This window comes from Blennius ocellaris (genome assembly GCF_963422515.1).
Source record: "Blennius ocellaris genome assembly, chromosome: 5".
NCBI lineage: Eukaryota > Metazoa > Chordata > Actinopteri > Blenniiformes > Blenniidae > Blennius > Blennius ocellaris.
This window is the reverse complement of record NC_137654.1, coordinates 25,404,429-25,459,699: the sequence shown is the minus strand read 5'-3', so window position 1 is coordinate 25,459,699 and position 55,271 is coordinate 25,404,429. Positions and strand designations below refer to the sequence as shown.

Below are 55,271 nucleotides of genomic sequence, written 5' to 3'. Positions count from 1 at the left end.
ATGTATTAGATTAATTATTTTCTAAATCACCCAAAGATGTAAGTGAGTGTCTCTTTATCTGTGATGGACTGGTGTCCCATCCAGGGTGTTACCCTCTATTGAGGATAATGCATTTATAGAAGATAAATGGTTATCCAGCACAAGCTGCAGCTCTAAAAGTACTTTTGTATTGTCACAGATTTTTAGTTTCAGTCTACAAGGACAAAAGAAATGTGTGTTGTTCCAACAACAAAAAGGACTTTGTGGTGCATCTGCCGCGTATGACACAGCAGTGACTCGTACAGTGTATGAAAATACTAGATTTGAATATTTGGTTCTGCCCTCAGGCAGGAAACGTACATGAATTATCCTTAAAGAAGCAGCCCACGGTGACATAACAGGTAGGGAAATAATGATCTCATGTTTTGTCTGGAGATTGTGCAGGGGAACACTACTGTATGTGGCCAAATCAAAGCCTCAAATCTGGAATAAATTTCAGGCGGTTTTTTGTTTTTTGTTTTTTTGTTCAATTTAGAAAGACTTTCTGCCAAAAAAAAAAAAAAACTTGACTGTGCAACAACACGCTACAAAAGCAAGAGGAGCACAACCCTGAAGAGGGGCAGGAGTTCAACTCTCAGAGAAACCGCATGCGAACTTCTTTGTGCAGCACCGAGAGTAAACAGAGAATCATTACTACCCGTCGTGCTTTGCCACGCTGGCAATCGCCGCCACAGTTTGTCCACGTACAAATTGGGACTTTGTCTTGGTGAAGATAACGAGTAGAGGCAACTGTGTTTATCTTGAACAAGAAGGGGGCAAATTTCACTGTAAAATCCCGCTACGGTCGTATTATCGATCAATGGCAAATTACAACTGACATCTGAATAGCATGCATTCGCAGTATCTGCCTGCTGCTTTTCTGCCCTTGGTCATGTCGGCTGTTGGCTCCGTCTGCACCGAGGATCACGCGGCATGAACACAGATGCCAAATTGCAGCACAATGTCCATCATTCATTGTGCCGAAATTATAATATTCAGCAGAGGCAACACTGACAGCTGTATGTGGCTATATGCATCCAGGAACACATCTCTCAGTTCTTTTCTTTATTCCTGTCAGACGCTCCGCACTTCTAACGAGCAAATAATAACGCATTCTGTCAAACACAAGGCTGCTAAATGGGCATAATGTGTGCAAGATGGCAGCAAAGTATGCATTCCTGTTTCTGTCGACAGTGGCTCTCTGGGCTGCAGCTGTAGGCTCTGATGTCTCACATCACGCTACAGAGCAGTGAGAAATAAGACACAAGTGATGGTGATGTGCCCTGACTTCCTTTCATGACGCACCGGGGACGTCCTGGGATTCGAGGCTCCCATGGGTTTTTATTCTGAAGACACATTTCATTCAAAAACACTCACACAGTCAAGTCATGCTCGGCGTCGGCGCGCTTGGAAGTCGCTTCTTTGTTTTTGTGACTATCAAGGTGCAACTTAGAGCAATGGGATATCGCAGTAAGGTGTTAAGTGTGAAATAGCTCCTATCAAGATAAAAAAAAAAAAAAAAAAAATCCCTGCACAGCAATAATTACCTGCTTGAGAGAAGATCAATGCCGGGGGATGCTGGTTCATTAAAAGTATAAAATCAGCCGCATGACTCTTGCGAATGCACCAAATCCTCAAGAAGCTGGCAGAAAATGTAATGCGTAGCATGTAAAGCGTTTAGCGGGGTAAAATTTATTAGGTCCTCTCTGCAGTTGTTTTTTTTTCTTTTTTCTTTTCCGCGGTATCGAGCAATCGTCACGATTACCGAGTCTAATCACATCCTGTGACCAAGAACTGTCTCCACTTTCCCTGCAGGACTCTAGGATTTCAAAGTCAAGGTAACACGGACCAAACTGGATTCTAATTAAAGTTGACATCAGGTGCCTCGCGCTCCTTCCCCCCCCTCCTCCTCGGGCTTTCATCTAAATGATTCATGCAGAGAACACCAGGCCTTTCATGCCGTTAGGTCCTCACAAAGGAATAACAACTTGATCACACAAAGCAAACATAGACAGATTTACAATGACACCGGCACAGTATCTGTTGCACTGGCTTATATCAAGTTATGTCAAAGCAATGCAGAATCACTTCGCTGATGGTTTATGGTTATGCAGGGATGTTTTCTTTTTTTCTTTTTGGGAAGTGGGGGTGGGTATCCATGCTGGCAAACAAGTGAGCCCAAATCAAATGAGAAGGCAAAACATTGCCTCTTGAACATTTCCTTAATTGAATCAGAGTTTATTATGAAGACAGAAAACAAACAGAATGTTTAGATTCCAGGTGTGGTGATTTTGAAAAGACTCCAACCTGCTGGGAGCTCGACGTGATTGTTTGGAAAAAGAACGTGACAGGAGTGCCGCCGCCATACGTCGAAGGCTGAGGAGTGGCAGTGTGGCGGCGCGCGCTAAATGCCGAACAAAAAAAAAACTCAAATTGAATCCTTTTCTGAAATCCCAGGAAATACCGGTCGGCCCAATAACTGCTGAATGGACGGAGGAATACTTGGAAGGTTGTTGTTTTGTTTTTTTGTTCTTCCTCTTTTATAAGTGGGAAGAGGATTTATCTCTGTGTGAAAAATGTCTCCTTTGAATTAAAGATGAGCTCTCGCCTGTCTGTTGTCGGGCTATTGTGAACAGCACAGCTTATTGTACACAATACCTACAGGTATGCAGAAATAGGTTTGGTATAATGGTTGGGCTTTTGTTGAGACGCTGAGAGGACTTACCATGACACAAAAGTGCCTCCAGGCGGAGTGAGAGGGGGCCGCGCGCTCTTGTTATTTATGTTGGATTTGGGCTGGTAGTTGGGTTTTTAATGTCTCACCTTTAAAAATGAAACCTGTTGTGCCTCTGGAAGAAAGACTTTCAATTCCAGCGAAATGAGTTATGACCCATCCTATTCACATGTCGGCCCTTAGACATTCCTGTGCGTGGATTATATTGTGCTTATCACCCCGGGGAAAATGTCTGTCTGAAGATTTTTTCTTTTTTTTTTTTTTTCGGTCCGTGTGTTTCATGACAGACAACGACATAATGTGAGCGTCATCTGTCGAGGCGAAGCTTTCGAAATGAGCAGCGACCGATCCCTGCCCAATACCTTGCCCTCGACTGCGGTGACTTGCTGTAGGTTATTTTCTTCTCCACCACTCTCCAACGCTCTGACTTTAATGGAGGCTGACAGTAAATCGCAATTACCCATACAAGACACTTTAAAAATAGTTAAGGAAATTAGGGTGCCTCCATCCGAAAGGCGAGCGCAGAAACACATTGCACATGCTGAGTGTTTTTCAATGGAGCTCCACTTTTTGAACCTGAACTTATTTGTATTTTTTTTAGGCTCCTACTCAAATTTGATATACAATTCCATTCTCATAATCTGTGGAGTCTTTGCTTTTCCATGATAAACTGGCACTCAGCATCCTAAATGAGGCAAGTGGGTTTATCAAATGAGGCCGTATCGATTTTGATATTTGCGAATTATTTGGTTTGATGGTGCTTTAGAAGCATGTAAAAATGTTTTTGTTGTTGTGCAAAATCAATATATTTTTCCGTGATGTTTGGCGCAGAGCTTTCTGCCTGCTCCCTACTGGAAATGAAGGCGTTAGTTTTAGAAGGACTGTAACAACAAACACTTTGCTCATAAATGTTCAGGGTTATTAAATTATAAAGATTAATGAGTCAACACACATGATAATTATGGGTTTATGCATTGGAAAACATATGTGATCATATTTGCGTGACGCTTTCTCCCTGTAATTATTATGTTTTAAACTTTGAAGGAGTGGGTTGACATTTTGGGAAAAGGGTGTGTGTGTGAGGAAACTTATATTAGCAGCAAGACGAGAGAAAATAGTGATGCATGCGCATGTCTAAAAGTGTGTGTGTGTGTATATATATATATATACACACCACACATATATATGTATCTGTTGTTCATCTCTTGTGAAACATCAATGTTCATGGAGTCTTTTTTCCGAACCTGCTATTTTCACATTCGTCTCGCTGAAGGTCCTCGGGGTTTGGAGGAGATCACAGCTTACTCTAGGTGAAGACAGGAGTCACACACATTCACATACAGTCAATTCAGAGTCAATAATTAATGTTTGTTTTTGGACTTCTGAAGAAGTATAAAGAACAATCTACGGTTTCATTTTTCAAAGCTATGAGCAGCTATTCGAGGAAATTATATCTAGGGTTATATTTGCATATAAAGTATTACATACACTGCATATTATTTGGCACTTGCCAAAATGATAAATCTTGTTTTTAGACATGATTGATATTTTGGCTTGTTTTGAAAGCTATTGTTTTTAGTCCTTGAGTTTATGGCATGATCTTAAATCAAGATTTACAAATCGTATTACAAGATTTCTTATCAAGTAAATGTTACTTGCTGCATAGATAGATCATTTCATTAGGTTTAAATAGTTTTATTCTCAAATTTAGTGTTTATATCTTATATTGGGGAAGTGTATTGTTGTATATAGTAGGAAAGTGGTTCACAATAGTGTGTTGTAATCTTTTACAGAAATCCAGTAAGATATGTATCATGTTTCAAATATTTAAAAAAAGATTTTTTTAGGACAAAAAGTGTTACTTGTGGTCAGTTTTAATACTGCGTATTTGATATCAAAGGCACATGTGGTTACTTATCATACTTTTAACATTTTAAATGTATGAAATATGCTTTAATCCCACTCTGCAGTTGAAATTCAAAATCTCCAAACATTCTGATGAGTGTCCTTTAAAAGGTTAGTGATATTTACTCACCTCTTTATTAATCATTTTAAATGCCTGTCGGTATGGCATTACTTTGGCTGTGTACACCAACCCTGAAAAGTACACAACATTCATTTTGTCTTTTATATGTTCATGTAAAAAACAAGCTTTTCATTTAATTGTCAAAAACAAAAATACTTCACACATAAGCAATGAAGTGAAACCTCGTTACCACTTGGTTGAGGAAAGCGGCAGCAAAGTGAAATTCAGCCGGTGCTTTATTCAGTTTGTGGCAACAAAGAAATAAAAATCCTAAAACAATAGAGGTGTAAAATTTACACAACCAGAGACATAGCTAGTGGTCATGTCGTGTGTGCTTCAGCATTGGGAATACAACCCTCCTCTCCCAGTGTGGGTGCAGAAACAGCCTCTTGTTTCATTACTGCAGCATCAAGCAGGGAGGCATGAGCACATATGAACACATCACACACACACATGGCTGATAACATTAATAGTGTCCAATTAATGTTTGTTCATTAACGTATAATTGCTCTGCTCTTTGTTTTAATTAGACAAGAAAAAAATATATCGTCTCTTTTCCAGATTGTCTGTATGCATAATGACAAAGCAAATAGATGAAACCCCTGAGCCATGAAGAACTACACGCAGTCAGTAGCTCCGAGTCGCTTATGTAGTTGTCAACAGTGGGTGAGAAAAAAAAGGGGGGCTAATTTAGCTCTCTCACACACACACATATACACATGCACACACACACGCACACACACGTTTGCACAATATATATAGACAGAGTGTGAGAAAAGGGGAATTGTGTTTACATTTTTTATTAGTGTCAACTCCAGATGAGGGAAATGTTGTTAAAGGGGAATAGAACAGTGTTTCCATTATGTTATTCATGGGCCCCAGGACAGTTTATTTTCTATTAGTGAGCATGAGCTACTGTCCCCAGCAGACAGCCGCGAGAAAGGGAAGCTTTCCAACCACATATCACCCTGAAACTCACATCAAACTAGCTGCCAGATGTGTTATTTGTGAGCCTGCTTTGAATCATGAGAATTAGGTGTTACGAAAAAAAATAAAAAGCAACTCCTTTTGTTCCCTTGCAAGAAATTTCCAAACACGGTTTATTTCTGTCTCATATTGTGCCTATGTGATCCTCTATTCATCTGCAGTATAATAAGTTTCTGATAAAAGTGTAGATCCTGTAACCCCCCCCCCCCCCACACACACACACACACACCTTAATTACCTAATTTTGATTGCTTTCATTTTGATTTTTAAAGGGGAAGTGGTTTTCAGTTTTTGAAGCGGTGTATTATGACAGGCCCTGAGAGGGGGTTTCACTTCATTTCGAAAAGAGTCTCATAGAACAGAGATAAAGCTTCTTTGATTGACTTTAAGTGTGTTTTAAAGATTTTTTTTTTTTTTTGAAGGTAATCAAACAGCACAGCACGGGCTTCTTAAACTTTCCCAAGACTCTGCGTGAGGGAGTGCGAATCGTTTTGAGTTTATCTTGTGCACATCTGATCTGAAAGTCACCTAATGAATGTCACGCCGGCGCCTTTGAAAGCGAGTCGGGATGAGAAAAGCTGCGAGTGCGACTGGTGTTTCAGGGGAATAGAGCCACAAACTGGGGAGTTTATGCCGTCATTGTTGACATAAACCCCAGTGGGGTGTAAAGTATTTCAGCTTATTTCCAACTATTTTTTTAGACAAATTCATGGTGAGAATTCAATGAACAAAATTGCTGATTTAAAAAAACAAAAAACAAAACAAACATGAATGCCACAATGTACAAATATGACAGCATAATCCATTAAGTGTTACAATAGTAAAAAAAAAAATCTTTATCCATGTCAAAAAGTAAATAGAAGAGACTGTAAAGATATCAGCTTTTTCTGTTCGGCTCCCTTTGGATGAATCTTTTTCGGAGCATTTGTGAAGCCGCACAAGTTGCTCCTCATTCCAAAGCTTTCTTGTCCAGGTCTACTCGAGCTTCAAACGCAGTCGGGGAAACTGTGGAGCCTTTAACTTCAATGAGCTTCACATTTGCATATTATGAAAGGTACAACATTGGATTCAGTGAGATAAACCACTGTTGGACTTTTTGGAAAGCTCATCTAGTTCCAAAATGTAACTTGCCCGTCGATGGCAGGTAAAGTATTTGTAATTACTGTACATAAGTAGATTTAGATGCTGGAGCAGATCCCAGCTGATGATGAGCAAAAGGCCAAGTGCCGTCTGGAAGATCACTCGTCCACCACAGGACAAACACAGAGAGAAAAATGGCCCCCACACATTTACACATATTGGCATTTTTAGAGTCACAAACAACCTCAAATGCATGGCCTTTGCACTGTGAGGGGAAACTATACCTGCACAGGCAGAAGTTGCAAACTGCATACAGAAAGCCACCCAACCATGCAAGGTGGAAGCCTGAAATCTCTAAATCTCTGTTTAGCCCCCTGCACTATACACAAGTATTTTGAATCAACCAATAATGAGTAATAATCTCATAATATTGGACATTTGAAATGTAAAAAAGCCAATACAGCATAGTAATAATTTGCGAGTAATGAAATATGTCAATAAATATACCTACTTGGTTATTGAAGTGGCAAAATAAATGCAGTGAAAAGACATTGATAGGACTGAAATTGTTGGGAATAACAGAGTTTTTTTTGCGCAATTTGCTCATCAAAAGCAGATATAGTGATGGAATTGTTGGTGTTGAGGATACATATAAAAGCCTTACTCTCTTTCTTATTGTTCCAAAGTGATCTAAGATGGCTTCAAAAAGGTGTCATTTATGAAAAATGTTGATTAAAAAAAGTCACATTAGTTACAGTAACGAAGTTGAATTGGTACTAAAGTCTTCTTTTTTAAGTGTCTGTACTACTGAGAGAGTAGTAGTAGTAGTAGTTTCCACCTCTGATAATATCAAACTCCCAAGTGTGTAATTTCATTTTTCAGCTCAAGCTCATCACTGAAAACCGCAATCTGCACACCTGAAGAGGTTTGGAAGAGATTTAATGTTTATTTTCCAGAGTTGGTTTGCATCATTAAGAGGATTCCGCTCGCGAGAGGAGCTTCAGTTGTCAAAACCGAACGAGGCGATGATTATTTTTCATTCTAAAGCCTGCGGTGACGGCTTCAGATTGGGTAATTTCTGACTGACACTCCAAATCCTAAAGATATTGGGTTTTCTTTGGAGAAAAAGAGGATTTGCAACTCAACGCAACTGAGACGGCGGATTTTGTACTTTATGATACAAAAAAGTGGAGTTACATATTGAGTAAATCTATGCAGTGGGAATGTTCTGAAATTAATACTGCGTTGTGGTGATTCAGTGCAGTGGGGGTATTATAGCACCAGTTACATCCTAAATAGGTTCACACATTCATGTTGTGACCTCTACCGTGTAATGTCACGAGTTACAATAACTGCACAATGCAGCAGTATTCTGTAGCAATGCTGTAGGTAATTGCATTATCTTGAAAACAGCTTCTATTATTGTCTACCTTTCATATTACAATTTAATAAGCCCAGTGTTTCATGTAAACACTATTGCTGGAGTTTATCATCCTCTGCTGTTGCACCGGTGTCAGATCAGGTTTGTAATACAGTTGTCAGCGGCATCACAAGTGTCTGCTGTGTTTAAAAAGAAGCCGCTACGATATGACACATATGATGGAGATGCTTCTGTCCACGAAGCCGCCGAAAAGAATCACAGTCATGAAAGAACAATGTGTTGTGTGATAAGAGATTAGATAAAAACCCAATGACATTAGTAATTTGGGAGATGGATTTTCTCATAATTCCTGCAAATTTGAACACAGCCTCATTATTTTCATCCATCTTCTAGAGCGGTTTTATGTAGCTGGAGCAGATCCTGCTGGCCTCTGGACTTGGCTTCGGTAAATTTTCCGATGGAAAAAACACAGAGGGACGCACACAGTTAAAACACACACAGATTTACACCCGACCAACAATTTAGAGTCATCAATTAATCTGCCCTGCATGCCTTTTGTGGATCATGAGAGGATTAAAGAAAAAAAAAAAAAAAAACATGCTTCCACAGGGAGAAAATGCAAACTCCACATAGACATTAAATAAACTAGAATTAATCTCACTGCGACTCCACAACCAATCGACATTGAACAGTTAGAATGTGACTGTTTGCAGAGCAAACCAATGTACAAACAGTGAAGGATCCTGTCACGACCAAAACAATCACTGAAGCGTAATTTTGTTATGTCGAGCAAACTGCTTATAATTCAGCTGCTTTCAACTGGCACAGCATGTGGCTTTCATACAAGCCCGGTGCCTTCGTTCTACTGACTCGCAGCGCCTGTATTTGTGTTATTACATTTCTTCTTAAATGTGTCTTTGTTGCGAAGGTAAAAATGCAAAATGTCTGGCTGAACTCAAGAGATAAAAAAAAAAAAAAAGTGAGGCAATCAGGGTGGGTCCAGAAGGAATATTATTCATACGAAGAGTACGGCTGATGAAGTGGCAATAACAGTAAACATTCTGTTTCTGTTAGCGACGACAATTTGCTCCGAGGCAGAGAACCACTGACGTTTCTCATCATTACTATAAGCGGAGTCCCCTCCACAGGAGCACTCAGTTTCGAGAGACAAAAAAAAAAAGAAAGAATGATGTAAAGACTCTCAGCGGTGGAGAAGCTTCTCTCGTTTCTTCTCTCCCTTTTTTTTTTTTTTTCCTCCCCATGATTAGCATTTCAAACAGTCCTTGTTTTGCATCAGGGCTTCATGCTTGTGTTGCATGCCATCACAGCCTTGCAGGTGGTGGCCTGTCCAACCACTGTGTGTGTGTGTGTGTGTGTGTGTGTGTGTGTGTGTGTGTGTGTGTGTGTGTGTGTGTGTGTGTGTGTGTGTGTGTGTGTGTGTGTGTGTGTGTGTGTGTGTGTGTGTGTGTGTGTAAGGTGTGGACTTCTCCGAAGGGATCTGACCTCTTTAGGAAAAAAAAAAAAGAACTCAGTAAGCAGAGGGACAGCGTCTCCTACAAATGCTAGATAATCATAAATTTCTTAGTATTTGAGGTCTTCTGCTTTGATCGCCGACGAGAGTCACAAGTCACCGACTGGATCCACTCTCAGCGAGCTGAAAATCCACAAAATCTCTTTTTAAGTGTCTGCCAGCAGGCCCATCCAAACTTTGATTGAGTGCATCACAATGTGCTCGGCATATCAAGCGCCAACACAACGATACAGGCCGGAGCCGGAGCCAGAGCCGGGGCCGCCGCCACTGGGGCTGAAAGGGGGTGTGACATCATTTCATCTTGCTGATAAATCGTCCACTCAGCGGGATTAACACGGAGCAAAACTGTTCCAAGACAAAAGTGAATTTAAAATAATGACTTCTCGCGGTTGGAAGCCCGGCCAGAACATATCTAATTAGATCAGTATTGTTCCATCCGACGCCGTCCTCGGAGTCCAGCGTTATCCATGTTGAAGTGCAGCGGGCCAGGGCGGGTTGGCGCCGATTAGCGCCGCTACCGTGCCACCTAACATTCAACACAAAAATGAAGGAGAAAATGATTGGTTTTGCTCATTTACATCACAATGATGTTTGTTGCCTGCTATCTTTGATAAAGGACTTTGAAAATGTGACGTGAGGTTTGACTGAACCAAAGTCACAAAATAAAAGCAATTTTTAAAAAGGAAGTTCAGATAAAAAAAAAAAAAAAAAGCACAGAGAGTTTGGATTGAATGCGATCATGTGAATCTATATAATACAGTAAAAAAATGTAGACAAAAAAGTTATGATGTCAGGCCACGATTTTAACAGATGCAATAGTTGCACACTGTCGTTTGAGATTTGCTCACCAGCACCTGTCAATAAATATAATCTCTGCTTCTGGATTAGATGTTGGCATTGATGATTGTTTTAAAGGAAGAAATACAGGTTATCTGATAATTAGCCAAATTTACCAGTATGAGCCTTGCTCCAGATGTCAGTCTTGCTTTACATACAATCTATGTAATGTGAAGTTCAACTTCTGGCAGAGTAAGATTCACACATTTGATTAGTTTTAATGCCCTTCCTCAAGAAACCGGAGGGATTGGGACTCAAACCTTAAAAACGCATAATAACCAGGTGGTTCTCTAACCTTTCCCTGATTTGATTTCCAAATAGCATTTATATGGCGGGTCTCATCTGGTTTCTGATGATGTAGAGTTAATCATCAAATCACCATGATCACCATGGTCAGGAAACATTCATTTATGATGTTTTAAGCAGTTACTTCTGGAAGAGAGATGCTTGAGCATTAGAGAGGAAGGCTGGAAAAAATATAATTTAATATTTTCCAGAATGCCTCTTCTTTTGAAATTGATTGAAATTTAATTGAAAACATTGAAAATAACATTTTCTGGAAGACCATTTGAGTGTTTCTAGTGAAATGACCAGCTATATAATGGTTATGACAGACAAGGCAGTTGTATTGATACAAGAGGATTCTGAAATAAATGCTGCCCATTAGTGATTATTAATTCATTCACCAAATGGATAAACTATCATACTTTACTGTGAAATACACGAATTTCAGCACTGCGTAAAAAAAAAAAAAAAAAAAAAAAAACTGCTTCTCAGCTTGAGAGAAAAAAAAGAAGCATGTTTGATGTGTGAGGCTGAGTTTTGAGTCCAGCGTGAGAGTTGGCAGCCCTGCCAAATTGTATATTTCTCTCTGACAAATGTGAGCGACCACAAGAGCTGCTCATGGCTGAGCAAAGCTTTGTGGTAGAAAACAAGTCTTTGCAGAACATTCCACTGGTGCTCAATTGTGATTATAACTTGCAAATATGCAGAAGAAGAGGATGAGTATGTCTCTTCTTCCTTAGGAAAAGTGATTATCGATCCAAACTCCCCCAAACAATGCCTGTAGAGATAATTCTCTCTTGATTGTCTTCTCAACATGAACATAGGTCAAAGGACATCAGCTTGTAGGCCTGTCCATCAGATGCAATTGTTCAACTGTAAATTGTGATGACGATAAATATATTACCTGCACAATCCTGTTAAAGTGCAGCCACGCTTCATAATTTACTCCAGAAATCTCAATATCATTTGAAAGTTAATTGTTATATCATGTTTTGGGGTTGTTGTTTTTTTAACACTCGCGCTACATAAATGAACACGTTTTACAGTGATAATCATGGCAATTATCATTTTTCTTTTAAATCAAAGACCATCTGAACTTCTGAATTATTCCGTGGAGAAAACTATTCAGATGTTTGCAAATAACTGAAAGCTTGGAAAAAATTTAACTTGAGAGTTTTTCAATAAAGCATTTGCTAAATTCTGATCCCAAACATTAAGCGACTGCTCAAGCAATATTTGGATTTATTTATTTTTGCACATCCAGATACAGTGTCTGCTCTATGGAAGTTTAGTCAATTCATCCACGAAAGATCATCTTGAACGATGTGAAGAGTGTCAAATATCAGTTTACGGTAGTTAGAGGGTTGAATTCATCCTAAGTGACGCAGCTGAGAGAATCTGCTTCACTAAAGGCATTCACAATTTTAAACCCTTATGTACAGCATGCACAAATAAAATACTTGTAACAAGTGATTGGACTGTGAGCTGACATGTTTGACACTTGATTGTGATTGCAAACTGATCAAGCAAAAAAAAAAAAAAAAAAAAGGAAAAAGGAAACTTATATTTAAAACAAAACTGCATTTATAAATAAAGTGCGGTTTCCTTTGGCTGTCAGATTTAATTACATGGGTTTTAGTGTTCAGCATTAGTTCACAGCTTATTTCATGTCCGTCCCCTTGGCCTCATCATTCACCAGATTATAGAATTAGGCCTTCTGAGCCTACTGTGCCTGCCGAGAGCAGGAGGGCTGATGTGGCCAATGGGAGCTGTGATTACGCTTGATTGTGGAATCTTTTAGCATCAAAGGAGAGCTTACTGAAATAAAGCTTCACGAAGAGAATTCACAAGTCTGTTGGAGCCAGTTTGCATAAAGGCGGTGCAGTAAAGAAAAGACGGAGGAGATTTAGCGTATGGCTGCATTTAGGCGTCTATAAATTTCCCCCCCGTCTTAAATGAAAGCCATTATGTCTTTTTGCAGGGCTTCTTGTGCACGGCTGTGACTGTGACTCATGCAGGCCTCATGCTCCTCACCTTTGTGGTCTTCACTTTGTTCCCGGAGATGCATGACCAGCCAGTCAGGTCAGGGAGAACTCTGCACTCCTCCCCCTCCAGACAAGGCTCCATTTTACACCACCACTTCTGACGCACAATAGAAGCTGCAGGAGAAAAAAGAAAAAAAGAAAAAAGAAAGGCAGCTGAAGGTCACTTTAGAAAAAAAAAAGTAAAGATTACTTGTTTTGAAAAAAAAAAAATAATAATTTCAATCAGATGGTACAGTCTTTAAAAGCCTCAGCATCAGTGGAGTCTGGTGATACTTCCACGTGAAATAAATTCATGCCATGTCAGACTAGTTTTGTTTGAGGGAGTCAGAAGAGCATCCCGGTCATATTACCTTCCACACAAGAGGGCAGAGCCCTTGTCGTCCCTGCCACCTGTCCCGGGAAGCAGGAGCACTTGACTGTTTGAGAGCGTTCTTCAATCTTGTTCTTATTGCAGCAACGATGAGCAGCAACCACTTCACAAGTTCCTGTCCTCTCCTGTGGTGACCCTGACAGAGAGATGTGGAGGGGGGAGGTGAAAGCTTTTCCAGTTCTGCATCCATTTGGAGGAGACGTGCATGAGGATAATAATTCAAAATGTCATTGTTTTATTTGATTGTACATAGAGGAGGAGGGGGGGGACTACTTTTTTTGGTTTGTTTGGTTTTTTTAAATACAAGTTGAGCACTTTGTTATGGATCATGATGTTGTTGTGTTTAAAGCTATGGCGCCACCAAGTGGATGAAGAGAACCTGGATAAATGCAACAGTGAATGAAAATCATTGTAATGCAACCATCAGCAGCTTGTTGTTTTCAATTATGAGTAATAAAAAGAAAAACCCACATATGCTTCTGTGTCATTTCTCTGAAGAGGTCAAATAAAAGTGAATATCACCATTGATCAAGTATGATTCATGAGGCCAAACAAAACCCTATTGTATTATTGTTTTTATTTGAGCTAATGTGTCCCCCTAAATGAATTATAAAGCAAAATATACTGTATGTGAGATTAAAAGGTTGATTTACTTGAAGTTTAAACTCAAACGTGAATCTAAGCAATCCCAAAACCCTGAAATGGACGGAGCAGTATTAAAGGGGGATAGAATCTAAACTCAGGCAAAAAGAAAATAAATAAATATAAAATTCAAGGTACTCAGTGCACATAGGGAGAAAATACATGAATTCAGGTGTGGCATAAATGTGCAATTTAGAAATACATTACTGGCCTTTTTTTGTATTTCAAGTCCACAACATGGCTGTTGGATAATGTTTTCTCTATTAAATTGAGATTTTTTAGTTTTTTAACTGTACAATTATTTTACATAAAAAAAATTGTTGGATATGATTGTATTCTGACACTGGCATGGAGTGATTAGCACTCCCACCTGACAACAAGGAGATCCCGGTTTATTTTTGTGCTTTCTGTGTGGAGCTTGCATGATCCCCCAGTGCATGTATGTGTTCTTCCAATAGTTACGATTACTGATAAAGTCACACCACATCTGAAGACATTAGGTATGTTTAAGGAGAAGCACAGGAATGCAACGATTAGCACTCATGCCTCACAGCAAAAATGCGGGGAGGCTTTTCTACAGTATGTTAAGTTTGCATGTTCTTTCTATGTTGGGTTTTCTCCAGGTACTCCAGTTTCCCCCGTGTGCAGTGTCAGCTAAAAAAAAAAAAAAGCAGCAGCCACTCCAATTCGAATTACCGGTATATGTATTAGAAAAAGATGGATTTCCCAAGTCCATCAGTTCTTCACTTTTCAAACAGACTCCAAAAAAAGCGAGAAACATTTTATAGCACTCATAAAAAAAATACTTGAAAATGGAAAATGTGACAGTTATTTGAGGATATTTGGAGTTTAAAGAAACTCTTTTATGTTCCATTTATAATGTATGCTCAAACTGACCGGTATCCATATTATCGAATTGCTACATCATAACTTCTTCAAACCAAACAAATCTTTCAATGAGTTCCTTTAGAACATTGCAGATACACTATTGGAAAAACGAGAACTGGAGTTTAATTACAGCTGCACAAACCAAATTTCTGCAGATTTCAAATATATAATCCAATCTAATAAAATTGGCTGTGGAGAGGCGTTTCCCCACCACTTTCGATCGGCTAATGCCAAAGCTCTGAGCATCACCAAAAACATTTGCATCATCCACTAATTAAAACCTAATGGGTCTGTTAGTGTTGTAACTTTGATTATGATCTGTGTCAGACCAACGGTGACCAGGAGCCATAATGAGTCCCACTGGTCTGGTTGGGCCTGAGACCCACCTGTCTGTCCTCGGGAGCTTTGGTTGCCAGTGGACACTAGCTGGATGCAGAGGAGGAGGAAACCCCAGTGTAATGGCTGTGTCATCATCATCATCATCATCATCATCCTCGACTGGCCTGTGAAAGGAAAGTAAGGAATCATGTAAAGTGTTTTCCATAAACCATGTTGCCATTGAGTGAATTAACATGGCCTATCAAATGTCAACCCTCGGCGTGTTTTCTCAATCATTAAACTCATCCAGCTTGAGCAAAGACAAATGAGGAAAAGCTGATGAAAGCCTGTTCGTGTGAAGGAAAATGGGACCTTGCTCTTCTTTCCTGAGTCATTTTATCCTTTCGGCTGTGAACATCTGTGTGCAGAGCTAAACTCTCTCCCAAAACAAGCTGAACTCCAGATGAGTCACAGGCAAACGCAGACATCGAGTTTTACTTCAAATTACAGCAGTAAATTCTCCAAAGGAAATGGCAACAGATTGTAAAACCTCATTGCACTGCTTTGACTTTGAGGTGTTTTCATTCATCACTTCACCCTTTGTCTGTAAAGTTTACGAGTGCAACTATTATTGTAATTGCTCCTCCATCCAATAATCACTTTCTAAGTTGTTTACTCCATAAAACTGCTTTTTATTTTTAAATGGTCCCCTCACAGAGAAGAGATCAAAAATAAACTAGCAAAGCCTATGTCACATTGGTCCTTATGTTTAAAAGGTTGGGGATAAAGCAACACAATGAATCAGAAACTGGAGTAGTAGTCTGCTATTTAGCAATACTTTTACAATATTTCAAAACATTTTCATGACGATAAATAGTTTGTTATTAAATGACACAATGTCTGCAATGGGGCCTGATTTAGTTACAATCAAATGTAGAGAAAATATATAGCATTAAATAGAAATAAATACTTTAAATGTTTAATAAGGTGACATTGTAATAAAACATGCATAGCTTAGAAAGCATTACACAAATGTTAAAACCAACTAGCATACATTATTAAAAACAAATATATATTTTATCTCAAAATGGATCTATTGCTCATTATTAATAAAATCAAAGCATTAAAAGCCATCATCATGTTAAAATCTGTGTTTTAACACTAGTTTAATTGCAATTTTTTTTGTGTCATTCGGTCACTTACTTGGAGCTCAGGTTATGGATGTGCATGATAAACCACAGATAAATCCTCCATCAGTCTCACACTGTATTGCTGCAGCAAAGACAGGAAAGTTTATAACAAATCCACTTTGTTCCTGAAGTCTTCAGCCTGAAATGAGAAGGGGGGTGAAAAGAGGGGAAAGTGTCGCCTCGGTGCTCCTGCTGATTACCAGTCAACACGTCTCCCTGCTCCTTCACAGCTCAGCTGCTCTCCAGGGAGTTTCTGCACACTTTCCTTACATTTCAGCTTGGAGATGCCATGTGAGAGATATGTTGTGTGAACGCAGTGCGGGACGAGCATGTCAGCCCCCCCCCCCCCCCCCCCCAGGAAAATTAAAGCTCAATCAAGACAGAAACCATCTGTCTCCTGGACAATATGTGGCCACAAGCCACTTTCATTAGTGCCATAAGAAGCTTAAAGTGAGTATTGAGTTGCTGTCACACAGTGGATAAACTGCATCAGGAGGCCCAGACCTCTGGCTTGCTCTCTAAACACCTTTTGTTTTTTTCTTTGCAATTTTCTCATAAGAAACAAACAGAAAGCTGTTTTATTCATGCTGCCAGTATGGCAAGCAGGAAAATGCGCACGCACTTGGTGTTGTCTTGTCCTTTGTGTACATTACATTGATTTACATTCATTTCCTGCAGACAACTTTTCTAATCCTGACCCTAATGGGCATCGTCTGTGCTGCTTTATCCAGTTCGGGGTCACGAGGTGCTGGAGTTGGCAGGAATTGTGGGAGGAGTCAAAGGGGGGACCAACCTTGATTGAGATTGGTTAAACCCCTGATGACACTATATAGGGCTTGATTTCTTATTGTGTTAAAAAAATGTATGGAGAGAAATGACAGATTTGCTTCACTTCTGAGCCGTCATTCCAGATATGGGGACAATTATTACTATTAAAAAACCATTAGAAAGTGAATTTGGCATCATATGATCCCTTTAAAGGCGGGATTTAGCAAAGATAGAAACAGTTCTCAAATGTTGCCATACCTTTTGGGTATACTAAATTGGTTTACATTCATTTCCTGCCTACGTTAATTCAACCGTAACAACTATTTGCTCATACTAATACTAACCATAATATTAACCTAAAGTTGACTTTCTCAGTCTGATCTTTGTTCAGTTTGTATGATTTAACAAGTGCTCCAGAAGGAAATACAGATGTTGTCCATATTTCCGTTCCCAAAATGTGAGCGCAAGCCAATGCATGAACAGGGAGAACATGCAAATTTCACACAAAGAATGGAATCGAACTAAAAATGCGATTGCTGTGAAGTGAGAGTGCTAACCACTACATTACGTGGACCCGAGAACCTTAAAACACCTCACATCATCATCCATGTCCTCAGAAGGATATGTCCCCATAATATGAACACGTAAAGAGATGTAATTAATGTAGAGATGTAAGAAATTATAAATTTATATGCATACACACTCAAATTTTAAATCAACTTAACAGAACTCAAAAATGCTTCAATGATTTCTTAAGGGTCATAACGTCACACTTTCCAGTGACTTCATATTGATCATTAAATACTGACTTCAGCAACTCCCACCCATTGAAGCCATGAAAGTTTTAAACTTGTTTACGGTTTAATAGGTTTAATTAAGAGGAACCAGATTTTTCCTGTCAGCTTGAATAACCAAGAAACAACATGGATTTCAAACGTCATACGCACACTGCAGGTGCCCCAGCGGAGAGGCCGGTCTTATTAGATTTCACTGTGCCGTGCTGTTTGAATTTGCAGTTTATTAAAAGATTTTGAAAGCATTATCTTTGCCATACATCATGGCTTCCTGTGAGATTTTACGCTATGTCATGGATAAATGAATATAGAATGTACAGTTACCCTGTTGTAGATCCACCCTTTTATCCAACTCAGACTGATTTTAACCGACGAGGGATAATACTCAAATGCATGTTTTGCTTTTTTTTGGACTGTCAGGGAAAACCACATGCACACAGAGAGGAAACATGCAAAAGTGCACATAAAATCCCTCAAACCTAGATTGAAGGTGGAGTACTTTATGACCGTGAGAAGACGTGTTCACCTCTACAACACTGTGAGGTTTTCTGCCTTGTTGTTCGTACATGAAAGAAATGACAAGATTGTGAAAGAGGCATCTGTATCGTAATTCTTCAGCGTATAGTGCACAATGTTATCTGATTGAAATCACTACATTATATGCCAACAAGAAACAAAATGCACAAATAAGTAAACATCACTGATAGGAAAAAAAAAAAAAAGGAAGATATTAAATCTTTAATACAGCGACCAGTCGTGTGTCCCCCCCAGAAGAGAGGCCTCACTCTTCATATTTACATCGTCATGATGTCAAATGTGCAACTGCGACATCACAGTGAGCCTGTGGCGCAGCGTCCAGTTTGAATTCAGATGCGTCAGTGCTGTTTTGTTTTTGTTTTTCCAAACGGAGGCTCAAGCTGTGAAGTTGAGCTTGAAGAGAACCGTCTGGGGTGTGGTGACGTCGGCGACGGCCAGTTCCTGTCCATCCGACAATCCCAGCTCTGCAACAAGAGGAGAAAAAATACTTTTTCACATGCTTTGTTTGGGGAGTGGAGACAAATCATGTTTACAAAGATGCACAACCTCTCCTTCTCACCTTTTAAAGTTTTACAGAGGTTTGGTCGGGTCCGTTCCTCGATGGATTTAACAGACTGGGACAACAAAAAAGAAACAAATGGATCACAGTTAAAGTAACTGGAACAAATGATCTTGCAGAGATAACTGTAAGGTCGAAATTATCACCTGCAAGTACAGTGTCTTGTTCTTCCCTTCCAGAGTTGTGGTGATGGCCGGCGATTTCATTTGTCTGGAAAATTAACAGCAGGCGATTTCGATGCGATGGTTGATTTTTTTTTTTTTTTTAATCTGCAAGTCTCACTGTGAAGCGTGTCTGAGTACTCACAGCGAGGCGTTCTCTGTCAGGTACTCCAAGACCTCCTGTAATTTGGCAGAAGGAGGGAACTGAAGGTCCTGAGGCACCTGGCTGCACGCCGAGCAGTTTTCCTGTCAGTCAAAAAGGTTTCAGATTACATGTCGCATTATGTGCGCGGAGAAAATGTGCGACGACAGAATCATACCAACCTTTCGCTCAGCTTCGAACGTGTATGTGTACAGTCCATCCACGTCGTTGAAGACAAGGTAATTGTTTAAAGGAATATATGCGCTGGAAAATAAACGAGATAATTATTTTTATTTGACAAATCAAACTGCCTCGAGTGAGAAATTGTGTGCATGAATGTGTTGGTGCAACCGACCTGGTGGCAATTTTAAAAACTTCCAGAGCGCACGCAGCTAAGAGAAAGACAAGCAAAAATAACTAATGTTAGATTAATTGTTGGAGGAACAAGTGGAGTGAAGTAATTTAGCTTTTATGGCCAGACAATGATTGCGCGATTCTGCACCTTCTTCCGAGATAATCTTCACTTTCAACACCTGTCAGTTCCTCAGGATTACTGTTATCACTGTGCATGTTTGGTGCTGAGAAACTCATATTGCACATGTGTCACACGCTGTGCTTGGAGGATCATACTGCTAAAGTGCTGGATTCCACTGTACTGACTTGTATACAAACCTATAAAACTCTATTTCTCTCTACGCATCATGAACACCTGGGAATTACAGTCATCACACACAGGCATGCCAAATCACGTTATGACTAACTTGGAATTTCTCATGAGAGAGAAGGGAGAAGAAAAAAAGGCAAATGTGAAATTGAAACTGCTACAGCGTCTCCTTTCAGACTTCTGTTGACAAAAGCCTCTCGCTTCTGGCACTGAAGAATTTCTGCAAAAATCAGCATTCATGTTTTACTGAAGTTGAGAGCAAATATTACTTCACATGCTATGAGGTACAGAATAGAATAGAATAGAATAGAATAGATTTCTTAATCCCAGAGGGACATATTTTAACCAAGAGGTGGAGGTGCCTGCCATATGCACGCTGTAAGGTGCTCTATCCAGTCATTTGGAGTTCAGAATCTTGCTCAAGGACACTTCGACATGTTGATGCTTCCATATTGCGTCACTGAAAGCACTGCGACGCCTGCTTCTGCTTTTCAGTGTTGTGTAGTTCCCTCTGCTCCCAACAGCAGTTACGTTAATGACTTTTTGAGTTATTCACAGTCATTCTATTGGACTGTTTTCATTTGCAGAGACGTCTTTCTTCCATACTGTTATTGATTAGCATTGTTGATGTTTTGGCCTTTTTCAATGTTAACTAATGAAATTGATCCATGCAGCTCTATTTATCTTAAAAATGCAGTTTGTATTATATTATATTCACAGGGTGCTGGCTAATAGCAAGAAGAGGCAATCCAAAAAACAGGCTTGAAGGTGGATCAGTGACTCTTAAATTGTCCTGGGTTTGAAAGTATGTGTGTGTGATTGATTGTCTCCCGATGTTGATCCCACAACCATAATTGGAATAAAGTGTGAATGGATGGAAAGACTTTGGATAAAAGACTAAGAGTCAAAACAAGAGTGGTTACTCAAAAAATGACGACGCCCAACAAGAGTGAGTGAGTGGGACGTTTTGTTGTAAAGATTGGCTTCTACAGTCAGTGTAAAGTGCAAAAGTGCTGCACAAGAACTGGTACTCTGACGGTGAAAGCAGGTGGTTTACCCAGTCATCCACTGGTCTTTTCACACATTTTATGAATACACACCAGCTCTGGACAGAAAACTCAAAAACCCTTTCTTGAATCGTACCAGCAATAACAGCATTCGTCGAAGCCACAGCAGGAATAATCCTCTTCACAACCCCTGAGCAACAAAAAGAAAAAAAAAAAGATGTGAGTTCAGTTTCAACACGGCGCCACAGAGAGCTGTGAGAGTTGGTGAAAACGTCAGTTTCGCGGGTTTACCTTGAGTGAGTCTGTACGTCACTCCTGTGATTTTAAACTCTGCAGCTCTTTCTTGGGATCGATCGAACACCCACTGGATGTGCTCCGGATTGTCTCCGTCTAAACTCGTCTCTGACGGAGAAAAAACACCCCGATAATTAAAAGCTCCTCGACCACAACGGACGGGAGGAGTTGCGATTACTGGCGACGAGTCAAAAAAGACGGGACTATTTCAGGATACCTCCAAATGGCTTCTCTTTGGGCCACTGTAGGATTCTGGCATATTCAATGCAGTGTTCTGGTAACCTCGGCATTGACGCAATGGTGCACATCGGGAAGTTGATCTGTGGGAGATAAAGTCTAATTCAACATTGTGCAGATGCATTTAAATGAGAACTCAAAGCCAATTATTGGCTCTGCGTAATTGAGACAACCTAAAGACTAAGATAGGGACAATACATTTTACAGTTGCAGTTTAAATTATCAAGTCGGACCATAAAACACATTTCCTCAGTGAGCTGCCTCTTCTATCCTGACAGGCTCTTTTTCTGTGTAATTCGATAGTTTTTACTTTTATTATACTTTTGGGATCAATACGGGCTGACTTGGGGTGACGGACAGCTCGTTAGTCCATCACAGTTCAAACACAGAGACAATCACACTTGAGGACAATTCAGGGAGCTTTGGCCACCGACCACATTCAAGTCAACCTGGTCGAGTTTGAGGTTGGCTGAATGAAACTAAAAGGAGGTGATCTGATGAGGTGGTGTCAGAATGACATGAATACGGCATGAAAGCGATCAAACGGGTAGTCTGGTAGTCATGGAAACATGATGCTCCACCCTGTTATTGAAGTGTTTTGTCACGAGAGAAAAGCTGCACCAAATTCACCAAAAAACCTGAAATGCAAGTTGTTTTTCTTTTTGTAGAGGAAACTGGAGTAAGTGGAGAAAACCAGTAAACTCCACACAGAATAGCCAGAGCCGCAACATCACTGTGACATCACAGCGTGTGCATCACAGACACCACAAAAAGAGGAGCTCAATAAGTAAACATAGTTTCAAAGAAAAAGAAAATGGTAAGACGTGTCAACTATTCTGTGGTACCTGAGGCGGGTACAGCTCCAGTGTGCAGTCGATACACGCGGTCATGCCGGGCAGAATGACACGAGCGTTTCCCTTGAACCCCTCTGTGCCTCCATCGATGAGGGGGATGATGGAGCTGGGATCCAGGACGCCGTCTTCATAGCTCAGGAGAGAGATCTGGAAAAGGAACAGTAACCACCGTAACTGGCCTTATGTTCACTTACTTTGTTTCGTACGTTTGAGTAAAGCAAACGCGTGTCAATGAAAGACAACGCTGGAAAACATCCCTACCAGCATCCCGTTCATCCAACGTCGGGCGATGATGGAGTCCAGTCCACACACGATGATGTGAAACTCTGCAAAATGGTGCACAATTTCATGTTGACTTGAGTGTTTCTCCTGTAAATATCACTGATATCTGTTACCATTTGGAAGGGAACACACTTACGCCTGTAAAAAGACTCATCAAAATCTTGGATCTTCTTAAAGTGACTGTGTTTTTTTAGATAATTAAGAAAACAGAGCAAAAATATTTGATACATTTTAGATCAAATTCACCAAATTTTTTGTGCATGTGTTTTTTTTTTGTTTTTGTTTTTTTAAGTGAACAGAAAAGGATACGGGACAACTTTACATCCGGGAACACGACCGTTAATGAAATCAGCTGCCACATCTGCCTTTGGTCGACCAACATCTTTGGGCCTGAATGGATAAATAAACAAATATACAGGTATTTGTTCACAGGCTACTTTTATGACAGCAACAGTTTAACCAACGTATTTTCTAAATCAAAGAAAAATGTAAAACTGCAAAGAATAAAGATGAAATACATTTTGAATGTGTCCAGTGTTGAATTCCAGTCAAAACTAGAACTCTAGAGATAGAACCCACCTGAAAAGAAACTGCCTGTTTAGGTTGGAGACATCAATAGTGTCCATGTCAACCACATGAATGAGGCGAAACCCGGAAAGTGCCTGAGGGGGGAAAAAAAAAGACAACATGACAAAATATCCAACACGGTAGAAACTGTGGACTTTCATTCACTTTACAAAGAATGAGGAACATTTGTGTAGCATAGATAAAAGTGTTAAATACCAGGTTTTTAAGAAGCTCGCACCCGAGTCCTCCTGCACCGATGACCAGTATCTTGCATGTCTCCAACAGAAACTGCAGAGACTGACGTGAAAAGGCAGTATGAGGGTTAAATAAGTGCTTAAAAGAAAACATAAGCATCCCTTTAATCTGACAGTGTTTCGAGTATCATTCAAAAATGTTTCTGCGTCCGTCACCTCGGTGCTCGATTCAAAGTCAGGATGGGTGAAAGGGCCGGGTCTCTCCAGAAACTTCCTCACATGGTTCCACCGGCCGTCCCAGTCGCAGCCACCATCCCTGTGTCCGGCATCTACAGCCATTCTACACACAAGACACACCAACATGCACCAACCTTTAGTTGGAGTCCATTCAGAACAAAACAAGAATAAACTGCTTTTCAATTTAGTTCAGTTTAAATACACGTGTTTGCAAGAAGCTCCGACTGCAGGTTCTGAGTTTCTTCAAAAAATTATTGAGAAGCCATTTTCTGCAGGCGTTTTTATTTAAGGAGTCATTTGTTTTGTGTTGCACTGCTTCTTTGCATCCTGTTACTTTTACTTTTCAGCTCAAATGTTTTTCTTGCCTCTAATTAATTTTTATCCAATTTTTTTTTTTAAATTACCGTTCTAATTGTAAATGTCACAATACTCATTTGTTGGTGTGACCCACTTTGAAAAAAAAAAGTTGGCATGTGCAATGAACACTTATTAAAAAATGTTCCCCTTTCTTAAATGCTGTAGAATTGTTCAGTCGTAGATGTTTGTGTGTTTTTGTTTATTTTTACATTAATATAGAGACTTGTTAAGGGCATGTGGTTTTCAGCATTGACGAGGAGATCTGCAGAAATGTTTTGCAATGACAAAGATTTATTCTCAAAGTGAAATAATACAACAATGCAGTTCTAAAAATTAGTTATGAAATTAAGACAATGCTTTATTTAAAGAAAATCCTCCAAACTGCAGTACTAAAGGTTATTATGATGTCTTACAGTGTTTGCAGGTGTCACATAGTCCCGTCACTGTGATGAAGATGTGTACCCCAATTCCTTTACCAACAATGCAGATCTATATCTGAAATTCCTCTTTGGCATGACAGTGGGCCTTACCTACAGTATTCTTGTAGCTAATTCTCTATTTATAATAATATAATATTTACTTTTAGGCATACAAAATATCATGCATGCACAAGATCCCATGTTGTTTAAATTATGTTTTGCATATATATATATATATATATATATATATATATACACACACACACACACACATATATAACATGTACCTATGTGTTTGATGTGTTCTTCATTCCCAACAATGATTTTTCAGCAGCAGTCTGTATGTATGAAATCACTATGAACAACATTGAATTTGTATTTTAGGTTTTCTGGTATTTTCTAGATTTTAAATCCTCTCTTAGAATTAGTGTGTTGCGTTTAAGGGACACAGATATCACGTTAATATCTTAAGTCATGTCAGATTTCCGTTTTTAAGCACGACCATAACACCGCAGCTGCTTCTCAGCACGGTATTTATGATGTAAACGGATACGTGGTGAGTCAGGGTGTCTTATAATAACAGCTATCGGGCTTTCCGAGGCTGGCTCTGGATGAAAATGTTTGTTTTTGTGTCTCCTGGCCCAGCAGTCGCTGCTCACTGTGCAACGCAAACCTGCTGCCAGTCAGAGACCTTCATTTAGCATTCGTCACTAACTTCTCAGTCAGGTCCTCTATTCGCCTTCTTTTCTTCTCCCTGGAAGAAAGGAATGACAAGGGGTTTAAACGGGACATTGTGGGGCCCAAACGCAGCGGTTAAACGGTAGTAAAATGAGATTTTCCGTTCATTGAGACTTACGGCTCCTCGGCATCCGCCATACTTTCACGGTCCCATGTCCTCGATTCAGTGCGGTGCGTTCACGAGCGTCGGAACTGCGATTCACGCTGCGTCTGCACGGCCCCGAGCACAGGCATAGATATTTTATATATATATATTTTTTTTATATATCTATGAGCACAGGAAGGGTTAAAAATAGGGGGGGGGGGGATACAATGAGAAGCACAGAAACCATGACAACCGCCACAAACAATAGATCAAATACAATGATTGCAATATACACAGGAACATGACAAGACATAAAAAATACAATAGAAAAAAATGGAACGTTCACCAACAATCCCAAAACACAAATTGAAATAAAAAATAAAAAAAATATATGGCATGTACAAAAAACTTAACACGCTCACAAGCATGCGAGTTACATTACGTTTATTGCTCCTCTTGGGGAAATTATTTATCTGTAACGTCAGACATGCTTAGTGACAAACACACAAAACATAATAGCCTTTACAAACAACCCAACAAGCAAATAATCACAAAACATGAACAAACGTACAAAAAAATCTTTCTTTTAAACAGCACACACGAAAGCACTGTAAAAACGCGAAATATATTGACATACAAAGAAAAACATCATACTAAAGAGGAAAATATGACATAAAATATACACAGATAAACATGAAAACCATTTCCTTAAACAAATTGAAGAATTGCAATTTACAATACGGAAAAAATATAAGTTTACATGAAATTAGAAAAAGAAAAAAATATTAGAACAAGTGCAGCAAAAAATAGGGGCACATTGGTATATTGGATATTAATATAGCCAGGAACATGTCTACATACATAAGTATGTCGTTGATACATTATTTTTTGATGATAATTTATTAACCATCGTCTCTAAGAAATGACTTCATTTTATTTTTTGTTTAATATTAATATATTTGATATTTTCATATACAAATATGGCTTTTCGAGACGGCAAATGGAAGCGTCTCGACATAGATCTCGCGAGAGTACGTCCTCTCGCGTGGCTTCCCGTCCTCCGGACTGTGACGTTATCCACCGATCTGTCAGAATGTGACGCAGCGTGCGTCGGTTTGTTTGTATCCGTGCCTGCCTGGTAACTTTATGAAGACATGGCAGCGAACATGGAGCTGGCGCCTCTCAGACCGTGGGACGACTTCTACCCCGGGACGGACCGCTTCGCCAAGCCGGAGTTCGGAGATTTGACCAAGTGGAACAACAGAGTGATCAGTAATCTCATGTACTACCAGACCAACTACTTCGCCGTGGCCCTGGTGGTGTTCCTCATCGTTGGGTGAGTCGTGGCAGCAGCAGGCCAGCATCAGATTAATCAGCCCGCATACCTTTGATCCACACCCATCAGCGAGCTATTTCTGTGCTGCGACTGTTCAAGCTCTTCTTCTTTTTTTAAATTATATATATATCCTCTTTGACTCATGTACGTTTAAACCCTGTTTGACCTATAAGCCTTTATCCTAAACACACAGTCACTGTAACATTATGAGATGCTATGGCTGTTTTAAAACATACTGCCTTGTTTTGTGAGGGATCAACCACAAGTCTTCACACAAAAACCCACAAAAATCACCCCTGAGGCGACTACGAGTGTAATCCAGTGTTGCTGCTCATGCGATCTTGATATAAACCTTTTCTCTGGGTAATTTTGTTGATTTGTTTTATGCTTTGATTATGTGATGAGGTAGTGGAAGAAGGAAAAATACAGGAGATTATAAGCTTGGCTGCAGGCTTCTCCACTGCCATAGTTCACACCCTTCTGTTACCTATTGTTGCCACTGCCAGCAGGTTGTGCTGTTGGGGGGGGAAAATACTTGGTGCGTCGGAATAAACTGTATGTAAATGGCGAGGAAAAAAAAGTGGATTGTCACTCATACATACTGAAGATAGTTTCAAGAATTTGAATTGTGTTAATATTGGTATCTATTACAAAAAGGTGAAGAAAAACATCACATATTATGAAATATTCAGCTTAATGAGGCATAAGAGACACAGCAGGTTTATACACTCCCAGAGTTTACGCCTTACAGCCAGCAGGTTGTGTTTCAGAAAGAACATCACTCCTCACGTGACGACTTGTAGGCTAAACTTATATTTAAAAAAAAAAAAAAAAAAAACTATTTGGGATATTTCAGTCTATGCTCAATAAATCTGAAATACTGTAAAAACTGTGGAAATGTAATTTTCTAAGGTGCACCTCTATGCTCAATATGTTCTTCTGATCTCTTCATCTTCAGATTCCTTAACCCTTTTGGCATGTTCCTGGGAGGCACCGTGGTGGTTCTGGTCTTCATGGGATCGGTGTGGGCTGGAGAAAACCAGGCCATCATCAAGAACTTCAAAAAGAAGAGTCCCACTCTGTTTGTCATTATCGTGATGGTCACCAGTTACTTCCTGCTGTCGCTGTGTGGCGGCGTCATGGTCTTCATCTTTGGAATCACTTTCCCTTTGCTGTGTGAGTATCCACATGACACGCGCCCATTATTTAATGAAACAATCTTTATTCCTAGAGCACTTTTCAGACATATAAAGACATAGAGCCAGGTAGTAAAATTATTCAATAAAATGTCACAAAAAAGATCACTAATAAATAATAGGAATTTATTTTGCACCTTTACAATGAAAAGTGAAACAAAATTTAACACAGGTTTAAAACAAACAATACACATCTTTTAATATGCAGACAACAACAACAACAATGGCAAAACCCAACAATCAGTAAATACTCTGATAAGAGATTCCCAGGGCAAGTTTCACAACCTGAAAAGCAACAATCTCCTTCAGTGAAAAGTCCTTTTTGATGCAGCTGACAGGAAACTTGGACAATAAACAGACCCATAAGGAGTTATAACTTCTCGCAAATATGAAGGAGCCCTAATGGTTATGGATCTTAAAAAATAAGCAATAAAGTCTTAAAATCAATTTCAAAACTCGCAAGGAGCCAGTTAAGCAGAGTGAGAGTCTATTTGTGTTTATGTTTACCGACAGCAGAGTAAAAGGAACTGCAGTAATCTGATGTTGGAGCTGCGGATGCATGAAAGGCCTTTTCCAAATCAGTAAAGCGTCGAAACAATCGTTCATAAAAGTCTCAGTGGTGTAAAAATATTCTATAAAAAAAAAAGTGAAATAAAATGCAAATTTCAATTTACAAATAATATATAAGTAAGCAATGGGATGAAATGTCAAGTTTCAAAGCCTCATTGAAAAAGTGATTTATACATTTTGTGTTTAAAAAATATGAATATTAGCTGATCCTCTTTCAAATTACCTCTGGGGGCTTATAACCTGATGGCTGAACAACGAGAGGATTTACAAGTTCACAAACTCAAAGCATTTCTGTCAGGCAGCATGGTGTTATTTACTGTTTTGTGCACTTTTACAATCTGCAGTGATCCGGTAGAGCAGCTCTAACATCAATTCTGACTGTAGTGTTTTTCCTTTCTGGTGTGACGTGGCATCACAGTGTATTAAAAACCTTTCTGCTGCTCAACACTATGATTTCAACAAGGATTATATTGCAGATCTTAAGCAAACCTAAGTATGATCACATTTGTATGGACAAAGATAGATATTACGGTTGTATGTAACGAAGAAGACACGGGTGTGTATTCAGAATAACGTCAGTTTTTCTCAACGTTGATACTCATTGATGAGAGACCACATGTTCTTCTATTTTGATTGAAAGCATTTCATTGTGTTTTGTACTGAGATTAATTTTCCTCTTGGGCTGTGCAGTACAATGCAAACAGCGGTGAGTCACTCACTCTTTTTTTTTTTAATTTTATGGATGAGCAAGGTTTTCCGCTCATTCTGACTCACAGTATGTGAAGTACGACTGATTAGTAGTTACGCACGACACCGATCGAAGCATAAAGTCAGTATTGTGAGCTATACTGTGAACTTGGGGGATCTGCTGTGCATCTATAAATACACTGAGATTCGGAGCGTCAGCAGAGTGGTTTAGATAATTAGTGGGTTGGATCGTCGGAGCAACTGTAGCCGCTCGAACATTGTGGCAGTTTGATCGCATCCCAGCAGGCCCGCCTGCCTGCTCGCCACCGCCGCCTGTGTTGACGGGTTGCCATGGGCTGTTGATTCGGAGAGAACCGCATTTACTAGCTGATGTCATGCATTCAGTATCTGCTTAAAATGGAAATAAAAGATCTGCCCGCCCCCCCCCCCCCCCCCCCCCCCACCTGCTTCAAAGTCTTAGCAGCAGCCGTATCACATTTTGTTTTTCGGAGAATTTCACACGCTTGAGGCGGGAAATGTGTTTGTTTGTTTGTTTTTTGTGCTCGTTGATAAAAGGTTTTAAATGAATTGCTGTTGTGTTTCCCGTAGTAATCCTGATCCATGCCTCCCTGAGGCTGCGTAACATGAAGAACAGGCTTGAGAACAAGATGGAAGGTGTCGGGCTCAAGAAGACCCCGATGGGAGTGATCATGGATCTCTTGGATCAGCAGGAGGAGAAAATAAACAAGATCCAAGATTTCATTGAAGGCAAACTAAAGGATTAAGGCTCCGGCCACAACTGTGCCAAGGGAAGTGGTGTCATACAGTGCAGATTCAAATCTTAGTAGCATTTGCTCCACGTGTCACTATTTTATACCCCCACTCCAAACACAGAAAGTTACTGATATAAGCATTCCCGCCCTGTCTTTCCCCCGCTTTGATTTTATAGGAAATGTGTTCTGATAAACATAGGAACATATTATGAAATAGATACGGAACTGGGTAATGTGTTAAAGATTTACCAAAGGTTTGAGCATTCCTGTCTAAAATCGTCCACAGACGCATCGTTTTCCCTTGTCAACTTTGCACTTTGTTTCCTCATAAATTTTATGACGTCATTTTTCAGCAAACCCCGAAGGGTGAACGTCTGCACAGAAAAAGCTATCGCAGGTATTTGACACCAGTCTAAAATCGTTACAGAAAAGAAATGATTTCCTTTCAGTTCGCTACCTCAGAAGGAGCACGTGTTTCTCTGTTCTCACCAAGTAGACCCACAGTACCGATACACCTACCGAACAGCCGGTGACACACTTTACTTAACAGCAATAACGGTGATCTTTTTAACGACAGGAGCTCTATGAAGACTCATCCGAGACCAATCTGCTTGTAGTGTAGAGGATGTGCTTGTATGGGATGGAGAATACTGGAGAGCAGCACTTCCTGTCTATCCCCCTTTTGGTCACAGCTATGCAAAACTGAAAAAAAGAGAATGGCAAGTGCAGCTTTATTGTTTGATATATACGCCATGTTATGTACACGTTTGTTGTTATTTTTAGTGTGTCTTTATTTTCGTAATATAGCATGCAGAAATGTGTAACATGGCCGCTGGATGCAAAGTACTTAGTTTCTAACCAGGCAGATGTATTGAAGTGTCACTTTAAGAGGAGTAAATACTGAATTAGCCCCCCCCCCCCATATCGCATCTCCTGCCCTTTACAAAAAGCCAAATCAAGTTTGTCAACTGTAATGTCAAGTGCTCATTTTGTATTCTGTTGGGTTTTTTTTTTTTTGGTTTTTTCTGTATCACACGTGCACATTGACGGCAGGTGGTGCATGCTACTTTCCCAATGAGAGGTTGTTCATGTTTTATGGATGCTTTATTATGTGTTCCTGACGTTTTTAATGTGACCTTTTCGTTCATGAAAAATAATGAACTGGAAGTAAAACGTGTCTCTCCACCACAAAAATAAAATGAACTTGACTTGTGTTGCAGTCTGACTTGTTCTTTTATGTTAAATTTCAAGTTGTGATTTCACATGTGTGCTCTTAGAGGGAGTCGGCAGAATGGTGTGGCGGTTAGCACTCTCAGCTCACAGTCAGGATGTTCCCAGTTTGATCCCATTCGACTTGGAGGTCTTGTTTTGTGGAGTTTGAATGTCGTCCTTATGCGCGCATGGGTGTTTGATGTGTGTTATATTAAGCCTTCGCTGAGAGTCAGCTGAGATCGACTTCAGCGATAGTGGTAGATGAAACACTTAAAAATATCTTAGCTTACTACTAATCCTACACTAAAAATGCTTTACAGTTTTCATGACTTAAACGTAAATAACCAGAAGAGCGGTTTTTACCAACTTTCTTCCAAATGAAATTATTAGTCCCATTCAAAATAAATCTTTAAACCTCATTTGTGCCATTTTACTCAGTTTTGTTTTTTTTGTTATTTCCCTCCACAAAACAAACAAGTAAACCTGCATTGAAGGCAGTGAAAACAAATACCTCTCCACATTAATTTAAACTTTCTGTTCTTGGTCTGTTTTTGGATTCATCACCAGATATACCTTTGATATTATATGGGTTGTTACCATAAACTGTGAGATATGTATCCTTTCTTCACGATGTGGTTTATGTCATTTTGTGTAAACAAGGGCTGATGAGCCCCTTCCAGAGCCACGGGGTGCAGACATTGCTTCACTGATTAAATGAACCCACTTTTCTATACATTAAACTTTAAAAAAAAATTTAAACACACATTCCATCAGCGCTCTAGCAATTGGATGCAAAAACTGTAGTAAAAAAAACATCTGGTACATTTGAGTTATAGCTGATAGAGCCTCTTATACAGGGTGAAAGTGATGTTAGATTTTGCAATGAAAAACGTCCCAGGCAAGGTATGCAAGATTTCTTTTTATAGCAAAATGCAGCTATATGAGAATGTTGTGCCAAAGTTGAAATTCATAATCAATCCAGCTCAGTATCCATCCATTTCTAGCACAAAAAAAAAAAGAACGTGTTGCACATTGTGGAAATTACAAAACAATCCTCTGTGAGTTTAAAATATAGCAAAAAAAAGAAACACATTTCAATGTGAAGTCAGTATATGTGTGTTTAAATAACTTAACATCTAATTGTAATAACTTTTTAAATATCGCAACATAAACAGTAAAACAGCGACAAGTCAATATTTTATTTTGAGTGCAGTGACATTGCAGTTCTGTCGTATAGCCTGATGCGCCGTCGCTGTGCGGTGAGTAATACCAGTCATGTGTAGAATTAACACTCAGCTTGAAGCGAAGTCTCAGAGCACACTTGTTTCGTCTGATTCCAGCGCTTTGGGGAGCGGCACCTGCAAGCAGCAGCAGACAGCAGAGTTCAGCTCAGCTCATGAAGTTTTGTATCATTTCATGTCACCCTAAAAACAGTTTACACGCTTCACGTGTGATTAATGCTTTTCTACACAAACTCAACACCGACTGAAAATCCTGACATGATCATTTTGAAGAGAGTTCCTAAACACCACGCTGTTTTGTACTCACAGATTTGAGATAGGCCACGTTGCTCTGCTTGATCTCGTCCAGGAGCTGATCGCGAGGCGTGGGGTCAACCTTCGGCGGCACTCGTCGGCGAGAGACGGGTTTCAGAGTCTTTATCATGTCTTTCAAGTTGGGCTTTTCGTCTCTCGTGTCTGCGTCCTTCACCTTGGGCGTCTTCCTCAGCTGGAAGCTCGGCTTCTCTCCTCTCCTGTCCTCCCTCGGATCAATGTCCAGAAACGGATCTCGTTTTTTGGGAGTCCTCTTCAGCTGGATGTTCTTCAAGGGGTTCTGTGTCACTTCTGTGTTGCTTGGCTGGTTTGTCACTGTGACCTTTTTGGTGATTTTGGTGATTTTGTTGAGTTTGCGCTGCTTTTGCGGTTCTGGCTGCTCTGTTTGATTGTGCGTTTGAGCTGAAGCCTTCCCGTCCGCAGACGGCGGGATAAGTCCGTGCTCCTGTAGCAGCTCTAAAGGAGGCAAGTATCCCAACATCTGGAGTAAACCAGGAGGCAGATTCAGGTTGTTTTCATACATCTCCATCAGCTCCCTCTGCTCCTTCAGCTGCTGCTGCTTCTGCTCCTCCTTCCTCAGCTGCCTCTGGCGGTCCAGATTCCTGGTCAAGATGTTGGTCACCACCATCCTGGGTCCCGGGAGCTCAAAGTGGTAGCCCATCTTCAGCAGTGTGTTGTTGGCCTTGAGCAGGCGGGAGATCTCCATCTCGGCGTGGTGGCCCAGCATGTGCCTCTGGTTGTGGAAGCGCAGCTCAGTGAGGGTCTCGTTGAACTGGAGGCATCGGATGATGGCTACGATGCCTTTGCCGGTTATGAAGTTGGACTCGATGTTCAGAGTCGTGATGCTGCGGTTCTCCCGGAGCATGTTGGCCAGGTTGTAAGCAATGTTCTCATCCACCCCGGTGTTGGCTATGCTGAACGTCTTCACGTGTTTATTCTTTTTCAAGGCATTCACATAGTCCAAGAGCATCTCTTTGGGAATGTTCTCAATGTTGTTGAGGTTCACCTCCGCGATGGAGGGGTTGTTGTTTCGGATCTTGTCCAGAGTTGACTCCAAGTTTGTCTCGTTTCCTGAAGGTCGTGATGTCATTTTCATCGTATTCAGCGTCAGCTTAGGGAGTTTTAACTTATTGATTTGTCTTTCCTCTTTTGGTGGCACCCAATCACTGACTTCCTTTGTCTCTGGCTGCTCTGGAGATTTTTCTGGAGGCAACCCGTTTGTACATGCGTCTTTCTCTTTTTCTTCTTCAGTGTTGTGTTTTGGAGCCGCAAGCGTCTCTTCTGTCACCAGAGAAGGCTGCTGGTCAGTTTTACCTTCACCTTGTACTTCATCTGTGTTTTGCGGAGGCTGTAGCAGATTTTCTGTAACTACAGATTTCACAGGTGGCTTCACCTCTTCCTCATCTTTCACCTCCACTAGTTTGCTCTTTTCATCAACCTCATCAACTTCTTCAATTATCTCCTCAATTATCTCCTCTATAATTTCCTCTCCGTCTGTACAGTCTGTGCCTTCTTCCTCAATCACTTCTTCAATCACTTCATAGACCTCGTATTTCCCGTCACCAGAGTTTTCTTCTTTTTCCTTCTTTTCTGCTTCTGCTCTCAAGGTTTTCTGATGGAAACAACAAATCAGAACATTAACACTATATATGTGATCAAGACCTTTCTTTTCGCATTTTTTGCTCCAATTAAATGTTTTGTTTTTCTAAGTTGAAGTGTACATGTGGGTTTGAAGGTTCCTACCTCGCTGGGCAGCAGAGTCGCGGGCACTCTCTCTTCTTCAAGCATTCGTTTAGACTCTTTCTCCCAATAAAGGTAGTCTACCAGTGATCTGTGGTCAAATGACCCCGTTGGAGGTTTCTCTGTCTGATCCTTCTGCCTCTGTCCCACCGGCACACTTTCATCCGGGGCGATCATCACATCCATTTCACTCTGGAGCTCCTGAAGCTCCTCAGGCGAAAGCATTGCAAGGATCTCGTCTTCATCGATATCCTCTTCATTAAGATCCTCCAGGTCTCTATCGGTAGACATGTTTACGCTGTGATTTCTTGACTCTGTTGATTTCGAGAGGAAGGCTAATTTCAGTCCAATCTGTGACTCAGACGGAGCAAACTGGGAAGCCTCTGACTTTGACTTCTGCCTTGGCCGCATGTGTGGTCTAAAATTAAACTCTGTCAACTTCATGGAAGATATTTAAGCGACACACAGGGGAGAGACATTCTGTGTACAGCCCCCCCCTCCCAGCTGGTCGGGCCATCAGGATCTTTCAGGATGACAGTTGCTTCTGGCGAAAGATAAGTGTAGGATTGATGGCAGCAGGTGGATCATTTTCACAGACACGGTTGGAGGTGTTAAAGTCTTTACTGCAAACAGAGCTCCTCCTCTCGGAGGCACAAACTCTGAAGTGCCACACCATAACACAGAACAAGCCAGAGGAGATGTTTACTTAGGGGAATAGATATTCATAGTTAGAAAAAAAAGATGTATTATTTTTCTCTCTGACTATAAATGGATCATAATTCAAACTATACTTTGACACCAACCTGTAGGGGATTTCTGTTGAGGAGCTAAAAATACAAACTGTACATACTCAATAAGACAACATAGATCGGACAAGGTATAAGACTACAGATTTTGAAAAATAAATAAATAAATATAAGAATGTTCCTTTGTGAAAAAAAAAATTAATAAATACAAAGTGTTAAAAAAATGACAATAATTATCTTAGCATGACACAATTTAATAGTGTGTTGTTAATAGTGTCATGTTTTTAATCTGTTGTAATAAATTGAGGTACACAAAGGAATAAGAACAAAAATGTACTTTGAAAACATGTTTAAGATACTTTAAATCAAAATTGTTCCTGTCCATTTATTACTAAAAAAAAACTAAAAAGAGATCTGCTAAAACTAAACTCTTAGTAACCCCAACAACAAAAAGTTATTTATGCACAATGTTCATGTTATTTTTTCATATAATATAATACAATTGATGAGTAACCAAGCAACTGGTATTGAGATCTTAAATCGGGTAAATCGGAAAAGAAGTAAGACAAAACCCTGCATTTTGTTTAATGAATCATTGCATTTTTTTAGTCAGTCAAGAATAATTGATTGTACTAATAGAGGTAGACATTCTGCACGCCATGAAGGTTTCATTTGGAGTCATTTTCTGACTTACAAAATCTGAAAATGCTGTTTTAGATATTTATAACAAAGAAACTGACAAAGGCCAAGTGTGTGTCACACATATGTTTATTTACCACCTGATTCCCAATGGAAAATATTTTATGACAATATCTAACAACATATAACTACACACTGACTGTACAAATATGTGGGAAAGACAAAGAAAAACAAAGCATGGATATGTTTATTTTATGGCAGTGGTTTTCTGTTAATATTTAAAAAAAAGACTGACTTTTTTCTTCCTTTTTATCAAAAATTCAGTTTTCTCATCATGCATTGTAAAACACATTACTGCACCAATAAAGACAAATGGTTCTATAAACAATATTGACATATTACATTCTGTTTCAAAGTTTAAGGGAATGAAGAAATGAAAGTTCATCAAAAACACAGCTCGTTCTAATGCTCAAAACAGCTCTCACCATCTGTGGAAATGTTAAAGCCTTGCTTTCTGTTTGGATGTAATTAATTAAGACTATTTTAATTTATGGGAGATGAAAATGGTGCTCGATTTGACTCTATGCCCTACTGTTTTCAATAAGGCAGTAGCTATTCCTGTTAAAATACATCGAGTTGGATTCAGTAAAAACTCGTTGCTTCTTCTTTTTCTTCTTCTTCTTCTTCTTTTTTTTTTTAAATCTTTAATCGACAATAACAGTTGAATCCAGGGTGGTTGTGCAACATCTCAAAGTTTCATGACACATTCTCATCTGCCTGTACAATTCATCCAATCCAAGGCACATGGGAAAGTCATTCAGGAGTGTCATCACTATGTTCGGAGAGTACTTTACCACAAGGGCAGCACACCGCCTCTCTGCAGAAACCCGACAGGACAGAATGTCGCAAGCGACCGGGTGAAAAACCTCTATGTACAGCCTGTGTTTCAGCTTCATTCCCTTCATGTGCTGCTGGCCGTGGCTTCAGCTTGTGCCCATGTTTGGTTTGGTCCTCTTCAGCGGATGCTCATGTAGCTTCTGTCATGAAGAAATCTGCACAAGCAAAGACACAACGGTGAAGTCAAGTCGACAGCGGGTCAGTCGGTCGAGGAGAAAAGTGACAAAAAAGACCTGAGATGAAACCGACAGATGGCAATGGAATAAAACCAAAAACAGCGTGGTACGTGACTTTTGCAGTTCAAGACTGTGTTAAGTGGATTCCCAACACTTTCACACTTGCACGTTGGAGGAGGTTTACACGTGGAATGCTGAAGGATGAGGCTTTGTCTGAATTGAAGTCACGGGGAACGAGACATTGCTGCAGTCTGCCAGATTACCTCAGAAGATTATGACGGCGGTTTTTCAGCACAGATGAGGCTTTTGGTTTTTGGGTTTCGACCAATAAGAAAAGACCACGTGGAGACTTTAATTCCATTCAAGCTTAATTCACATAGTGTAAAACTAAACACACTGCATTTTTCGTTATATGATACTTCCAAATTCCCCAGGATGCAGCCCTCATCTGGCATCTTTTGACTTCCCTGAAGGTCAGCATATGTCAGTTCAGTCAAATCCCGGTCTTTGAGTGCCATTGCCTACTACACACCTATTTTCAATCTGTGACTCATTATCAGCCTTCTGATGACTAGTCAGAACTAAAATACTGGAAACTGAACCTCCAGGACCAGGATTCAATATTTTAGTCCCAAAAAATGTGATTCATATTAAAATACAAGATTACATGAAACTTTTTAAATAGGGATCGTAGCTACATATAGAGTATCATTAACAAAATCTGTTGCTGGTTATAAAACTAGAGATCAGTAGAGTAGGAAATACATGTATAGCTTTTATTTTTCACTTATAGCACCGTATATGTCTGGCTATGTGAAGAACTATGGGCAATGTATGAAAAATCAATATAGATTCAATAATACAACTTCACAAAAGATCTATGGGATTAACAAATAATGCTAATTATCATGTTTCCACAAATCTATTATTCATATGGTCCTACTCTGCATCATGTAAAGTGACAATTAACATACAATAAAGAAATGTGACGGAATTAAATGAAGGAAAACTTTAAGATGCAGAATTAGTGTTGAAGTTAAGAGTATTGATAAGAAGAATATTAAATAAGTCTTTCATGTCAGCATATTCCTTTTTGGACATCCAAAATTACCATTCATTTTGTATGTCTTTGCATGTGAAAACTTTTGGGTTATGAATAAAATAAAGTGATGGTAAACATCATGAAATCTGCACCTATCGCGATAAATTGGAAAATGTTTGATCCGTTCACAGTTTTAATTTTCGCAATACTTTCGAGCATGACGAAACATCTAACAACATCCCTTCAAGCCTTACCTGTACTGTGAGACTGGTTCTAATCATCCAGTGTGATTACATAACAGTGAACAAGGTGCAGCATGACATTGTATCACACTGAAACCGTGCATGTGGTAGCATGCTGACGTGTTAAACCTTGCAACATCTCTGCATCCAGTTATAGTCCCTGGCATTGGGCCTTTTACTCTCGGTACGTCTGATCGAACTCCCCAAGTCTTGTTTTTGTATGCAAAGTGTGTGATCGGTCTTTTGATGACAAGACACAACATTTGTGAGAAAACTCAAAAACACTATCTGCTGAAAGGAAAAAAATTTATAAATCAGGAAATAACGGTGAGAACAGACGGATGATTTGAGTAAAACTGAGCTGCACACAGATGGAGGAATGGGGGTGTCGAGATGGAGATGAGTGGCAACACAACACGAAGCACCCCGCCGTGTTCGGTCTCACCCTTTAAGTGCTAGCATGGTTGTCTGTTGGTTCGTCTGAACTAGTGGCCTCAGCACCAACCACGTCTACTGACTCACATTTTTTAGGCATTGTGTCAGACTCTTTGTTTTCTGGAGAGGATCTGCCCGCCAGAGTGTTAATTGTAAAATGAAAAGAGTGAAGAGAGACAGAGAGAAGATCCTTGTGAGTACAATTTTTCCATGAGCTGAATTCCAGGGCACACAGTCAAAAGTTGAAAGCATTTGTTCGATAAAATACACAAGCAGAGCAGCAGACAAGATAACAAGGGTTTGTTTATCCACATGGATTCTCCTAATAATGAGCAACCGGGGATTATCTGATGTCTGCAACTTTACCTGTGGTGTGTGGGGCTGCGGTTGTACAGCGACGCCGGCGCTCCAGGATGAGGACACAGGGACGCGTCAGGTGAGTCGAACTCTGCGAGGCCGACTGCCAGCTGGTTGCGCCAGTTACCGGCACTCTCAGCCGAAGACACTGCAAAACAAGATAAGAGCAAGAACACTCAGCTAGTGCGGGAGTGAAACTCAGTGGTCATTGCTGTAATTGGAAACAGTGTGAAGTTCAATATAGCGTCACTTGTTGCAAAATAAACATGTCTCACATGATATGGGAATATATTATCCTAGCTGTTATTGACACTTTACATGGACACTGTATCATTTATGGCCAAACGCTGACAAAAAAAAACTCTTATAATGGACTTAATATTGCCACCAGTATGGCAGTTTTATATTTTTCAAGTATTATAAAAGTAATTCTATACAAAAATGTCAATTAATTAATTTGACAAGTTATTTAAAAAGTCAGAAATTCACCACTGTGGCACCAACATTTAAATAGAATCTGTTCTGAAATTATTTTACTTGCTTTGACAGAATTTCCGACGATGAATGTATACAACAAAATGCCACCAGAATTTTAAGAATAAAAAAAAAAAAGTATTTTAGTGATATTTGTTCACATTGTTATTTACACACCAAAATATAATCCCACTAAATGTAATTTGTCTTGAGGCCTGACTTTGCGGGGTCTCCTCTATGAATTTGATGGTCCCCCTGTATACTTGTGTGTGTTCTCACCAGTTCCTTCACGCAGTCCAAACATATGCAAATGAATTCCCTACATGACTCTAAATTGACTGTAGATGTAAATGCCACTGTTAAATGTCTCTCCGCGTTTGCCAGGAACTGAGCAGAATTATTTATTGGCTTCACTGATGATGAAAGCAGGATCAACATTCTAACCAAATTTTACATTGTCATCCTTCAAGAAACATCATCGTCCCACCTGACGAGAAAGAGGTGGTTCGACTGGAGTGGCTGAAGCCCGCCGGCATGGTTTGGTATCCCAGGCTGATCTGAGAGCCGCTGTCAAAATCGTATCCGGCCAGCAGTCCCCTCCCTCCGTCCCTGTGGCCTCTGCTGCGGTGGTACCAGCCCCTCAGGTGCTCTGCCACCAGGGCCTTTTGCATGTTTTTGGCCAGCAGCTCGTTCCTCGGCCCCTCTCGATTCCGCGGTGGCCTCACCGTCGCGTACGGATTCTGAGAAAGACTGTCCGCCCCGTCACTACTGTAATGCCTGAACCTGTCGTGTCCGTGGTATCCGTTCATTTGGTAGGACGGGTTGACATTGTAGTGGCCTTCCACTTCGTTCTCATACACGTAGGCACCGTTATTGTAAGGCTCCATGTCCGGGCAGGGGTAGCCGGCAACATAGTAGGCACTGGGTGCATAGTGGGAAGAGCTCTCGCACGAGTAGTTACAACCGGAGTGGTGCTGGACCAGGTTGGGCATGCTCCCGGTGTTACCGTACACTTCCACCTTCCTGTGGAGACGGTGCATGGTCGAGGTACGGGAGTCCAGCGTGCTGTAGTGGGAGTTGGCCGCGCCGCAGTAGTCCAGACTGGACTGGCTGGTGTAGGAGGAGCAATCCTCCAGCACCTCTGTGCTGTTGCTGCGATGCGCCGGCGACAAGATAAAGACCGGCTTGTCGGAGTCGGTCTCCTTCCTCAGCCGGGGCTGAGACTCCAGACTTCCACTGCGATGCCTGAAGCAATGGGCAGACCCCTCCGACCTAGACAAGGACACAGCTTTCAATACAAGATCATCACTTTTGGGGGGAAATAAATCTGGTTCGAACAAATGAACGGAAAGGTAAACAAGAGATTTGTTGAAGGTTTGGAGACAAGCAGGGATTTCAGTGGAAAGAAGGAGAGAAAAGCAAGGGAGCGACGGTCACACCTGAGCTGGCTGCTGCTGTAGGCATTGCGGGTCATAACCGGGGTGGGGGGCATGCTGCGTGGATCTCTGGGAGGTCTGGGAAGGGTTTTATAGGGACTACTGTGGGTGGAGGAGACCTCTCTTGGATTCTGGTAGTAATGGGAAGTCTCCTGGCCATCAAAAGCTAATCTAAAAGGATGTGATAATAGGAGAGGAGGATCACCCCCCCCCAAAAAAAAGAAAAAAAAAAGTGAGGAGGATGGTGAGGAAAGAAAAATGAGGCAGCAGACGTGACACAACAAATATTGTGGCTTATGCCAACTCATGCAATAATTTTTTTTCTTTTTTAATTTCTAGGAACAATTAAGCAAAATAATAAAAGTTGCACTGTACCAAGACTTCACACTTAAAAAAAAAAAAAAAAGACCGCATGCAAACAATAAACTCTTTTGTTTCAGAGAACGTTTTCCTACCTGCTGTGGTTCTTGTTGTGGTGGTTTTCTCGTGAAGGCGCCCCGTCATAATCTGTTCCCAGCGACCGTAATGGGCTGAGCTGAGGCGAGCCTTGAACGGAGCGTGACCGCGGCCTCTGGCTGGCACTGTCTGAGTCATCTGAGGGCAAACACAGGCAGAAAATTCTCTCCATTGTTTTTTTGTTTTTGGTTTAACCTAATTAATTCCCACAAAACATCTTGGTTGTCCTCCAGTTAGAGCTGGAAGCAATGTGAATAGGTTTGACAACTTTCACAATTCTTCCAGTTTGTCCCAAGTTGACAATGATTGCTAATAATAATATAGAATATAGAATACAGAATGGCCATATCCGGTTATTCCCGTTTCTTCAAAACTAACATTTACATAGTAAATCAGGGACTACAAAAAACACAGAGTTTGTAATATCTCATAAATGCTGTTTGATTATATTCCCATTGACTGGCCATAATTGATGTCCATGTAAATATGAAATATGGCTTTTTAAATTGTAAATAATTGTAGATTTTGTCAATGTCTCACACGTCACAAAAGGAAAGAACAAATGTTTCTACACGTTTCAATGAGTTCCCAGTAAAGAATTAAAGCTCATGACTGTGTTCTCAAAACGTATTTCCGAAAAAAAAGGTGAAGTCATGTCGCATCCAGCTCAAAGGGGAGGGGAGGCACTGAGATGTTGCAAACAACCTTAAACCAATGAACCCGAACATCGCCCCAGGTTTTAACGGGTTAAAGTATTCGTCGTCGGAGCTCGAGCAGGCCAAAAGATTTCTGCAGAATGTGTGTCGTCTGACTCACCGTCATCCAGGGGGAGACTAGACAGAGAGCTACAGTCTGAACGAATGAGTTCATCTGCGGAGAGACAGGGAATAAAACTCCATGTTTACCGGCAAGTGATTAATGCAATAACATACAACAAGTTCAAACTGCGCCACACCTGCGATGATCACGGAGGCCCGCTGCGTGGGCTTCTTCCCCTTCTTGATCCGGTACTGGTTCATCTCGTCCTCGATCTGCTGGAGTCGGTGCATCGCGTCCAGACAGTTTCTCCTCCTCTTCTTCTTCACTGTCTTGCACAGCTCCGACTCGTTTGCCAGCTTCTTGGCCGCCTCCACAATCTTTTGCTGGAGGGCAAATCTGCTCTCCAGGTTTCTCAGGAAGGGATCCTGCGACAATCACAAGCAGATGCAACATCCACACAAAAATCACTACTAGTTTTCAGCGATTCCGCAAATAAAGGACTCCAGCTTGTAGCCTTATTACTACGATATAAGAGTTTCACACACTAACCAATTCATACATTTTGTCTATGTTATCTTTCGTATTTGTTACAATTCAATAATTACATAAAAAATTGTATTTTTTTTGACAGTTGTTTTTTTTTTCTCATGTCGAGACATTTTTTTTTTGAATTTAAGACATGAAATATGTGGGATTTTAATTAAATATTTGTTACATACAAATTACAAATGAGTATGTTATTATTTCCTTATTTTTCAAAGCCATTAAACTCAAACAAGTTTCAAAATATTTTACAAAAACCAGGTACAATAAAGATTTTTATAAATAATTAAATTAGTGCCCTATAAATGGTTAAGCCTTAACGCAATCCACCAAAAGTTTGTAATGACACGAACTATGTGAATGAATAAAAATGCAGCTGTTTAAAAATTAATAAATAAATAATTAATCAGTTTTCTTTTGCAGATGCAAGACTAAGAAATTCAAAATGAGTTAAATCTGATAAATGTTTTACTTTCAACATTGGATGTTTTTTTTCACTGAACAAAATGTGGATTTGTGAGATTTGCATATAATAGCATTTTTTCCCCACATCATCTCAACCTTTTTGGAAACGTGGCTGAAGCGACCACGGTGAACTGAACGGACATGTTCCCACTGCGTTTGAATAAAGTGCGCCTGTTAAATACGCACCTCGTTGTAGGGGAAAAGGTCGTCCAACTTGAACGTGGTGCCAACTCTCCGTCTGACCTGCGGTGGTCTCTCGCCTGACGAGAGGGGATACTCTTTTGGCAGCTTGCCAGTGAGCTCCTGAAAGCACAGAGTCAACCATTACAGGAGACACTGCGATGAACTGAATGTACCAGCAGAAAACAAGCCACCTGCCGCAAAGCAATATGCTTTAATCAGGAGTTTTCAGCAGCCTGAACAGAGCTGTTCAGATTTGCCTTTTTGTTTTCTTTTTCTTTTTCTTTTTTTGCACCGTGCAGCAGAAACGCAGAATATCAGTAGCAGAAGACGATTTCTCACCGCCTCTCTCAGGCAAATCTTCTTCAGCTCCTTTGTTTTCTTGGCCAAAATATCTTGAATCTCCTGCTCTTTTTTTCTCAGCTCAGACAGTTTTTCCTTCTTCTGCTCTTCGCTCATTTCAGAGTCTGCGGAACCTGCAAACACAGAAAAACATGTCATGTCTTTACAAATACAAATTATGTGATGACGTTTTGTGGAAATAACTGTAGGTATGCTTAGATCATGGTCTGTCATTATTTTCTATAACAGCTCTGTGTTTTTACTCAATGTTGGAAAAAAATGTGTCCTTAAATACATATCATTGTTGTATTTTTATTTTTTTTTAATGATTCTTCATTTTCTTCTGTATTCCACAGGGTATTTTAGCATTAAAATGGAGTGAAGTAGAGTTTCTTTCTGGTATAAAAGGTTCAAAATGGATATTTAATTTGAACTGAACATGTGGGCATGTGCTTCCCAACACAAGGTCCTGTCCGGCCTGTGGCATGACACTGGAAAGAGTAAGGATTATGGACAACACTCTGACTGTAATTTGACTTAAAAAACTGCTATTTCTAGTTTGTCCAAAATGAGATTGTGCTATTTTACTGATATTTGCAGACATGATACAACACTCACATCTGAAACTGAAATGCTAATTGCAAGGACGATTTGTGAGATCATGCAGCCTGAAGTCTGCAGAAATTGAGCAGCCTGCTGAGTGACAGTCTTTTCTCAACCGTCTGGAGAGAATCGTTGTTGCTAAGAGCATTTCAACTTCACACTTTCTTTACCCTTTAAAAACAACGGTCGTACAACTGGAGGACAGCGTGAAACAATGCACGAACTGTGTAAAAATGTAGTGCTGCCACACATCAACAAGAGACACGAATTGAAGCCATTTTTTACACATCGCAAAGACAACTCCAGCACCAAACCAAATGAATCACCAAATACCAAAATCCGAGAAGCATCATTTTGTACACCCACTTGCCACATTTCAGACACTACACACACACAAGCTATAAAATAACATTACATTTTCGGTCAGTAGTTTTAAATTATGCTATGATTCTACTAACCAACTAACTAAGACTAAATGGGGCTTTATTTGGACTTTGAAGAAAAAAGGTGAATAACATTGATTGAGTATCTACATTTGTCTTGCAACATGTGCAGTGTACCCTGCTTTTTGCTCAACAATGGATAACATAGGATGGATGAAGACGTTACAACCAACCTGTAGACACCAGGCTCCCGTTGCTGGCCGTTATCAGGTTATTCTTTAGGACTACGTCTCCCAGTCGGTTTATCTTGGCTCCTCCATGCTCTGTGAGATCCATGGCTATTTCCTCCACACTTTTTGCTGTTCCTGTTTTAGTCTGGCAAACATAAGGCAGTAGATTGTGTTAAAAATTAGTGGGAAAATTTTTTTTTTATTGGGCATTGTATTTTCCCCCTAAAAAAGAAGAAAAGAAACAGACATGGACTCGTCACTGACACTTACCTTGCTTTGCTTTCTGTCCAAGTAGAACTGGTGCTGGCTGATAGCCATGACCCAGATCGTCTTGATCAGAGAGTGGCTGGCATACCACGTGTGGATGAGAAGGCCCGTCTGCCCAAATGTGCGTTTGGTCACTGCTCTCCTGGACACACATCACAGAGAAACTGAGTGTTTGTTGTCACAGTGACGATAAACGTTTTGGTAGATAAATATAAAATCGTCCAGTGCACTGTCCATTTTAAGAATGTGTTACACGGTAATAGCTGCTCACCGATGTGGATCATTAACTTCAACAGCAAATTTCTTCTCTCTGAAGTACAAGTTTTCCAGTTGCTTCCACTGGTAAAGCTGGTGGGGAAAAAAATTAGGCAAAAACACATTTCTGATTAGAGGAATGTGCTGTATAATTTCCATAGTCTCAATCAGCAGCATGAACGAGTGGATAATGCTTAAATTGAGAGCTTTAGAACCCATCCCTTTGTTTTCCTCACACCTGGTGAAGAGTCGCATCATCACCCGTAAAATCATCAAGAAAACTCTTGAGTGTGAGCATCACACGTGAGAACAAAAAAAAAAAAAAAACAACAGAAAAAGTTGGTGGCACAGGTGTTTTGGCTGGCCCGCCTCACTCACACTCATTAAAGAGCCAGACTGTAACATGAACTGTCATTACTGTCTGGGCTGCCCTGCATGCCAAGTCTGCAATAATGCAGGTGTTGCAGGGAGACGAACACCACGATGGAACAACTCATTGTAGTGTTAACATCAATACCGAAGTCTGTTTGGATCCCTGACTCACTGCACGAACACAGGATGAGGCACAAACTTAAACAGATGTAATACATGTGGACGCTTCAGGGAGCGTCACATTCTTCACATGCATGAGGAGATAAACATACATTTACTCCTCCAGAAAAGAAACAATTATAACTATCGATCTATTTTTTTAGCTGAGCAAACAAGTTAGTCAATGAAGGATACACAATATTTGGCACAGGGTAAGTACTTAAAGAGACAAAGATAGAAAAATAACTGACGACCCGACAAAGAAGCACATTATCCAGTCTTACCAGCACCGTGGATGTTCAAACCACTTGTTGTTAAGTTTTTAAGTCCTCACTTCTTTTGCTGTCAAGACAAACACATACTTTGTTCCGTCTCCGGTCAGCTCCCGACTTGTCTCCTCAGGTATTCCCAGAATATGCACGATAATGCCCAGATCCAGCCCCCTTTTTTTCTCCCTTTGACATCACCAGTTCACTCCCTCTTTTCCTATCCAGGACATAACAGGCAGCTGGCGGCTTGCACAACTTTGGAAAGCAGCGAGCAGAGATGGATTGCACCATTTGTGTGTGATTATCAGGCTTTGCCTGTGAGGCAGTGCTAAATAAATTGATGCAAATTTTGCAAACTTTCACCTTTTTCATAATAGGGCTGCCGCTTGTCTGCACGTTGCCACACGAGTCCAAGTCGAAGTACCATAGTGGAGAACATACCTGACAGATCACTCACATGAGTGACTCCTCAATTTACTAAATCTCAATAGAACAGGAAATGCAGGTTCATACAGTTGAAATTAAGGATGGGCAACTCTTATCCTCACGACCAGGGGGCATGAGTATGAGAACCCATTTCTACCTCAAAGATATAAGAAAAATATGGTAACTAATTTCATTAAATGAACTGAAACATACATGTGTTTTTATTTATCTTAGAAATTCACCTTAATTGCAAAGTAATTATAACTGATATTTGTTATAATTGGTGCAACCTCCCTCCTCCTTTCACCAGTGAAACCATAAGAGACATAAAGTCTGCAGCCCTTCAGCTACATATGTTAGATTTATATCCTCATGGCGAACCTTAAAAAAGTCATCTGACATACTTCTTTGAACTGAAAATTTTCTCTGGTATTTCAAGTCTGGCGTCGTGTGCTGCAGCTGGAGTGCTGGAATGAAATAGATTATGCATGGAATAAATTGGCTGAATCACCACACTGTGTCCTGCAGCAGCAGTCTGTTGTCTTGTGCTATCGTGTTCACATGTAGGGCGTTTACCCAGTTCGCTCCTCAACGAAAACAAGACCAAAAAATAAAAAAATAAAAAAAACAGGGAAAGTATGTTGATACTGGCGATGTGAGTGAAAAACAACTTTCCTCCTGTATTGTCAACCCAGGGTCAGAATTGTGATAACGCACTTTTACCACAGAGACATAAAAGGATTATGCTCAATAATGTCATAAATATACCTAGCTGTGTGTTTAATCCATCGGTGTGCATCCATGTGAAGTGTTTTACCTCAAAATGCAGTGAACACTACAGAGTTAAAAAAATAAATAAAAAATAGCCCCCAGGCCACAAAGAACCCCGATGGGAGACTGATATAGCCTGCGGCTCCTCAGTGACATATGTTAAGACACATATGCAATGAGGATTATATAAACCCAGGTTTATATAATCCTCTCAATCTTTCATAAAGTGAAGTGACAGACTTCACTAAACAAAGACTTTGAGATTTTAAGCCCGGCCTCGTCTGCTGCAGCTAAAGTGCAGCCTTTGCTGGAGTGAAATAGATAATGCATGAATCGGGTGAATCACCACACTGTTCAGCAGCAGTTGCCTCTTGGCTATCATGTCAACATCAGCGGCCATTTTAGAGGCTGTGCTGCGGGGAGAATTTACCTTTCGAGGTTTTAATTTGTCCTGCAGGTCGTACTGGCCGATGCCCTTATAGCTGATTCCAAGCCACCACGGTATCCCTTGTTTATCCTGTGAAGCAACAACACACCTTTATGTGGCTGACGTCATTCCAGCTGGAAAAAAAAAACCCAGTCATTTCTCACTAATAACACAGGACGGTGTACCTTCACTTCAAAATAATGCACGCCGTACGTCGGCAGTGACTCCACCAACGTCAAATACCTGAAACGAAAAGTTTTATTAAAAACCTCCAGCTGCTATTTACCGTCTGCTTGTGGTTCGTTATTGCAATGTGAAAAACGCTCAAGGGGGATTTTCCTCTCTGGCCAGCGGACCAGGGTGATCTCACTGCAACTGAAGAGGAGCTATTGATTTCTATCAGATGATGAGAAGAGGCGTGCCAGAGAGGAAAAAAGGGATAAGGGAGGGCTAATGGAGGTGAGAGGAAGATTAATGAACTCAAAGCTTAATAACATTCATTGGCTGCTTGCTGGTGTCGAACAAATTGCGGCAAAGTGCGTGTTGTGATTCAATACTTACTGCACGATGGCCTGTCCTCGGGATACGCCTTTCATCTGCTTGTAATATTCAATTACACGATCCTCACTGTGGTGTTGCATAAAAGAGACAGGGGACATAAATTCAATTGGTGAAAATTACATATAAAAATGACATACTTATTGATTTGAACAAATAATTTGTGGTCAAAGGAAACATCTATATTGTTCTTTTCTTGTTTTTTCTTGTAATCTGTCACATGGAAGGTGTTCCAGAGGTGTCAAACATATGGGCCAAGGGCCACCACAGGACCCCAGAGGGTCCCAGTCAGACTCATATTATGTGATAAGTAAGAGGAGACGTCATAGTGCAGCACTGCTCAAAGTGAGCAGCAGGTGGCACCAATGATCGAGAGATCAGTGGAAGCTAGCTAGCTTATTGCTATGGAAATTTTCAAAGTTTCACATGATTTTTCACCCCCAAAAAAGCATAAAAAATTAGCATTATTCAGTGGCTTGGGGTTAATGTGTTTTGTGGAACTTCGACTTGTCTCTATTCATGTATGTGACATCTCTGATTCTTGATGATCTCCTTCAATACCTCTGACCGCCACTTTTGTTTGTTTATGGTTCATTATTATTGCTGATGTCTTGCTTTATTGTAACAGATTGGAAAATAGAATGTGTGCAGTTTTCACCATTAAAAAAAAAAGTCCTATCATACCAGTATGCAAGAGATGGGTGCTCCTTCAGTACTTTGGTGGGAAGAGTCGGCAGTTTCTTCAAATCAGCTCGAGTGTTTTCATCACTGAAACACATAGGGAAAATAGTTAATACACTTATAGAAATTGACTTGTTCATGCTTATACGTTCCAGGGATTTCTTAGGAACGTGTTAGACAGCGAGAAATAAAACAAATAATCCGATTTTTATTCAAGCACAGTTGTCTCCAATTTTATAGATTTTTTAAAAACAAAGCAAAAAAAAACCAACAAACATATGACCCAGTACAATATAGAAAGAGGTGATTTAGGCCACAGAAATTGAAATCCTCATATAAATCTCTGAGACATGACATAGACTATATTATATCATCCAGAGTGTTGTTCCAAATAATCACAAGAGAATATTTGTCTCAAGTTAGTACATGTACAGAGTGCACAAGTTCAATATATTTATGGCTTCCGGGAAAGAAATAAGCACGTGGGTCCAGACATAAGATTGAAGTTTAATATGTTTGCAAATGTAAGGCTCCGTCCAGATTTTTCACCTTAAACCCTGTTTCAGCTTTGTTGGTTTCAATCAATCATTGTACAACAAATCTAACAATAATTTCTATGTTTCTTGTGTTTTCATTAAAAACCTGTTTATCATATATGATAGATTGAATGCAAAGAAGTTCATATTATCTGCTTCAGCATTACAAAATGCTCAATACATTTGTGTACCAGGAATATTGGACTTATAGTTGTATATACATACTATAATAGAAAGCACTATTGACTGAAATAAATTAATTTCACATTTGATACATTAGATTCATTAGCGTATGTACATTTAGGTTGTATTAACGTATTTTCCTCACAATATCAATAATTAGTTTGATCATGTTACTAATAAAATAAACGTTTATAAGTAAAAACTCAAACTCATAAGACTATGACACAGTTGAACTGTCCCCTCTAATTGATCTGAAACTACTTCATGTTCCTTATGTCTGCACCAAAATCCCAGATAATTTACGAAGAATACCACCACTGTGTCCTCACTGGTAACTTAGCTCTAAACCACGACCAAAAACTCACTGAAAAGAACAAAGATGTCTATATATACTTCAGCAGCTGGCCAAAGCCAGGTGGCAGCCTGCATAAAGACCTGCAGTATCTCCAGTGAACACAATCAAATATCAAATCAAACGGCAGCTCTGTTAAACACAGCGAATGGCTGCGTGGTGAAGGTGCCTCTGCTCGGCCATACAGGGCCTCTATCGGCACTGTGAGATTCATTAGCCGTCTGGTGCGAGCTTCTCAGCACTCTGTGGTGAGCCTCACATAACTCCGCCATTGATTTTTGTTGTCTGCACTGAAGGAACAAGTGACCTATTGAATGTCTTCGCTAAAAGCTCACTATTAACTCATCCTGCAGCTGTTAAATACTTCTTACTAGGCCCATAATGTGCTCTTACCTCGCGTAGTCTCCTTTAGCTTCCTGAAGACACAAAGAAAAAAAAGAAAAACAAAATCTGATTAGTTGACTGGTATTAGATGCACCACTTATTTCATGTATCTATTAAAAGCACTAACCTGCAAAGCATTTGCAGCTAATTTGAAGACGTTCTCGCTTTCCACCTCGATAATCCCCTGAGAAACATAATGGATAAACAAGATAAATAGGATGCAGAAAATAATGTGCTGCACAAGGATAAAACTCTCCAGATCCAAAACACAAAATTTTCTCCTGCCGCCCTATTACTTTGTAACCTCTGCCTATTCTCAAAATGAGCACACCATTGTTCTACTTCTTCACACTGGCTGCTTTACATTCTAGCGAGTAGAGTAAGAAAACTATGCCCTGCAGCCACTGTCTACTAAAGCTGAGGGTCAGTGAATTATCAGGGAGCTGCTAAGAAGAAGAAGAAGAAAAGAAACAACAACAACCACGGGGTCATTTTTCATTGTTTCAAACCTGAAAAAAATGGGTAAAAAGAGGTACTCACATTGTACACAGCAGATTTTGCATTCAGGTAGAACAGCTCTACTGTTATGATGTCCTTTAGCTGTGTTATGTTTTCTACATAAAACCTGTTAAGGGTAAAAACAAAGACATGGTAATTGTTAGGTAAATATAGTCAAATGAAAGGAAACATACGGGACAATCATATACAGTATTAATCTTAGAAAGTTAGATAAAACTTAACAGAAACTTGCTGGGAACTTAAGTGCAAAACTTGATGTCAACAAAGTAGCGCTCCCTGCTGGGCTGTCTGCTCTTTACACAACAGTCCCCAGTCCAGAGATAGACAATCACACACACACAGGTGCAACATGCAACCTCCACAACAGAAAACCTCTGGACACAAACCAGGGATTTTTTTTTGTCTGTGTTGCAACAGTGCGAACCACTATGAGCCATTACCTGACCAGAAAGTTGAGGGCAACGACCGCGGCCTTCTTGGAGAAGTCATGTTCGAGGACTCTGCGGTCCATCTGCAACCACTTACACTGACCACTGCGAGAGCAAACAGAGCGAGCCGTCAGAGAGCTGCTTTTTGGACGGGGACACAAACACACATCTGGGACTCTTCGTACTGCTGAAGAGGGTAGAAACTAAACAAACGCAGCCGTTAACTTACTTGTCGTCACAAAATGCGAGTCCAAAGAATTCCTTCTCTTTGAGGTTGAAGTGGGAGGACACCAAGTCGAGGAGTTCGTACGACAGTAGCTTAGGCTGTGGGGAGGAAGCTCTGGATTTAGACTTTTAATCTCATTCAAAGAGATCACATGAACTGTGCTGCCTAAAAGCATTGGAAATACATAAATCTATTGTCTATCGTTCCACCCGAGGAAAGTCCCACTGCCACAAAAGAGGTCAACCGGAGTAAAACTTTAATGATGTTCTCTCAGTACTTTTCACAGCACAGATAACCTGGTTATTCCTCTGACTGGTGCTCTTCCCTCTCATTAGGCATAAAAATAACCATATTTTCCCCACTTGAGGGCAGTGGAAGCATGCTGTAAGTACACCTCTGACACATCCTCACCTTTTAAAGCAAACATGTGAGCAACAGTAAATATTGCTTCGGGCCTCACTGACTTGGTTTCAGTCTGCACAAGCTCAAGAGAGAAATATCTGCTTCTTCAGACGCTAACTGCGACACTTTTTTTACCAGTTGCTGTTTTCTCGTCGAGACTGAAAGATGCTGAAACCCGCCTTTAAGATGAGCGGAACTGCAGAGAGCCTTTATCTCCACCAGCGCTGCATTCACTTACACGTGAATAAGACGGACGTCAGAGTCCTTGGAGCCATTATCATTGTCATAAGAAAATATTGATTATTGCGGCTTTAACGTGAGGAACATTCGTACCTGAACCAGCAGCTCCAGCTTCCTGTCATCCAGCAACTGCACTTGGCATAGTTTCCCCTCAGTCATCTGCGAAGAGGAAACAAAACAGGAGGCTTGTGACACAGGATCCAGTGTGTTTGGAGTGTTTTTATTACTTCAACGAAATGTCAAAATAACACGTCCCAAATGTTCCATAACATTATTTAGACTTATTTTTTTAATGTTATCAGCTTATCTGAATGTTTAGTCTAATGAAAGACGGACACTTTGTTTATTACCAGTAAATAAAGGAATTGGATTTGAATACAGTGATCCTTCTGGAGGAAAAAAAAACACAGTTACAGACAAAAAAACCTTTGTTTTAAGGATTTGTTTCCATGGTAACCGGAGGAGGGATTATAAGTTCCTTTTTGAAGCTTTCACACTGAACTTTTTGAGAAATGCGCATTTCAGGAGCCCAGACTTAATTCAAGTAGTTTAAATTCTTGTTACTTTTCTATTTCTTGTCACATATTGTTGTGCACATTTGGACTTTACACGGAAATATTTAAAAAAAATCATAGACAGAAACTGATTCAATCACTTTGAAGTGAATGAAATTTCTTAATACAACATATGAAGCTTGTTTGACTATGATTGAACTATTTGGATGTAAATAATAATCAATTAATATGAAACTCGTGGTTTATTGACATTTAAGACAGAATAACTTCGATGCATTGCCACTTGACGAGAAGAAAATCCTTCCTTGTGTATTTTCTAGTTTTCAGAAGCACAAAACATTCAGGCTTTAACTTGCAGACAGCCTGTAACTATTTGCATGTTAAATTCTGGTAAACCAAGATTCTCTGACATTCAAACAAAGAACACATGAACAAAATTCTTTGCGTTTGCTTTTGCAAGATGATCTCCTCTGAATTCACTCGTCAAAGCACAGAATTTACTCAAAATAAAGCCGGGCTGACCTTCTGAACGACACTATAGGAGCATCGCACACCAGATGAATCAAATAGCCGCTAAAAATGACAGATTGAGGTTAACCAGTTGTACAACAAAGCCTTTCTCACAAACAGGAGGAAAAGGTTCAGCAAATGGACCCAGCAGCCTCCTTGTTTGACAGAATGAGGCTGATCACAGTTTCTAACACTCGTCATGAACCAAGCAGCTGCTGTACCTGGTAAACCTCTCCGGGGAGAGTGCAGGTGTGGATGCATCCCTGAACGGACCTCATCCTCTTTATAAAAAAAAAAAAAAAAAAAAGCGACTCCTCTCAGATCAAGACGGTGAAATTGTTCATCTTGACTGAGCAGGAGCAGCAACGGCAGGATTAGCTTGTTCCATCCTGGTGGCTGTGCGAGGAGCCGGGCCTTCGCTGCGACCCATGGCGGCTTTACACAGTGTGGAACCAACAGCGGACCGAATGAGGGCCAGGCTAAGTCAAGACTCCTGACCACAGCCGAGGGTTTAACTGCCTCTTAATACAAACATTATGGGGTCAGCCAACAAACGTAAGCGATCAATCATGCCTTCACTGTCTGCTAATGTCACCACTCTGCTCTGGGCATAAATGGGTTTCAATCTGAGTATCAGCTTTCTCCCACGTCTCTTTATTTCTGAAACGTTTTAACTGAGTCCAGTCATTTGATAATAGAAGCAAGAGAAATCCCCTCTGAACTAACACGGCACCTCAGAAAAAAGGACTCTACTCTCAACACTGTGCATCTAATTAATTATTTTCTCACACTGCCCTGATAAATAATTAAAGTGATTGACCCTGCTTCCTAAATAAGGAGGACACTCCCAGTCGCTCCTTTAAATTACACCATCTGTACTGCTTTAACGAGCACCACATCGATGGTGGCACTCGGGATAACTTTTCTTATCGTCACGGCCATAAATTGTCTTTCATGATCTAAATTAAAAGTGCACATTCAATGAATCCAATTATTGTTGAGTGTGCCTCCTAGTTACAATCACAGGAGTATTATTACATTGATTTCAGTTTGATTTAGTTACCACTTCATCACAGAGGGGTCAGACTAGTGGACCTTGTATTAAGCATGACATTACTCTGTGTGACGTAGTGTGTACAGAACAGGAACTGGCCACTAGATGGTGCAGGGGTTGTTACGTGCATGAAGTTTAACCCTTTAAAAGACACTCCTACTACCCAACTACTGCCTAACAACCTAAAAAGAGTGTTGTTAAAGCATATCGGAGGACTTGTTGATAGTTTTTGGATGACATTTATTCCTACAAAAATGTATTCAAAGTTTAAAATGGACTCAAATCACACACAGTTCACTATTTCTAAATCAGAATAAATCTTTACACTCCATTGACGCCAACCATACCTCAATGCAATGTGCCTAAATATGATTTACTTCTTGCATTTTGTTTGCAGTATGTTTGAATTGAGTTACAGACAGAAGTGAACAAATACAGTCAAAAGGTTTAAAGAAGTGTGTTGGCTGAAAATATTCTTATATAGAACAGGAAGGAATCGTCATCAGAAGTTATTAGCTCGGCAGAGTAGAATGCGATTAAGCATTGGACGACTAAATCAATAGTGTTGAGATGAGTGAAGGAAGGAGCAACACTCTTCTGTAATCTAGACCATTAAACACCCGGGGGCAATAATCACTAGAAAATCTGCTATTTATATCTGACAGAGTGATCCAGCAGTGCTGACTAACCCTGCAGTGTGACACCGAGAGGTCCATGTTCATTAAATCACACAAGCAAACCAACAGCAGTGCACACTTAAAAACTACAGAACGCAAATCAATTGCAGATGTGTGCTTATAATGAATTGGGCCTACATTTTCCATCTCATTATAACCCGGCTGACAGCTCAGCTTGGTCAGCCACACACAACCTATGCAACCTCAACAAAGGGGTCGACTTTGACCCTACGGGGTTAAGACAAGCATTAAACAACTATGTAAAAAAAAAAAAAAAAAAAGGCACAGAGCAAAAAGAGATGAAAGAAGTGTCAGCCTTTGAGTGTCTCCAGAGATCGGGCAGACGCTGGCTGAGTATTG

General features: G+C 40.2%; 5 protein-coding genes across 7 annotated transcripts; 1 reads left to right on the top strand and 4 right to left on the bottom strand.

The window, feature by feature from the left end:
* Positions 1 to 12,889: 12,889 nt before the first annotated feature.
* Positions 12,890 to 15,316, bottom strand: LOC308130539 (chemokine-like protein TAFA-4; the record flags this gene model as incomplete). Its single annotated transcript, XM_080496942.1, has 3 exons — positions 12,890 to 13,038; positions 13,275 to 13,430; positions 15,211 to 15,316. The coding sequence occupies 3 exons, from the start codon at positions 15,314 to 15,316 to the stop codon at positions 12,890 to 12,892; spliced, it is 411 nt and encodes a 136-aa protein (XP_080353068.1).
* Positions 15,317 to 18,144: 2,828 nt separating this feature from the next.
* On the bottom strand, positions 18,145 to 25,304 carry LOC308130949 (NEDD8-activating enzyme E1 catalytic subunit). 3 transcript variants are annotated; one of them, XM_080497487.1, is made up of 19 exons: positions 25,262 to 25,294; positions 25,121 to 25,159; positions 24,693 to 24,743; positions 23,609 to 23,732; positions 23,415 to 23,495; positions 23,211 to 23,293; positions 22,941 to 23,021; positions 22,768 to 22,811; positions 22,611 to 22,675; positions 22,341 to 22,496; positions 21,476 to 21,578; positions 21,256 to 21,366; positions 21,101 to 21,154; positions 19,649 to 19,685; positions 19,476 to 19,557; positions 19,297 to 19,397; positions 19,137 to 19,200; positions 18,991 to 19,045; positions 18,145 to 18,895 (listed from the first exon to the last, which is right to left on the bottom strand). In XM_080497487.1, exons 4-19 carry the CDS (start codon positions 23,729 to 23,731, stop codon positions 18,807 to 18,809), a joined length of 1,329 nt encoding a protein of 442 aa, XP_080353613.1. In that variant the 5' UTR covers position 23,732; positions 24,693 to 24,743; positions 25,121 to 25,159; positions 25,262 to 25,294; the 3' UTR covers positions 18,145 to 18,806. The 3 variants fall into 3 exon arrangements, with proteins under 3 accessions (XP_080353613.1, XP_080353611.1, XP_080353612.1); XM_080497485.1 differs by lacking the exon at positions 24,693 to 24,743 and having other exon boundaries at positions 25,262 to 25,304; XM_080497486.1 differs by lacking the exon at positions 24,693 to 24,743 and having other exon boundaries at positions 25,097 to 25,159; positions 25,262 to 25,286.
* A 1,019-nt stretch (positions 25,305 to 26,323) lies between these two features.
* LOC308130186 (PRA1 family protein 3-like) lies at positions 26,324 to 31,009 on the top strand. Its single transcript, XM_080496403.1, has 3 exons — positions 26,324 to 26,564; positions 27,523 to 27,740; positions 29,627 to 31,009. The coding sequence occupies exons 1-3, from the start codon at positions 26,383 to 26,385 to the stop codon at positions 29,800 to 29,802; spliced, it is 576 nt and encodes a 191-aa protein (XP_080352529.1). The 5' UTR covers positions 26,324 to 26,382; the 3' UTR covers positions 29,803 to 31,009.
* An 892-nt stretch (positions 31,010 to 31,901) lies between these two features.
* On the bottom strand, positions 31,902 to 34,693 carry lmod3 (leiomodin 3 (fetal)). Its single transcript, XM_080496402.1, has 3 exons — positions 34,299 to 34,693; positions 32,551 to 34,167; positions 31,902 to 32,360 (listed from the first exon to the last, which is right to left on the bottom strand). The coding sequence occupies exons 1-3, from the start codon at positions 34,584 to 34,586 to the stop codon at positions 32,313 to 32,315; spliced, it is 1,953 nt and encodes a 650-aa protein (XP_080352528.1). The 5' UTR covers positions 34,587 to 34,693; the 3' UTR covers positions 31,902 to 32,312.
* Positions 34,694 to 35,790: 1,097 nt separating this feature from the next.
* frmd4bb (FERM domain containing 4Bb) lies at positions 35,791 to 53,410 on the bottom strand. The gene is made up of 23 exons (XM_080496151.1): positions 53,402 to 53,410; positions 52,249 to 52,314; positions 51,517 to 51,611; positions 51,300 to 51,392; positions 50,881 to 50,965; positions 50,468 to 50,524; positions 50,350 to 50,372; positions 48,889 to 48,972; positions 48,208 to 48,273; positions 47,832 to 47,889; positions 47,650 to 47,736; positions 45,239 to 45,315; positions 44,971 to 45,106; positions 44,704 to 44,845; positions 43,485 to 43,618; positions 43,149 to 43,265; positions 42,151 to 42,379; positions 42,012 to 42,065; positions 41,195 to 41,333; positions 40,743 to 40,910; positions 39,791 to 40,575; positions 38,839 to 38,977; positions 35,791 to 36,732 (listed from the first exon to the last, which is right to left on the bottom strand). Exons 2-23 carry the CDS (start codon positions 52,312 to 52,314, stop codon positions 36,696 to 36,698), a joined length of 2,871 nt encoding a protein of 956 aa, XP_080352277.1. The 5' UTR covers positions 53,402 to 53,410; the 3' UTR covers positions 35,791 to 36,695.
* Between the last annotated feature and the right edge of the window lie 1,861 nt (positions 53,411 to 55,271).

Bases quoted from the DNA above. Each gene is read 5' to 3' on its own strand.
- LOC308130949 (XM_080497485.1), bottom strand. From the start codon at position 25,281: ATGGCGGATGCCGAGGAGCC. The intron at 23,733-25,120 runs GTTAGTGACGAA...TCTTGTGTGTAG, and splicing joins ATAGAGGACCTGACTGAGAA to AATGGCTGTAGATGCCGGAC. The intron at 19,686-21,100 runs GTACGATTCAAG...TCTTTCTCTTAG, and splicing joins GACGAATGCTGTTATTGCTG to CTGCGTGCGCTCTGGAAGTT.
- LOC308130186 (XM_080496403.1), top strand. From the start codon at position 26,383: ATGGCAGCGAACATGGAGCTGGCGCCTCTCAGACCGTGGGACGACTTC. The intron at 26,565-27,522 runs GTGAGTCGTGGC...CTTCATCTTCAG, and splicing joins GTGGTGTTCCTCATCGTTGG to ATTCCTTAACCCTTTTGGCA. The intron at 27,741-29,626 runs GTGAGTATCCAC...TGTTTCCCGTAG, and splicing joins AATCACTTTCCCTTTGCTGT to TAATCCTGATCCATGCCTCC.
- lmod3 (XM_080496402.1), bottom strand. From the start codon at position 34,586: ATGTCTACCGATAGAGACCTGGAGGATCTTAATGAAGAGGATATCGAT. The intron at 34,168-34,298 runs GTAGGAACCTTC...TGTTTCCATCAG, and splicing joins CGACTCTGCTGCCCAGCGAG to AAAACCTTGAGAGCAGAAGC. The intron at 32,361-32,550 runs GTGAGTACAAAA...TGCTGCTTGCAG, and splicing joins ACGTGGCCTATCTCAAATCT to GTGCCGCTCCCCAAAGCGCT.
- frmd4bb (XM_080496151.1), bottom strand. From the start codon at position 52,314: ATGACTGAGGGGAAACTATGCCAAGTGCAGTTGCTGGATGACAGGAAG. The intron at 43,619-44,703 runs GTTGGTTGTAAC...CTGTGTTTGCAG, and splicing joins CGGGAGCCTGGTGTCTACAG to GTTCCGCAGACTCTGAAATG. The intron at 43,266-43,484 runs GTGAGAAATCGT...CTGTGCTTTCAG, and splicing joins AGATTTGCCTGAGAGAGGCG to GAGCTCACTGGCAAGCTGCC.